Here is a 72,089-nt window from a genome sequence, read left to right on the forward strand (position 1 = left end):
TATTGATTGGACTTAATTTTTTTAGTTTTATTATATTGGTAATTTTTATTGTTGAGCTAATTTTTTTGAGTTTTTATATTTTGTTTTAGATTTAATCTATTAATTTTTTATGTCCTTTAAAAGGTGAAAAATGCTAAAACTACAAAATTTTTACAAATTGCTAATGTGATAAGTGGTTATTGATATATAAAAAGTTATACAAGTGTACGAACTAATAAGAATTTGCTACCTTAATAATTTGTATAAACATTGTAAAAACGTTTTTGGCTATAAGATTACTCTCAAAAGAATTAATGGCATTATTAAGGGGGGCAAAGTATAATTTTATTGAACAAAATTATTAAACTTAGTACCTATTAATATAATAATATTTTTATGAAAAAAATTAGGGGGGGCAATGTCCAATAACAGCTCCGCCCATGACTGTAACTATTCTATATCCTCAAGAGTTTGCATTGCAATGAAGAGTCATTAGTTTTTGGAGAGAAGTGCAGAAACGGTATTAACAAGCTGCAGGAGCAGTGGCAGCGAGCGGGTTGTTTGTTAGCTCAGAATAATAGTAATAAATAATAAATAAGCTTAACTTAAAAAAAAAATAGTATATGTTTGCATGCATCGAAGATAATAGTAATATAATATTATAATTATTGAGACACAAACATATCCCGTGCTATATCTTATCTTTAATTTGGATATTCTCCTGATCAGCTTCTTATTTTGGAGGTTCCAGCTTTGTTTATGAATTATCTTATTGTTAATAATAAAGTTTTCTACTTAGCCAAAAAAGAAAAAGAAAAAAATCTCCGTCTTAAATTGTCCCGCAGTGGTCCCCACCAACACCCCAACAACAACAACAACAACTACTACTACAAAAGTTGTTGATACTATCCATCGAAGTGGTCAATGGAATTATGCAATGGGCCAATGATGTAAAGCCAAACAAAGAACGAACCCTTTGCCTTTTTTGTCAATCTCTCAGTCTCAGACGACAACTGACTTTTCAAACTCTTTACAGACAGTGCCTTAGTCACCTCTCTCTCTCTCAACCAAACTCAATTTTGTTAGATGTCTGAGACTGAGAGAGCTTAATTGCTGTCTTTTTTTGAGTTTGAAACTCCCCCCTAGCAATAGGAATTCAGCTCTCCAAACAGGTATGTAAAATACTTTCATTTCTTTTTTTCTTAAAGATCTTTTTATTATTATTATTATTTATTTTTAAAAACAGGTATGTAAAATTGTCTTCAACTTGTTTCTTTTTTCTGGAATCGGACTACAGACTTTATTATTGTACAACCACATACACATATGAACTATGTGCCAAAAGCACGGTTATTGCTAATGGAATTTGGTGAGGTTTTATTTAGATTGCATACCCCAAAAAAAAAGAAATCTTATTAATTATTACTTTACAACGGTAATCTTGTATTTGGAAAAATACCACATCCACATGACATACTCTTTGCTAATGGTTGTTTCTGGGTCCTTTGCATACTATCAGCGTGTGTTATTAATCTTTTTAGTATTTGCAATTGGCCTTATATGTTGGGTGATGTTAGAACAGGTTTATTCTCGCACTTGATTGCGATATTTGTAGCAAATGATTTGCTTAAGTCAAATTGTCCTCGTGGCTTCTAGTTAGCTCAATCAGGAAAGTTTCCGGTTGTTGAATAAAACATCTATGATTCAATCATGGAAGAGAATCGTTTCTTTTTTTATTTTTAAATTAAAATTTTTTTTTTTTTGGTACTGGGTTTTGAGCCCACAACCTCATCCTCACCTTTTAACAAGGGGAGCAGGTGCGTTTGTTGAATCATAATCATGTCTGAAATGTAATATTGTTAATTCTTGCATTTTCTAGAGAGAGAAAGAGAGGAAAATTCCTAACAATCAATCTATCAATTACAATAGGATGTGTATAAATTTTTGGGTGATAACATCATTCATAACTAACTCACATTTATCACATGCTAGATTTATTAAAGCACACAAACAACTTCCTTAAATCTAGCAGGTGGATTTGCCTTTAACTATTTTTCCCTCTAGTTTTCAAATACTACAACAAACTTGGCGCAAGTGGATTTAGTAACAATAACCATTTGACACCTGAAATTCAGCTGTGCCATATCATTCCACCTTTCCCACATGGCATACGCTGCCGTGTCTCCTAGGAAGCATGGGTGCAGCTTTGGGTTCGGGTGTGGGAGCGGGTGCAGGTACGGGTGCGGTGTGGTGACTTGGCAATTTTTGAAAAAGTAGAATGCGGCGGGATACATTTATTAATAAATAATTAAATATATTTTTATTTACAAATTATTAAATATATTTTTATATAATGGTAAACATATGCCAATTTAAGAGTAATAATAATTATAAATAATTCAGTAATTTCAATTTAAGTTATTTAACTTACAAATAATTTGACAAATATATAATAAGTTAATAACTAAATAAGAAATCAACTCAAGTTTGTTTTTATTTATATTTTTTTTGACGTGTTTCGGCCAGTTTCGGCGGATTTCGGCCCAAATAGGTGCGAATTGGAGAATGAAAAAAAAAAGAGCGAATCAGCACGTCGACATGAGTTGGGTGCGGGTGCAGCGGCCCTAGAGCCTTACCCATGCTTCCTAGCATGTCACCCCCATGCCATGTCATTAGTTTCCATATATGCATCAACCACCCCTTGTTTGTGACTATAAGTTTTGTTCTCCAATTTTTTTTATCTATGTTTTTCATTTCTTTAGTTTAAAAAAAAAATATAATTAATTTATTTTTAATTATGAAAAATGAAAAGTTAGGTTGCCAAAAAAGAAAATAAATATACAAATTTGAGCTTTAATATGTTTTATCAGAATATGGGGGTTTCTATGTTATAATATATGCATAATGCAGGATAACCTGATACTTTGAAATATTGTTACACTTAGTGGGCTGAAGGGCAAAATATGTTATCCTGAATATCTTGCATATACGGCGTTTGAGTGAAATATTGTTGAAAAAGAGAAACACAAGATTTGAAAATTGCATTGCATTACTTGAGAGAAAACAAAGAAGATAGAATTTTATGGTATCTTAAGTAAGAACTTAGATTGTAAGGATTGAATAAATAGCCTTCGAATATGGTTTTGTTTTCTTCTAGTTGGAAACGCATTGGTGCCAAGTTACTGAATATCTATATGAAAAGGACAAATACTTCTTGTGGTGGGATGACAATATTTTTCTAGCTATGCAATACTTGCAGAACTAGCATGTGCATGTATGCATTCTGACTTTTACATTCTTTTGTAGGTCTAGTTGCTGAGAAATGGCTGGTTATGAAAATGATGATATACCTATGCTTTTAGACACACATGCTCAGTTCTTGGACGAACATCCGGATTCTCGATTTCAGAGATTTGTATCCACAACAAGGAGTGCATCAATTTCCATTCCTATGAACTCAATGGATTCCTATGATAGTGAAACTAACCTTGTGGGCTATACTGGGCCCTTACGGAGTGAAAGAAGGACTCCATTCACACAGATGAGCGGTCCATTATACGTTGGCCGTAAACCCGAAAGCCTATTTCCGGTAAGTCAAGGTGTAACAGGTCATAAAAAAGTGGAACCTGTGCCAGAAAAGCTTCCTTCTTCCAGAGGAAAGGATCAGAATGATTGGCCAAATGACAACTATGCTGCCAAAAATGAACATTTACTGAGGTCTGGGCAGTTGGGAGTGTGCAATGATCCTTATTGCACAGTTTGCCCAACATATGACAATTTCAGAGCCGCTCAACAAAAGAACTCAAAAGCTTCATCTTTATTTGATCCTAAGGTGTTTTTCTTTCTTAACCTTAAGGTTGTTCTTCCTGTGTTATTCTTTGAGTTTACTGATATTTTATGTTGCCTTGTATTATATGCTTTGGTAGTCAACATTCTTAACCACATGCGTACATCATAGCTAAAAACTTCACTCTATGCTAACTTCTTGCATAGATCTCAAGTTTGGTGGTCTTTAAAAAAAGAAGAAAAAAAGGATTTCAAGTTTGATGGCTGGTTCTGTATCATAGTAGCATGTAGCCTTTCTATGGATTCTATGTTGATGTTTGTACCTAATTTCATTAGTTATACAACTACTATTATTAGCATTTAGAAATTTCAGTTGGAGTTTGAGATGTCCAATGCTATCTCTGCATCTGACATTCAGCTCTTATGTGGTTTAAAATTTCTTTAGATGATCGTTCAACTTACATTCTCCCAGGCATAACAACACCCTTCTTTTATTCTATGCTTGCATATTAAAGAACTTGAGGGCCCAAAAGAGATAAACCTTCTAGTAAATCATTTGCACACATTAAGCACTGTCCAGGTCAAAATTTTGTTCTTATATATTATGATGAATTCTGGAGCTTAGTAATGCTAAAAGATTTATTTAATACATGCAAATCAGAAAGTGTGTTATACTGGCTTCCCAATTTGGCATATCATAAATAGCTTCCTTGTAGTGGAAGATAAAGGATTTTGGTCAGCAGGGGATAATGTAGGACAGATATAAGAAAGGGAAATATGATGATGAACATCTACTTCTGCCATGAGGAAACCAATATATGATGTATGGAATTTAGCTCTAAAATTTGCAAGTACAAATCTCCTAATTCCTTCTGTAGATTTTGGTAATGAGATTATTAAGTTCAATGCAGAAGTATCATTACATAATCTTTAGTTTTCACAAAAGCAGTGGCCAATGATCATCAAAACATGCTAAAAAATTCCCATCAATTAGATTAGATTATGCATGAAAGAGATAATTGTTGAAACCTCTAATGGAAGAAGAAAACTTTTTCTGGATTATTAACATAACAAAGAATGTGTTCTAATCATCATAAATAGATATAGGCCAATGTGATGATATACTGAAAGCCCCAGTGAATTTCAAATTCGATGATCCATTGGGTTTGTATGTTATACTATATACAGGCTGACCAAGTTTTGCTAAATTTTGATGGAGGAACTTCTTGCCAGCCTCATGACACCAGCAACCACATTTAACCAAATTCCTCATGCTGACGACCACAACTACACCATTCAATCACCAATCATAACTCCAATGACCACGATTCACTCCCTCAGTGAGTCAGCTGGCTCCGACAAGTGACTTTGTGGTCATCTTGACACCAAACAACATCAATAGTTGAGGTTCACTTGCCAGGTTTAATTGGCTTCATTGGGCAACACAAGGAGGTAGTTTTCTTGGTCAGAAACCCCATTTTCTTGGACCAGTAGACTCTGATACCAAGCTCAGTTGTAAAATATGAGGTAGCAGGTTTGAAGGAGAGAAAAGAAGAGTGGAGAGTGATATTTGAGAAAAGGTTTTGGGCTTTGTGAATCAGTCCCTCACCTTAGCACATATTTATATTATAGGGAGGTATGGAAAGATTATAAGAATATTTATATGATAATATAAAATAATAACATGCTAATATAAAAAAATAACAATGGTAATTCTAAAAAATAATATGTATTGTGTTAGGGTAATTAATTTCAACTCTACACACTTCTCGAAGATTAACAAGTTTCATCTTGAATTTTATTGTAGATATCAAATCAATTTACTTTCTTGCTCTGTGGATATAAAATTGTTCTTCCTTTTGGAAACCTGGTTATCCCATTAAGTTGTTAGTTTTAATTTTGCATGCCATGTTTTCATTTAGAGTTTTGTCCAAGCTGAGAGTGCGAATAGATCCCCAATTGCAAATTTTACTGCTAGATTACTTTTAACAAAATTAACCAATTAAGTTGAGTATACGTGATTAACCAAATTCACAATTCATGGTTTGCAATAAACAATATACAGGAATAAAGGAATATAAAGTGTAGAAAATAAAAAGCAAACTATACAAAAACATCGGCAAGTGTTTTTGAAGAGGAAACCAGAGCCCCCCCGGTGAAAAACCTGTTGATCCTCTGAGTCGGAACTCCACTATAGAATAAATGCAGTACAAGATTGACTATAGACCCTCCAAGCCTATATCTCCCTAAGTACTTGAGCCCTCCAAGCCCCTGCTAGCATCTGACTTTGCTAAGTCCTTTCTTCTACAGAGTCTTGTCGGTTTAATGACCAACCGCTAGTCACCAAGTGGAACTTGGATTTAAACTTGGGCTCTCCAAAGATTCCCAATACTGATCAGCTCTCTAACACTCAAATAAGGCGTAGATAGTGATGGTAAAACCCCTCTCAAGGTGTAGGCATGGTGAGAGGGAAAGAGAAGAGAAAAGCTATGGGTTCACTAAATGTGTGAAGGTATTTCTCTCTAAGATTGAGCACAAGAAGCTCTATAAAATCTCACTCTATCTCTGTTAGGATTTTTTGATTTCTGGATCTGTAGAGATATGAGAGGATGGGTGTGTGTGTTCTTTTCTTTAGCTGGTTGTGGATTGGATCAAGTAGCTGGAATCTGTCCATGATGCAAAGTCGGGAGCTGCTCGTGGGATGTCTAGGTCGCAAGCTTCTTGTGGCTCACATTGAGAAAGCTTTCTCCTTTATGTGACGTGGCGTTTTTCTGGGCAGCCATGATGCGGACAGGTTGCGAGCAAGTTGTGACACCACTCTCTCGGCAGCTTTGACCAGACTTTGGCTAGGTGCAAGTACACTAACTACATGTAATCTCTCCCCCCCCCAGAAAATGTCAGCATATAGAGAATTACATGCAAATTTAGCATGGAATAAAGCCAGCACAAATAAGGAAAGGCATAACTTAACACAAACTTTGGATGATCTTAGAAGGATAACTGTGGTTATGTTGTGAAATATCTGAATGTGTTTGTAAGGAAGGTAGGCAGGTTTTGCTCTTGGTCTTTTACTTCCCATAAATATTTGTGGTGGTCCAGAATTTTGAGCAAGGTGGTTCCTTTGATTGTCATCCTCTCTGGTGATCAGCTCAATTTGAGTATTGATTGCTGATTTTGCCATATTTGTTGCTAGATCTACTTTAGTACCGCTACTTCATGCATCCCATAGTACTACAACAATGTGGCCACCAAAGCTCTTATTGAACTCTGCAAAGAGCTGATATCAGGCTTTGCTTTTTTGTAGAGGCACCACTTCCTTTTCCTTACTTTCTTTTGGACTGACAAGGGTTCAAAGCATGGTTTGAAACTGGACTGGTTCGACTAGTTCAACCAAGGACTGGGACCTATGTTGGTCTGGTCCAATTCAAAAAACCAGAAAAGTCATCTTTTGCATTTTTTTTTGCTTTGCTTTGTGCTGAATGCAAAAAGAATGTTTGCTAGGTTGCTATGCTGTCTGTGGAAAGAAAATTGTTTAGGCCTGGTACTAACTGTAATAGTAATAGTCTCAGTGGCAGTGGCGGTACTTTCTGTGATAGCATTGACTGCTCCAGTGATAACATTGTTGCTGTTGCAGTGGCAATGTCGAATGCAATTGGTAGAGCTGGTGGTGATTTTGTTATGGAGGGCAGTGGTAGCAATGGTTACAAGAGCAGAAGGTTGAGATTATAGTCCTTTTTAGTGAAGGTAGGTTTCAGAAAGGGCGGGGGCTTGTGCAGATTTGGTGGTAACTAGTGTTACCGTCTAGTGGTGGTGCTGTTACATGTCATGCATGTTGATTGTAGTTATTGTGTTTTGATACGGTAATGTACAAGGAAAAGCAATTATAATGCTATGTTTTCCTCTTAGTAACAATAATAAGGGTTTTAAATTTTAGTTTTTGTTTAAATTAAACTGTTTTTCATTCTAGCTGCATTGTAGTTTATGTGTTTGCTTTTTTCCTCGCTTCTAAAAGAAAGAAAGTCCTCTAAGTTGTTATCCAAACACTTTGTTATTGTTCTGTGAATAACTTTCTTGAAGCTGCAAAATCATTTTGTTGTACTATTATTTTCCTATGACTTTTTCATGTTGTGTATTTTAATAGTTTTTTTTAAGCAGAATAATGTTGTACAAATACACCAATGATCTTATGCTTTTTTGTTGTTGAGTTTTTTAGTTCCATAATGTTCTCTATGGGGATGCTAAAGGCTGGGCTAGGAGAACTTTTTCCTTTCTCCAACGATATATTCCTGGAGTCATGAACCCTCATACTAAAGTTGTGCAACGATGGAACAAATTTTTTGTCATTTCTTGCTTGGTGGCAATTTTTGTGGACCCATTATTTTTCTTCTTGCTGTATGTACTAAAGGTATGGATCTTGTCCTTGTGAAGTATAAAGTTAAATTCATTTTAAGTGTTTTGCTTGTGCATGTGATAAGGCTATAATCACGTCTCTAAATTTTTAACATGTGTCCAACATCTATTATTATGAAGTCAATTTTTTTCAGTATTTTGGGATTATTCCCAAATCTCATTAAGTCCGACATTTTTTTTCATTTCCAAAGCATTGCACTCAACCTTTTGAATATTTATCCTGTCACAATGGAAAGATAAAGAAAAGGTAAAGACTGGGTTTTGGAAAATTTTTGGGAAGGTGTCCTAAGCGGGCTTCAAGGAGGAGGGTATCAGATTGTTCATGGTGATCGAGAATAGTTGGAGGGCTACAATCTCACCAAGCTCACAGCAGAAAAGTCAAATCCAGTATGAAAGGGATGAACTCAAGAACTTCGTCTCTCGACAATAAATTATGACACAAGAGGAGGGGCCGCAAGAGTGCTGGTCAAAAGAATAGGATGCTTTAGTTGATGTCATGAATTTATGACTTATCACGTGGAATGTGAGAGGTTTGAATGACTGGGAAAAGAGGTTGAGGTTGAAGAATGCTCTTAGAATGTGGAAGGGGGATATTATTTGCTTACAGGAGATAAAAATGAAGGTTGTTAACCGTAGTGTGGTCTGGAGTCTGTTGGGGAGTCAATTTGTGGATCGGGATTGTTTGGAGGTGGAAGAAGCTTCCGGGGGCATTTTACTTCTTTGGGAAAAGAAAGTGGTGTGGAAGAATGCTGTTGCGAAGGGGCTGTTTTCCATATTGTGTAAATTCAGGTGTCTAGAGGGGAATTTTGAACGGATGTTTTATGGGGTGTATGGTCCCAATTTGGACCAAAAACAGGCTATGTTATGGGAGGAGTTGGCTGGCATTCACAATTGTTGGCAACTTCCATGGTGTATTGGGGGAGATTTTAATGTAGCAAGATTTCCTAGTGAAAGGCTTACAAGGGGCAGAACCACTCTGGCCATGTGGAATTTCTATGAATTTATCTCTGATTAGGGGGTTTACTAGATTTACCACTTGAGGGAGGATCTTAACATGGTATAATAATCAAGAAGTGCTGTCAACGTTGAGATTGGATTGTTTTCCCATTTCAGCAGCTTGGGCAGAATAATTCTCTCGTGAATCAGAAGTGGATACTTTTTTTGTATATCTGTTGTTAAATTCCTTTATTCTTATTAATATTGGTCTGAGTGGATTTTTTGAGAGCTCTCAGGGATTGAGGTAAGAGATCTGTTGTTGCCATTATTATTTGCCCTAGTTATAGAGGCTTTGAGTAGACTGTTATCTAGAGCGGTTAATATTATTTGTCCTAGTTATAAAGGCTCTCAGTAGACTGTTATCTAAAGCGGTTGATATTATTTCTCCTAGTTATAGAGGCTTTCAGTAGATTGTTATTGAAAGCAGTTGACGGGGGGGTTACTTAACGGGATTTTTGGTTGGTGGTAGGCTGAATGTTCCTTTCCTGGTGTTTCATCTTCTGTATGATACTTCAATTTTTTGTGGTGATGCGAATGAACAGATTGGTTATTTGAGATGTGTATTGCTTTGCTTTGAAGCTGTTTCGTGATTGAAATTTTTTTTTGGCAATTCAGAGATGGTTCTGGTAGGGAATGTGCATGAGATTGAATGTCTAGCTAGTTGTTGGGATGTAAGATCTCTACTTTGCCTTTAAAGTATTTGGGTCTCCTACTGGGGGAAAAATGCCCAAGGCTATATGGGATCTAATATTATAAAGGATGGAAAAAAAAAATTGGCAGGGTGGAAGAAGTTCTATCTATCCAAGGAAGGACAGCTTACTTTGATTAAGAGTATTCTTTCTAGCCTAACTATTTACTACCTCTCTTTGTTTTCCCTTCTGTCAGCAAGAATTTAGTAAAGCTGCAACAAGATTTTTTGTGGGGTGGGATGGGTGATTGTGTAAAATTCCATTTGGTGAAGTGGCAGACAGTTTGCAAACCTGTCCAACAGGGGGGTGCTTGGGCTTTCATAGTTTGGTATGATTTAATAATGCTCTATTAGGGAAATGGCTTTGGAGATTTGCTGATGAAAAAGAGGCCTTGGCATACAGTTACAAAGTATGGATTTCTTGGGGGTGGGTGGACTTCGGGGTTGCCTATGGGTGGTCTCACATATGTAGCTTGGGGAAACATATCAAGAGTGGGTGGAATAGTTTTGCACAGTTTTCAAAGTGGGTAGTCGTTCAGGGATTTGTTTTTGGTGTGAATGCTGGTGTGGTGATGATTTAATAAAAACTTTTCCGAATTATGTAGCTCGAGACAGAGATTGTGATGGTTATTTACATATACATTATGGGGGTGTTTTTTGGGATGTAGTGCTTAATCGTGCTTGCTAAGATTGGGCATTGGAGATTTTGCAATCCTTTATTGCTCAGTTATACTCAGTTAAAATTGGGGATTTTCTGAGGATCATGTCCAGTGGACCTTTACAAAAGTGGTAACTTGAGGTAAAATCTTCTTACAAAACTCTATATTCTAGGGAATTTCAGTTTTTCTGTGGAAGAGTATTTATTTGGAAGGTGTAGGTTCCATCTAAGATGGCTTTGTGTGTGTGTGTGTGTGTGTGTGTGCGTTGCAGCTAATGGGAGAATCCTAACAATGGATAATTTGTGTAAGCGGAGGCTGTGTGGGGTAGATTGGTGCTTTATGTTAGAGGAGTGGTGAGACTATTGATCACCTAGTACTACATTGCACCATTGCCTATGATTTGTAGTCTATGGTGTTTGGTTTGTTTGGAATAGAGTGGGTTATGCCTATAGAGTGTTTTGGCTTTGTTGGAGTGTTGGATAGGGGGCTTTGGTTTATGGCAGATGTTTGGGGTGCTATTCCATTATGTTTTATGTAGATTATTTGGAGAGTGTAATAATCACATGTTTGAAGAGGTTGCAGTCTTGCAGATATGAAGATTTTTTTTTTCCACACTCTGTATGACTGGATAGCAGCCTTAAGTTGTCATTCTTTCTCTGATAGCCTATAATTTTTGGATTTATATACTTTCATTTGATTTTTAACAGCCCCCGTACACTGCCTGTGTACTGTGGTTGTGCTGTACTTATTCTTCTCTATAAAAATTTGCACTTACTGATCCACATATATATATTGGCCAACTTTAGCAAAACTTACTTGCTTTCCCCCACCCTTTGATTGCAGGATAACAAGTGTATAATTATTAACTGGCCCATGACCACTACAATTGTGGTTTTCAGAAGTTTGACTGATCTGGTATACTTCTTTCACATGCTTCTTCAGGTGAGAAGTCAAATCGATGCTTATTAGCTCTTTATTCCATTGATTATCAGTAGATTAGGGTAGATCATCCAATATTTTAGAAGTTTTAGATTCTTTGTATAATTGATACTTCTCAGGGGATAGTTGAGTGTATTCAAAACTGTTCCCAAAAACTGTTTACTTTATATGAATATAATTACTTATTACTTATATAAAAGAAAAACTTAAATTATCTTTTTATTCCTATTTTTCTTGAATATACCTATTATTTGAGTAATAGTGTTTAGAGTTTGTTAAATTAACCTTAACACATAAAATATTATTTGTGTATAAAGAGAGTACAGTGGTATTATTATTGTACCCCTAGCTTTGAACCTTGGAGAGTATATATCATACAATTCTAGCTTTTTACATAATAAATCCAAATGAGTTTTACATAAAGCTTTGGTGAACATATCAGCAATTTACACCATTTTCTACTCCCTCTTGAATAATGTGACAATCTAATTCTATATGCTTAATTCGCTCATGAAACACAAGATTGGAAGCAATGTGAATTGTTGCTTAATTATCACAATGCATACTCATAGGCGCCTTCAAAACAGATTTTAATTCCTCAAGTAAGGTTGATCTACATAAGTTCGCATGATGTGTGTTCCATGGCTCTATACTTAGCCTTTGTACTAGACCTAGCTACAAAAATTTGTTTCTTACTCTTCCAAGCAATCAGGTTTCCTCCTAGAAAAGTGCAATATTTAGTACTGGATTTCCTATCGAATAGTGATCCTATGCAATTGGCATCAGTAAAGGCATATACTTGCAGGCTAGGTTGAATAGACAAAGACATGGGTGTGAGTACATACGGGTACGGATACGGGGGTATGACATTTCTTGAAAAACTAGGGTATGACATGTCTGGAGTTCAGCAATTAATTAATATTTATTTTAGGTATATTTTATATATTTTTAGACATATTTATTGTTTTTTAGGTTTTAAAATTAAGTAATTGCAATCAAATGTTTTTTTAAAAAATCTACAATTAATTTAAAGACAAATCTAAAAATATTTAATATAAAATAAAATAATATAAATGCTTAGGAAAATGAGATTCTTTTACCATTATTTATAATGCCATAGACTAGAAAAGGGCAAAAAATTAAAAAAAAAATGTAATACATGGCAAGATGTTAGCCACCCCCCACAAATATCTCGTCATCTTGCCACACCCATGCCTCGGAGTTGACACCCACAAGGAGATATAAGGGTCTGTTTGGTTGGTGGAGTGAAAAAGTGAGAGGATAGAAAATGGGAAGGGGATAGAAGAGATTTAGTTTCTTCCATTTGTGTTTGGTTGGGAGGATAGAAAAGTAGAGAGATGAAAAATTTATTTGTTTGGTTGAGAAGAAAAATGAGAGGATGAAAAAGCGAAGTTAGAATTCATTTACAATTATGTTCCTATTAAATAAAACAAAAAAGTAACACATTTTTTTAGCAAAAAAATTGTGTTTGTGCAATTGGACGAAAATAAGAAAAAAGAAGCGACTGGCCGAAAAAGTAGAAGATTATGACTGCTACTTGTTCTAGCATATGCAAGAAGAAAAATAAAAAGAGGGGTGATGGTAGTGATACTATTGTGGGTACTTTTGCAGCCGTGTCATACTAGTACCAATGTCAAATATGTGTTCGACATGGGGGCTTGGCCATCTTTGGCGTGTCTAGGCAACATAGCTTGTAGGTGACCGTTAGCTTTATTCAAAAGACCACAAACTAGATGTGCTTTAAGATACCTCACAATCTGAATAATTGTTTACCAAAATCTCAGTGTGGAAGATGTGGAGCTTTCATGTACTGGCTCATGACACAACTGCAAATGATATATCAGGGAGAGTAATTGTGAGATAATTTAGCTTACCAACGAGATGATGATATCTCTAGGATTAGACAACAGCTCCCCCTGTTCTTCATACAATTTGACATTAGGATTCATAGGAGTCTCGACCGCTTTAGATCCTAACAAAGCTAGTTTCTTCCAAAATATTTATCATATACTTTCTTTGTGATAAACTAATACTTTTTTAGATCATGCTACCTCAATACCCAAGAAATAATGAAGTTTTCCCGGTCCTTAGTTTGAAACGTGTTTAGAAGGAATGTATTCAAATCATCAATTTTCTTGTCATCACCTGTGATTATGATATCATTTACACACACTATCAACATAACCTTTCCTCTTTTAGAGTGATTAGAAACCATAGAGCGATTAAATTTGGCAATGTCGCAATCCAAACTATAACACTGTTGCACTGAATTTACTTGGGAGATTGCTTAAGACCATAGATGGCTTTATGCATCTTTCAAACCTTCCTAGACTCCCCTTGAGCAACAAACCCAAGTGGTTTCTCCATACACAACTCTTCCTTCTAATCACCATTTAAAAATACATCTTTAACGTCTAACCAAAACAATGGCCAACCCAGATTAGCAAATAAGTAGATTAAAATCCTAATAGAAAATTTTAGCAACAAGAGAGAATGTCTTTGCATAATTGACGCCAAAAGTCTTGGTATACCCTTTGGCAACCAAGTGAGCCTTCAAATGTTCAATAGAGCCATCAGGCAAGTACTTCACAGTATACATCCAACGATAGCCAATAGTAGTCTTCCCTAGAGGAGGAACTAAAGGCCAAGTAGAATTTTGAAACAAGGCAGTCATTTCTTCTTCCATAATAACCTTCCAACCAAGATTGGACATAGCTTCTTGTAGAGACTTAGGAGCAACAACAGAGGAGAAGAATGAGGTATGATATTAGAGCAATGATGTATGAAAATATTCACAAGCATATAAAAAAATATGAAGTGAAGCAATAAATTGATTCCTTATTTCCATAAAAAAATGATTTGAAGATAGGATAAAATTCAGACATTTCTTTCATAAGATAAAGATAGGTGACCCTAGAATAATCATCAGCAAAACTATCAAAATATTTAAATCCCAACTATGAGGGAGTTTTTTTGGAACCCAAATATCATAATGAAATAAATGAAAAGGACTACTGACATGACTTTCATGCCTAGAGACAAAAGGCAACGGTGCATACTCAATTGATATGCTTCACATTGCAAAAACTCGACAACACGATGGGACTAACCACTTCAAATTTTGGAGAGAGGGTTGACCAAGGCGACAATGATGCTGGAGAGGTGAGATACACAAGCGAGAAGCCACTAAACTGGATGAACGCTGATCCAGGTAGTAGAGTTGACTGGCTTCATGCCCTCCACCAAGAATCTTCCTTGTCTTTAGATCTTCAAAGATACAAAGAGTAGATAAAAAAGGGGCAGCGCAATTCAGAAATTTTGTAAGCTTACTAATTGGCAAAAGATTAAAAGGAAAGTTAGGAATATATAAGACTGAAATGAGAGAAAGATTAGGACCGAGATTGGCAGTGCCTAAACCATAAACTTTAGTGGTTGAGCCATCTGCCAAAGTGACTTCGAGAAGACTGCTAGAGTGCTCAAGGTCAGAGTGTAAACTTGAAGTACCTGTCATATGATTAGTAGGACCTAAGTCAATGACCCAAGGTTCCTAAGTGGCAAGACAAGCAGTGGAAGTACCTTGTTAAGCCAAAGTAGTTGTAGAGCTAGACCTAACAGAATTAGAATGTATAGACACAAGGTGAATGTACTTTTCATTGATACTACTCTTGTTGTTGGTGCGTTGGTGGAAGTGATTGTGAAGTTACTTCTTCAGCCTGGAAACTAGCTTAATGAGCTGAGAGTTTGCCATACAACTCCCAACAAAAGTCTAGTTTATAACTCTCACTATGACCCCTTGCTCAAGACCTTCACGGCCTTACCATGATTTTTAAGGGCTCCATAAAACTTGACTAACAAGCAAATATATTCTAAAATAAATCCTAATTAATACCTAACCATAATAGGAACTAAATTTGACCTCAAAAGTATTAAAAGCACCTACAAACAAGAAAATAATAACTTGAAACCTAAAATTCCGAAAATTACAAATTGAATACCAAAACTAATAAATAACAAGTCTAATTGTAGATTCTGTCCTACGTTAGGAAATATACTGTACCAGCCATTAAACCGGTATTAGTGCTCTTCCAAAATGTATTGAAAAAAAATCTGGTTGTATTGGCCTATATTGGGAATATTTTGGGTGTTTCGGCCAAAATTAGTATTTTGGCCTGTACAATTAAAAAAAAAAAGTTAAAAAATTGAAAAATGTTATTCAAAAACATGTTATTTAAGTTAATATATTGATTAGTGTACTTAGGCTAATATTTAGTCTTATAAAAGACGTGGATTATAAATTTTATGTTGATAAACGTAAAAATTAACAAATTTATACTTACGTAAGTAAATACAAACATATATTTATGTATAAAAATATATAAATAGTGGTAATCCCGAAACGGTACATCATTATCAACCGCTACCAAAACATTTCATTCTCTTGGCCAAACCGTAACGGCCTCCGGTATGAAATTGACTCCCTTGGGTTGTTTGCTTTCCCATCTTGTTTTTCTTTTCTTATCTTTTTTTATTGGGAAGTTGCAATTCATTTGGTGGGTTTGGAAACCACAGCCTCATCCTCCATCCAATTGTTACAAAAGTTCCTAGTAGGGAAGATTAAATTAAGGGAAGTAGGGTTGGGAAAATTTGAACTGGGTTAGTATAGCCTTGAACTTGCTGCTAATTGTTTGCCATGTACAATATATATGTTATAAGCAGGTTTGAATTAAACCCCAATAGCAAACCAATTCAGTCAATAGGTCAATGCAGAATTGAACTGACTCATTGCCCTCACAAAAACTGAAAGGCTTGGGCAGCCATTTCACAGCCCTAATTTATAATTTCCTTGAGCCATTTATGATTATTTATCATTTATTAGTTATTATTATGATTATGATTATTATTGGTATATCACTCAAATTTCTCACATTCAATGAATGTAATTGGAAGGTAGTGGATAAAATGATTTGAAAATAAATTTTATTGTTTTGTGGGTCTATTTAGTCACTAAAAAGTGTTATGCTTTTTCATTCATATTCACATTAAAGCAAGCAATTATTGTTACACTTTTTTCCATTATCTAAAATGCTATTTAAAATCTTGGCATTGTACGTATTTATGAATAGATGATTTTATTAAAGGGAGTGACTTAGGTGTACAGGTTCTATACAAAAGCTCCTGCGCTTAGTTAACAATTACAAATACTAGGAATCCAAAAAAATTCATGAATATTTTTTTTGTACATATGCATCTTCATATATTTATTTTAGTATACTGTATGCTATTGAAAAAGAATATAGATATAAGAAAGTTAAATATTGTGATAAGAGAATTTTATAGGTTTCATCTATAACAATTCACATGTCTTAATTTGAGAACGTGATTCATAACATCCAATGCCTCCAATCATTATTCTATTGTAATTTTCTTAGTTTTGATTGAAGCCTTTCCTCTAGCCTTGGAATTATATAATTTGCTTTTGTGCAGTTTAGGTTGGCTTATGTGGCCCCAGAGTCGCGAGTGGTTGGTGCTGGAGAGTTGGTTGACCATCCAAAGAAAATTGCTCTTAATTACATTCGTGGATACTTTTTTATTGACTTGTTTGTTGTATTACCTCTTCCTCAAGTAAGAACCATCTCTCAATCATTCTCTTCCCTTTATCAACTTTGTTTACCATCTACATATGACATGTCTGTACACTTAATGTGTTACAATCTTCTTATTGATTATTCAATTTTCAAGCTTGTTGTTTCGGGGTGTAATTAGGGGTAAAAACTTAATTTAACACTTAAAAATTCTAATTTATATACGTGGTGATTACGATGATATTGTTTAATATTTTTCCCCTGACTTAATACAAACTCATAACACTTACCCTCAAGTTGGGATATATATGTCATGCAATCCTAGCTTGTTACATAATAAATCCAAAGGAGTCTTACAAAAAACTTTGATAACATATCAGCAACTTGGGCTTTGATAGAGATATATGGAGTAGCTATTACACTAGTTTCTACCCTTTCTTGAACAAGATGACAATCCAGCTCTATATGCTTGGGTTGCTCATGAAGCACAAGAATAGAGGCAGAATGAATTGCTGCTTGCTTCTCACAATCATATTCATAGGCAACTTCATGTCAAGCCTTAATTCCTCAACTAGATGCTTAATCCACATAAGTTTGCATGACGTATATGTCATGGCCTTGTAATCATCCTCTAAACTAGAACTGGATATTATAGTCAATTTCTTACTTTTCCAAATAATCAAGTTGCCTCCTAGAAAAAGTGCAATACATGTGATCAAGTTGCCTTCTATAAGATGGTTGCATGTATTGATCAATCAGTTTAAATACCTTTATAGTATATGTTTTATTTAAATGATAAGTGTATTTCAAATTTCTGTCCTTTGTTGTTAATTATTTTTTTTTTTATTACTTTTTAAAATGCAGATCATAATATTGGTAATTCTACCAACATCTTTGGGAGGAGCAAATTATGCCAAAAATCTTTTACGGGCAGCTGTTCTTGTTCAGTACATTCCTAGATTGTATAGGTTTCTACCTCTACTTGCTGGCCAGTCTCCAAGTGGCTTCGTATTTGAGTCAGCCTGGGCTAATTTCATTATAAATCTTCTCACTTTCATGTTATCAGGCCATGTTGTTGGGTCATGTTGGTATCTGTTTGGGTTGCAGGTAGGTGGAGGTTTTTATATCACTAAAGATGCTTGTTCACCTTGCCTTCTTTTTGACAAGTTTCTTCTTCTTTCTGTTTTAGTTTCTTTGAACTTTATACTTCCTCTTGTACATGCAATTATATTTAGTTGTTAAAATGTTCATAATTGTGAAGCATCTTCTTGTTCAATTACCTTTTATGAAACACAAATTGCAGACATAATGCAACCTTGGCGAACAATTTCCCGAAGCAATATTAAGTCAAACATTCCTTTGCCTGCCAAGAAAAGAAAAAAAAAAAAAACCAAACATTGCATCATTCATGTTCTTAGTTTAGATTATAATGTTTTGATTTATTGTTGACATGGTAAAAATATTTGTAACATGAAAAAGAAACACCATGAAGAAATAATTTGTTTCATTAATGAATTAGTCATTCAATAGTTTTTTTTTATATATTTATATTTTAAAAGGAGAAGCTTTTGACATTATGGTCTTGTCTTGGCCAGAACCCAAACATTGCATCATTCATGTACTCACTTTAGTTTGTAATGTTAGTAAAATATTTGTGATTGGGAAAAAAAAAATCCACCAAGAAAATAATTTGTTTCATTAATGAATTAGTCATTTCAATATTCTTTATTTATTTATTTATTTGTTTTTTAATTTTTTTATTTATTTAAAAATAAAAGAGAAGATTTTGACTTTATTGTCTTATTGGAAGTCATTATATTGGCTGTGATGCTTCAAACATGAGAGGGTTGATTATGCCAACTGCTTCTTATTTCTACCTTGCCAAGTATTCTGTTTACTACATGCATGAAGTCTTTTGTTCAATGATTCACTAATTTTCTCATTTTACCTCTTTATTTTCCCAGAGGGTTAATCAATGTCTTCGAGTTGCCTGTGGAAACTCTGGACTTGCGTCATGTACGAGTTTTATAGATTGTGGGGTTGGAAAAAATCCTAAACATTTTTCCAATGATACCAATTCAACATGGAATAGCTGGAAAGATAATGTTAATGCCAGTGCTTGTTTAACTAAAGATGGCTTTTCGTATGGGATTTACGAGACTGCTGTCTATCTTACTATGGAACCTAGCATCATAACCAGATATATATTTTCATTATTTTGGGGATTCCAGGTATTCCTTTTATGTATTTCTTCATTTTTGCCTTATCTTTATGTGAAGTGTCTTGTACTTTCTCCTACAACTTGAATTTCAGTCAGAATTTTGTTTTACATAGTTTTTAAATTAACTAGGGATGTGCTATAGGAAAATACATTACAAATTTTGTCAATCCCTTTTGGTGGGAGGCAAACCTGAGGCACACACTTGCCATTGCTTTTGGTTTCTTCCACTTGATTTCTTATCTTGCATTAAAAAAAAAAAAAATCTGATTTGGCTTTGTTTCGTACTTCATATTCCTACTTTTTTTTAAAAAATTTTATTTATTTTATACCTGGCAAAAATATCTGGCAAATAGTACGAAACAGTCGTCAAAAAGCAATATATGGATATTGAGTTGCAGCCTGGATGGTCACTTTTCTAGCTTCAGGTAATATTAAATTTGAAACACCTCTAATAACAAGTCTAATCTGAGCTTGGGTTCCGATATATTATATATCTTCAATGAGGTTGCGGCATTGCCTGTGCCAGTAATCTTTCTTCTTCCAAAACTGTGGTATGTCCTTGCTGATCAGTACCACCATATTGGAAAAACCCATGTCTTTCACTCTGAGTATTGCTTGGGTTTGGCTCTATAGCTACTTTGGCTCAACAAGGCACTTACATTACTTGTCTTGCCCCTCAGGAACCTTGGTTCATTGACTTAGGTGGTCATTGACCTTGAGCACTCTAGCAGTCTTCTGTATGTTACTTTGTTAGATTGCATTGCTTAACCACTACAGTTTTTGGTTTGGTCACTGCCAATCTTAGGGGGAAATTTGCAGGCTAGCATAGTGAGGTGAAACAATATAATAAGTTAACGTGCTTTTGAAAGATTTTTGCAAACTAGCATCTCGAGTTTTATAAAATCGAGTTCCATATAAAACGCGAGACTTAAAAACTCGATTCCCACTTGTTGAGTTGGACCAATTATGCCACATAGATCTCGAGTCTTATAGAATCGAGTTCTACAAAACAAAACCGAGTCTTAAAGACTTGATTTTTGTGGGGAAATTCAATTATGTCATATGGATCTCAAGTCTTATAGACTTGAAATTTAATTAAAATAAGCATAGATCTCGAGTCTTATAGACTCAAGTTTTGCTGGGCAAAATTTTATAAACACAAATACGCTCCTTAACTCATTGAACACTCTCTCTCGCCCAACATTCCTAGCCTCACACTCCTCAGTAACTCACTGCCTCACTCACCCATAAGAGCACTTCTCACACCACATTGCCTCTGATCTCACATCATATTTCCTCTCTCTGTCAACAAATTTACATCTCAGGTAAGGGTTTGGATTTTATTGTCATTGCAGTTGGGTATTATTTGTTGTTGGGTGTGGGTTAAAGAGTTTGACTATTTATTTGGTAGATACTTAACATAACTTATATAAGATACCAATATTGTGAATTATACAACTTTGTTTTGTTAGTGTAAATTTTTTGAGCATTTATTTGCATGGTTTTTGTTAGCAAAATTTATTCATCATTTCTAGGCTTTTATCTTTATCAGACAACGTCATCAAGAAATGGGGGAATTCTGAGCAGTGGTTTCTTGAATTACGAGATGGGAAGAGGGTGGCAGTCCCAATTCAAATTTCTTTGCCTTCGGGAGATGATGTTGTTGGAGTGGACGACTCGAACCAGTTGGCGATGGTACCGGGGGTGTCATCGAAATCAAAGGATGTTATTGTGGAAGATTGGCTTTCAGATATTTGTTTTGAGGATGCTTCTCAGTTTACTGATTCTTCGCCACCTCTATTGGTCGAACCACTGGCTTTCTCTTTGCCTAGCGGCGCTATGGATTCCTCCGAAGGGTTAGCAACTCTGGATGCGGAGAGTTTGCTGGGTAAGGACAATTGCTTAGAATAGTTTCAGGAAAAATTCAAGGGCTTTGATGATTTTCTTGGGACATCCCTCAAAGGTTTGGAATTGCCAGCAACCAAATTCCTGTTGGTTGTTGAAGCTGAGTTACAACAGAGGGATATGAAAGAAAAAACTAACAAAGCTGTGAAGAGCTCAGGAAGGAAAGGAATAAGGGAATTGAGGGGTTTATTTAGCTCTGTCAATTATGGTTCAGCTTCTTCAAGGCGCATCAGTAATGGTAAGAACAGGGCTCTTTTTATTTCCTAATGAATTTGAAGATTTTATCTTGGAATGTTAGAGGTTTGAATGAGAATGAAAAACGGCTCAAGGTTCGTAATTTTTTACACTCTTGGAGGGCTATGTTCGTTTGTTTGCAAGAGACAAAATTGGAATGGGTTACAAGAAGTCTTGTTAGAAGTATATGGAGTTGTCCTTATATAGATTGGTTATATTTGGGTTCTGACTTTGCTTCAGGAATTCTGCTCATGTGGGATGGAAGGGTGGTTGAAAAGATAGAGGAAGCAGTGGGGCTTTTTTCGTTATCGTGTAGGTTCAAAAACGTCAGTGACCAATTTGAGTGGGCCGTCACAGGTATCTATGGTCTGAATTTGAGCAGGAAGCGTCAATTTATGTGGGAGGAATTGGCCGGCTTGAAAAGTTGGTGAAATTTGCCTTAGTGTTTGGGAGGTGATTTTAATGTCATCTGCTTTCTATTAGAGAGGTTAGGGGCGGGAAGATTTACTCGCAGCATGAATGCTTTTTAGATTTTATTTCACTTCATGGGCTAATAGATACTCCTTTGGAGGGAGGTCCTTACACATGGTCTAACTCCACCTCAGCCTCTAGAATAGCTTGGTTTCTCTTCTCTTTGGCATTGGTAGAATACTTCTTTCATTTCTCTCAAAAAAGGCTGCCTAGAGTGTTATCCGATCACTTCCCAATTCTTTTGGAGAGTGGGAGCCATTGAAGAGGGCGAATTCCTTTTTGTTTTGAGAATATGTGGTTGAAGGCGGAGGGGTTCTTAGATAAGGTGAAATCTTGGTGGGAGAATTATCATTTTCTAGGGACTCCTAGTTTCATTCTTGCCAAGAAGTTGGCTGCTCTAAAATCGGATCTGAGGAAGTGGAATGAAACAGATTTTGGCAATATCATAGTCAAGAAACAGCAATTATGGAGTAAGTTGAATGCTTTAGATGTAAAAGAGGACAATCAACCTCTATCTGAGGAGGAAATATTGGAAAAAGCATCCGTTTGCGCTGATCTTGAGAAGGCAGCTTTGTTAGAGGAGATTAGCTGGAGACAAAAGTCTAGAGTGTTGTTTTTAAAGGAGGGTGACTCCAGTATGAGGTTTTTTCATAAGATGGCTAATTCTAATAGAAGAAATAATGGTATTGAAAACCTTATGATTGATGGGGCTTTGTCTTCCAATCAGGATAAAATCGCTGACCACATTGAACAATTCTATATGAACCTATACTCTGAGCAGCAAGAGCAGCATCCTTTCCCGGATGTTCTGGATTTTCCTAGGATTTAAGGGGATAATGTGGATTGGTTAGAGACACCTTTCGAGGATTCTGAGATTTTTGAAGTCATCAAGGAGTTTAATGGGGATAAATCTCTTGGGCCTGACGGTTTTACGATGGCCTTTCAAGCTTGTTGGGGGATTCTCAAACCAGACATCATGGCTGTGTTCCACCATTTCCATGTTATAGGTCAGTTTGAAAAAAGCTTGAATGCAACTTTCATTGCCCTCATTCCTAAAAAAGCTACAGCAATGGAAGTAAAGGACTTTTGGCCTATCAGCCTTGTGGGAGGGGTTTATAAAATTCTTGCTAAATTTTTGGCTATTCGTCTTCGCATGGTTTTAGGAGAGATAATCTCAGCTCCTCAGAATGCCTTTGTTCTAAATAGGCAGATTCTTGATTCCGTTCTTATTGCTAATGAATGTCTTGATAATAGATTGAAGTTGGTCAGCTAGGATTGTTATGTAAATTGGACATAGAGAAAGCCTTTGATCATGTGAACTGGGGATTTCTTACTCGCTAGAGCATTGTGGATTTTCTGATAAGTGGAGGTGATGGATTTCTTTTTGTTTATGAACGGTTCGTTTTTCTATCCTTATTAATGGTACTCCCCATGGGTTTTTTGGAAGTACAAGGGGGTTGTGGCAAGGTGATCCTTTGTCCCCCTTGTTATTTGTGTTGGTCATGGAAGTCATTGGTAGAATGTTGGATAAGGCTGTCCAGGAAGGTCGTTTGTCAGGTTTCAATGTAGGTGTTTCTGCTGGAAGATCTTTGATGGTTTCCCATCTCCTTTTCGCTGATGATACTCTAATTTTTTGTGATGCTAATATTGATCAAATTCTAATTTTTCGTATGGTGCTTATTTGGTTTGAGGCTATGTCTGGTCTGAAGGTAAATCTGGATAAGTCTTAACTGGTGGTTGTGGGGGCAGTTCATAACATGGATCTTTTGATGGCTGTCTTAGGCTGCAAGCAAGGGTTCCTCCCAATGAAATATTTGGGTCTTCCTTTGGGGGCAAAATTTAAGGACAAGTCTATTTGGAATCTAGTTTTAGAGAACATGGAAAGAAAATTAGCAGGTTAGAAAAAATTATATTTATCCAAGGGAGGTAGAGTCACTTTAATTAAAAGCGCTTTCTCAAATCTTCCTACTTATTTCCTTTCTTTATTCCCTACTCCTGCTTCTGTGGCCAACAGTATTGCTAGACTTCAGCAGGACTTTCTGTGGGGTGGCCTAGGAGATGAGCCCAAATTTCATCTAGTTTATTGGTCGACGGTGTGTACTCCGCTTCCTTCAGGTGGGTTGGGGATTAGGAACTTGAGAACTTTCAACGTAGCTCTATTAGGGAAGTGGTTATGGAGATTTGGGCAAGAAAGAGACGCTCTGATGGTGTCAAGTGATAGATGTGAAGTATGGTTGTGATTGGGGTGGTTGGTGTTCTAGCTCTTTCTCTGGTCCATATGGAGTTAGTCTGTGGAAAATATTAGAAGGGGTTGGCACTCTTTATCTTGGTTTATTATGTATGAAATTGGAGATGGTTCAAAAGTGCAGTTTTGGCTAGATCATTGGTGTGAAATTTCTTCTCTCGCAGATCGCTATTCAGATTTATATAGGATTTCCAGTAGCAAAGAGGCAAGAGTGGCAGATTCGATGAGGTACACCAATGGAGTCCTCCATTGGGAGATTCACTTTTGTAGGGAGGTGCATACTCGTGAATTGGAAGCTTACAGGAGCTTCATCAATACCATTTATAGCACTCCTGTAAGGGGGAGTAGGGAGGATAAGAGATGTTGGCTGCCTTGTAAGAGTAAGGGGTTCACGGTTAGTGCTTACTACTATCTCCTAGGCTATAGTGAGCAGTTTTTCCCTTGGAAAAGCATGTGGAAGCAGAAGATCCCTTCCAGAGTGGCTTTCTTTGCTTGGACCGTAGCCTTGGGAAAATGTTTGACTATTGACAACTTAAGGAAAAAAAAGGTTTGCATTTTGGATTGGTGTTATATGTGCAAGTGTAATAGTGAAAGTGTTGACCATCTTTTCCTTCATTGCCCGATTGTTTTGGAGTTGTGGGATATGGTTTTTGGTTTATTTGGAGTTTGTTGGGTTATGCCAATGTCTGTTGTTGGGCTTCTTGCTTGCTGGCAAGGTTGTTTTGGTCGCCACCGTAATGGAAATATATGGAAGGTCGTTCCTCTTTGTTTGATGTGGTGCACTTGGAAGGAGAGAAATAGTAGGTGTTTTGAAGACAATGAGCGTTCCATGCCAGATCTCAAGCTCCTATTTTTTTAAACCTTATTTGATTGGTTCTTTGTATGGAGAAATCAACCTTTTTCTTCTGTTTTGGATTTTCTTGACTTATGTAATGTTCATTTTTGATTTGTTCCCTCCTGTATACTCTGTGTGTACTTGGGTGATTCTCTCTTTTTGATATCAATGAATCTTTATTTACTTATATAAAAAAAAATTCTTTATCATGATCTTACAAGGATTTTTGGCTTTTTTATTTTTATTTTTTTGTATTGGGTACGAAATGGGTAGTGAAATTCATGCCTTTCGAATAAATTGTAATGAAATGAGTATGTAATTCATGCCCTTTGAATGTATAATGAAATGACTTTTTTTGTATTGGGTATGAAATGGGTATGTAACTAGGTAAAATGTTGTATACTTTTACAAGGATTTTGGCTGAGGGTCTTTGGGCTGCCGATTAGAGGAGCGTCTCTGTTAGAGTGAGTGAGCGTCTCCGGTGTTTGGGTGTCTGAATGTGTGGCTGTTGGTGTCTGAAGGACAAGAGTTTTGAAGGAGGAGAGTGTTTGTGGGTGAGAGTGAGTGATTTGGGTGGGTTTCAGTGTCTGAAGGAGAAGAGTGTTTGACGGTGAGAGTGTTTGATTTGGGTGTTTGAGAGTGAGTGTGAGAGTGACAGATTTGGGTGTCTGAGAGTGAGTTTGTGTTTGAAAGCTTGCAAGTGACGAGTGAGGAGGTGTTTGAAAGTTTGAGAGTTTGAAAGGGAGAGTGATGAGTGAGGTCTGAAAGGAAGATTTTAAGCGGTCAGAAAACGAGTTTTTGTAACTCGAGTTTAAAAGCGAGTTTTATAAACTCGATTTCCACGTGGAAAAATTTGTCCACATCATTGTATGAAAAATCCCTAACTCGAGTATTAGTAACTCAATTTTTGCATTGATCTCGATTTTTCAAAACTCAAGATGCTAGTTTCCCAAATTGTTTCGGAACCTGACAACTAACGAAATTGTTAGCAATTTAAGGTTAATTGGAAAAAAAAATCCCAATCTTAGTCCTAATCTCTCTCTCGTGTCTTGTATATTCTTGACTTTCTTAGTAAATCTTTTGTCAATAGTTAGCTTACTAAACTTTTGAATTGCGTTGCCATCTTTTTATTCACTCATTGTATCTTTCAAGATCTCTAGATGGGGAATATTCTTGGTGGAGGGAATGAAGCTGGTGGACTCTACTACTTGGATTAGCACGGTTCTTCTAGCTTAGTCACTTCTCACTTGTCTACCTCACCTCTCTAGTATCATTGTTATCTTGGTCATTCCTCTCTCTAGGATTTGAAGTTATTAGTCCTGTCATGTTGTAGAGTCCTTACAATGTGAAGCATGTCAGCTGAGTAAGCACCATGGTTTTTAAACCTGAATTGTATAAAGAATTGGACAAGGGAGATGTTCAAAAACCTGAGATTGGACTGAGGTCGAACTAAGGTCAAACTGTGATGATGTAATAATTAATTTAATAATTATTTAAAATATAAATAAATATATTAATTTAGTGAAAATTGAAAATTTGACTATAATTATTTAAAATTAATTGAAAATTGAAAATTAATTATTTAACATATTTATTTTATTTTTATGCAAGCTTCTATGATATCTAAATTAGTTAAGCCATGCCAAAGCCCATTTGACTACCCAATAAACTTTTTGTATGAAACCAAACAAAAAATGTTAAGAAAGATATTTCCCATTAAATTAAATAAAAAAAGCCTGAACAGTGGTGGACATTGATTTTCCTGCCATTTAACTTTTTTGTGAGACTGAGACCCATTCCCCATGAAATTTAAAAAATAATAAAATAAACCAAAACAAAACAACAGCTAGCTAGAAAGCCTAGAACAGTAGGACAGTGGATAGCGTAAAGCTAGCTAGAAAGCCTAGAAGAGAGTGAAAGTGAGTAAAATTCAATTGTCTTGTCTGCCCCATTTAAAAATATAGTCCAAGAAAATAGGTTGAGTCTAAGCAAAGCAGTGGGTGAAACCACATAAAGAACAAGAGAGAGAGAGAGAGAGAGAGAGAGAGAGAGAGAAGAAGAAGAAGAAGAAGATGAAGAAGAAGAAGAAATGCTGAAAGTCTGAAACAGGGAAAGAACAAGAGAGAGTGCGAGATATTGACAGTCAGGCATTGAACAAACCAGAGGGCAAAATCGTAGAAAGAACAAGAGGGAGAGGAGAAGAAGAATAAGAAGAAAAACTGAAACAAGAAAGGAACGAGAAAGAGAGTGAGACAGAGAAGAAACTATGATGCAATCTTAACGTTGGACAACATCTCTGGGTGGTTGAAGCTTCAACAATGGCAATAAGGTGATGTAAGTTTGTAAATACCATTTTTTTATAGCTCTGACCTAAACCATGCGAACCATCCATGATTTTCAAACTTGGGCGGTTCGACCGCGATTAGAACGGTGCCCTGCATTTTTGGCATAGGACGGTTCCTAGAGTTATCGTATTAGTGAGAGGTTCCCTATTAATTGGATCATACCATATAGTTTGGCCTAGGTCTAAAACCATGGCAAGCACCATAGGGTGCCTTTTGTCTCTAGGTGTGAGAATCGTGTTAGTAGTCCTTTTCATTTAGTTCATTTTAATATTTAGGATCCAATAAACACTCCCTCATTGTTGGGATTTAGATCTTTTGTTATTTTTGTTGATAATTATTCTAGGATCACCTCTTTTTTATCTTATGAAAGAAATGTCCGAATTGTTCTTCATTTTCAAATCTTTTTATATGGAAATAAAGACTCAATATAATGTTTCACTTCATATTTTTGATCTAATAATGCTTGTGAATATTTTCATACATTGTTGTCTTGTCTCATTTTTTTGATGATCTTAGTATAATTCGCCAATCTTGATGTCCTTGTACTCCACAGCTAATGGAGTTGCTATATGCGAATTGCATCATTTGTTAGAGGTTACCCGTGCCCTTTTATTTCATATGAGTGTCCTCAAATCCTATTGAAGTGATGATGTGCTTGTTTCCTATCACCTAATCAATTGTATGCCTTCTACTATTTTAGGTGGTCAGATCCTCTATACTGTGCTATCTCCTTTTGTTTTTTGAGAAAGAAGCCGATTGCTTATATTAATTTTAATCAACTACATCCAATTGTAAAATTGAAACAATATGCGATGGGACATCTTCCATCCATACTTGAAAATCTAGTATGTGTAATGCATTTTTGGGCAGACTATGAGCTACCCTATTGCTGTTTCTCTTAACATGAGAATACAAAAATCTTACATAATTATTAGCAACCCTCTTCACATCTTCTATCAGCAAACCCGTTGCAGATAAGCTACGCTCCTTTGGCTTCAAAGCTTGAATAGGACCAAGAGAATCACCTTCAAGAAATAGCACTTCGGAAACCCAGCTCAAGCGCAAAAGACACAGCCTTCAGAGCAGCCAGCGCCTCAATCTCCTTAGCCTTGTATGCTTGATGGATTTTTTCTGAACAAGAAGCCAACACAGCTCCATTATTATCTTGGATTACCACTCCAATTCCGGACTTATTAGATTCACTGAAAACGGCACCATCAAAATTTATTTTCACCAACCAGCTTGCGGACACCTCCATCTCAATCCTCCATTGCTACTGTCCGTAACCTGCACTTCAGGAATCTGCAGATTTGCTCTAAATTGTGCCAGCATTTGCTTCGCTATTTCAGCCACTTGATGAAGCGGAACTGCTTGTAGATTCATTCGAGCTTTGTTTCTCTGATTCCACACCATTCATGATAGCAGCTCCTTAACATCTGTAAACTCAACCTTAGACCTAAAACACCATGCTTCATGATCATCCCAAACCACTTCTAACTTCGGACATGACCAAAGTGCATGCTCGGTCTCCTCCACAGCAGAATGACACCTCTCACAGATTGGGTCATCTGTAATTTTCCTCTTCATCAGTGCCTGTTTAGTTGGCAGAGCATTACGGCAAGCTTGCCAAAGGAAGTTTTTAATTTTTGGTGGGACTTGCATCTGCCAAATCCCCTTCCAGACCTGTTTATTACGAATTGGTGGGACTTGTGGGCTTACTTCCACCTCTGACTCTTGTTTAAGGAACACATAACCAGACTTGCATGTGTAGTGACTTGATGTGGAGTATGGCCAATACAAGGAGTCCTTAGTTGCTACTCAGCTAAGAGGAATCTACCTGATCAACTCAGCATCCTCTTCCACAAATAAACCATCAATTAGCTCTTCATTCCATTTTCTTGTGTTTGGATCAATGAGCGAATCCACTGTATGATTTTCAAAACTCTCTAATGGACAAGTTGGCTGCCATGGAGGGCGTTTTCTTGGCAGCCAGCGTTGCTGCCATATATTAATTTTTCCCCCACTTCCAACCCTCCATATTGCCCCTTTTGAATGATGTCTCTCCCCCTAAGGATACTCTTCCAAGCATAAGAACCCAACCTTGAATCGGCAGCCTCCATTATTGAAGAATTTGGGAAGAAGCAAGCTTTAAATTCCTTATAGAAGAGTGAGGTCTTATTATGCAGGAGCTGCCATGCTTGCTTTGCTAAAAGAGAGTCATTGAACATGGCAAGATCACGAAAACCCATACCACCAATGGTTTTAGATTTTGTCATGTTCTCCCATTTAACCTAATGTATTTTTCTATGGTCACCTCGTTGTTACCACCAAAACTTCTTAATAAGGGACTCAATTTCATTGCACAAACTTACCGGCAATTTAAAGCATCCCATAGTGTACGTAGGGATGGCTTGAATAACTGCCTTTAAGAGCACTTCCCTTTCGGCTTGGGAGAGTAATTTTGCTTCCCACCCTTGAAGTTTCCTCCATACCATCTCCTTTATATAATTAAAACTCTCTTTTTTTACTTTACCAACTAGAGAGGGCAGCCCATGGTAATTCTCATATTGCATGATTTTCGGCACTCCCAAGTTCACCTTTATTCCGTGCTTGACTTCTTCCGGTACAAATTTGCTAAAGAACAAAGAGGTTTTACTTCTATTTACTTTTTGTCCCGAGGCTTCCTCATACTTGTTTAGTTAGTCCATCACCTTGTCACACTCCTCCATTGTAGCCCTGCAAAAAATAAGACTATCATCTGCAAAGAGCAGATGCGTTAGTTTAGGGCCTCTCCTACAAAGGGAGTAGCCATGGATATTGCCTTGTAATTCAGCATTTTTAATCAAACCATTCAGCCCTTCCGTACAAAGAAGCAATAGGAAAGGGGAAAGTGGGTCTCCTTGCCTAATCCCTCTTTTAGGAAAAATCATCCCATATGATTCTCCATTCACCAAAACAAAATATGAAACTGTTTTCACACAGCCCATCACAAGATTTATCCACCTCTTCCCTAAACCCATCTTCCTCATTATCCCCTCTAAATAATACCACTCCGCCCGGTCATAAGCCTTATTCATATATAGTTTTAGTGCTATATAACCATAAGAGCCCCCCTTATACTTCTTCATACTGTGTAGGGTTTCAAAAGCCACCAAAATGTTATCCGAAATTAATCTTTCCTTAGTGAAGGCTGATTGGTGTTCTGTGATAATGGGTGGAAGTATCTTTTTTAGGGATTTGCAAGGACTTTGGAGTATATTTTGTGGAGTATATTTTGTAAAGTACATTACAAAGGCTGATGGGGTGAAATTGATGTGCGTATTTAGGAGAGTTTATCTTTGGCACAAGAGTAATAAAAGTATGATTTAGGAGAGATGGTAAGGTACCTGAATTAAACCAAGACAATATGGATGAAGTGACAACGTGATTTGCTGTGCTCCAAAAATGTTGATAAAAGAGTGGCGGCATACCATCAGGTCCAGGTCCTTTGAGGGGAGCCATTTGTTGGAGGGCACTAATGACTTCACACACCTCAAACTCCTTACATAGGGCTGCATTCATCTCTTTATCTATCACTGTAGGCACACACTCTAGCATGCTAGCGGGAACACTACCCTCTGTTGAAGCAAATAGTGACTTGTAGTATTTTACTTGAACCTGAATTCCGACCAGAATCACGGTTAGCCAATGTACCTGAACTTCCCTTCTTCTTCGCTGCATAGTAACCAGGGACTAAGATTGTGCTTTTCCTAGCAGCTACGAGGGGGGTGCTTTCAATTGTGGTCCAAACTCACGTTGTTCCACTTTGAGTGTGCCCTCGCTATCAATCCACAACTCACAATCTCTATCGTCGTTAGTAAGTCACCCACACCAGTAGCATAAATTTGGCAACCTCTCATTCTTGAACGAAATCCACACTTGTTTTCCTCCACCAACAGATATTAATCTCCCACGGCACAAAGGTAAAGATAAATTGATGGAGACTTGCACATGTATGAAATGACTCCCATCAGATAATTTTGGATCATTCGGCACTGAAACCTCTCCCAACACACTACAAATTTTCTTTGCTGCCTTAATTGTCATATATTTAATTGGAATTCCATGCACCTGAACCCATAGCTTAGTCTTCTCAAATTGTATATCTTCTAGTGGCGCTTCATTTTCATATCGACTCATCACCACCAGATGTTTGTCAAAACTCCATGGTTCGCCTTCTAAAATTCTGTCCACATCCTCATTGTCGAAAGAGAAAAGAATTTTATGGTCTCTAAAACTCTGAATCTTGAAACCATTTTTGGCTCTCCATAGTAGGGTGAAAGTGTTAGCTATAATCTCCATATTAATGGCTCGTCTGGTTAAAAACTTTGCAGCAATGGAGGAATTCTCAACTTTTTCATCAAGTAAACAACAACCTAACCCCTCCCTATCAGAGAGAGTAAGCCGATTCCATGATTGAGCCAACTCATCCATTCTCACTCACACTCGAATCTGTTTCCCAAACCCCCGAAAAAGAACCCAACAAGCTTAGGAATAACAGTATTACTCCCAGGATACTAAAGCACCTTCTAAGAAGGGACACTCTAATTCTACTATGTAAAGGAAATAGAGAGAATAGACCCCACTTCTAAACATAGAGAAACTTTTTGTTTAACTTGGATTTCACTGTTTTGTTCTATCTCCCATTGTACCTTAATTTTTCCAACCTCCTAAATTCTTTGGTTTTGTGCACTATGTTCATCTCTTATGTCTAAGGGGTGATAAACTTGATCCTAGATCAATTAAATGTGTTTTTCTTAGGTATTCTCATTTACTCACCTACTCTTTGTCTTTCATTAGTGCCCCATGTCTCCTACTCTAATTCCTCCTGAAAAACCACTCCAAGTGTATCATCGTCGGCAACAAGAAGAAATGTATGCCTTGTCTCAAAATGCCACTTGGTCTTTAGTTCCTCCTCTAGGGAAGCTAGTGTTGGCTGTCATTGGGTGTACACTGTGAAGTATTTGCCTAATGGTTCTTTTGAGCATTTTAAGGCTTGTTTGGTTGCCAAAGGGTATACATAACATGTAGTGTTGATTATGTAGAGACATTCTCTCTGGTTGCTAAAATTTCTTTAATCAGAATTTCAAATTCCTTAGCTGCTAATTTGAGTTGGCCACTATTAAAGTTAGATGTTAAAAGTGCAATTTAAATGGCGATCTAAAGGAAGAGGTGTAGATGGAGCAACCATCTGGGTTTGTTGCACAGGGCGAATCTGGGACGGTATAAGGGCTACATAAAGCCATTTATGGTCTTAAGCAACCTCCTAGAGTTTGGTTTGGTTATTTTAGTGTGGCAATGTTAAAGTTTGGATTGCAACGTTGCCAATTTGATCACTTTGTATTTTCTCATACCTCTAAGAGAGGAAAGATTATGTTGATAGTGTATGGTGATGATATCATAATCACTAGTGATGACAAGAAGGACATTAATGATTTGAAGACATTCCTTTAAAACTCCTTTCAAACTAAGGATCTGGGCAAATTTCATTGTTTCTTGGGTATTGAGGTAGCACGATCTAAATAAGGCATTTGATTATCACAAAGAAAGTACGTGCTGGATATTTTTGAAGAAAATGGCTTGCTAGGATCTAAACAAGTGGAGACCCTTATGGATCCTAATGTCAAATTTTATGAAGATCAGATAGAGCTATTATCTAATCCTAAGAGATATTGTTATCTGGTTGGTAAACTAAATTATCTCACAGTTACTTGCCCAGATATAAATTGGGGGGGAAAGAGAGGGTTTCCTTGTCTAATATCTCTAGGAGGTATAATGGTCTGGGAAGGTCCACCATTAATTAACACACAATAAGATACAGTGGTAACACACTACATGAGCCACTGGATCCATTTATCCCCGAATCCTATGGTAGATAGGAAAACTTTAAGAAAACCCCACTTTAGCCTACCATAGGCTTTGTGCATGTCAAGTTTAAGGGAACCAAACTCTCCTCTAATATTCTTCTTTCTTCTTAATAATGACATAAAATTCATGTCCAAGGATGATATTAGTACCTCTGGTAGAATGCAGCTGGTAACCCATCTGGTCCAAGGGCTTTGAACGGTCCAATTCGAAAGAGTGCTTGAATGATTTCTTCATTCTGAACAGGCTCCTCCAGCTTCATTTTTTTATCCATTGACACAGTGGGCATAGGAACTATGCTTAGTTCTTGGATCTGGTTGGCCTCATATGCCTGTTGTGATGTATATAGTCGCTGGAAGTAATTCTGGAAACTCTGGAAGATACCTTCTTGTGAATCCACCCAACAACCCTGATCATCCTTTATCTGCTGAATTCGGTTTCATAGTCTATGGTTTCTAGCTTCCATTTGGAAGTACTTAGAATTCCTGTCCCCATTGATTATCCAGTCTCATAGCACTTTTTGTGTCCACATGGTTTCCTCTTGTTGGTATAATTTTTTCCAACTGAAAGCGCTAGTCTTCAGCTTTTCTAACATCTTCATGGGACCTTATGTTACTTTGTATTTCCTGCAATTCCATCATTTTGTTTCCAACGTCCACTTCCACTTGCCCAAACACATTCTTGTTCCTCTCCCACAAATTGCCTTTCACTTCTTTGATCCTCTGTACGAACCAGTAGGCATGAAAACCGGCCTTGTTACTGTTCCATGCTTCTCTTATAATGCTCTGGCAGTCAGGCTGATTGGTCCACAAACACTCAAAACGGAATGGTTGTCCTTTGAAGATTGGGCTCAGTCCATGTCCAGTGGAATGGGCCCATGATTTGAATGCAGGATGGGGAAATTCCTTACCACATTGTGGGGGAAGCCATGCATTTAGTCCATTGTGACAAAGACACAATCAAGCTTTCCATAACAAAATCTTCCCCTAGTTTGCCATTCTTCCAAGTGTATGCTAGTCTCTCAGAGTTGAGTAGAAGAAATCCTTCTTCTTAAGCACAAAAAATAATAATCTCAAAATACACTCTGATTTATTCAATCCAGCCAAATAGCTTTTATAGAAGCTTAGAATAGCCCTCAATGCATGGGAGAACGAAAATAGAAATTAACACATTACATTTTCAAGACCATAGTCAAATAAGACTCATAGAGACTAGAAACAAAATAAATGATTGGTCTGCTTAGGAGTACTGAAACATAAAGGCTGATTATTTCCTAGGAAATACTAAGTAATGCTATTTGACTTCTTTGAGAAAATAATCATTAATGATCTAATTTGGAGGGAAAATTCGTTCAAAATAATGGGCTTTATTGTTGGACTTCAAAAATATTTGGGCTGGGCTTTTTTAGCATCAGATTGGGTTGGCTGGAACTTGGGACACTCCGGTGTCATCTTCTACCCTAGGGACTATGATATGATTGTGTCCTAGTTGTGTCCAAAAGAAAATTAAAAGAAAATTAATCATTGTAATTTAGGCACTTTGTAGTATTCCCTCATTCTTATTGTTAACTTGTGCATTTCATAAAAAAGTCTGATTAATTTAGGTGTTTCCTGACCCTAGACCCAAATCCTCGAAGTCAGATATTTGCTTTGAGCCAGGTGAACATCTCACGATCTACTTTGAGTAACCTGAAAACATAATTAAGAGAACAAGGTTAATATAAAAATTGGTTTCTCCTCCATCAGAGAAGGGAGACTTTGTCAGAGTTGGGTTCGATGATTTACTTTCTGTTTGCGAGTTCTGGCCTTCTGGGCGGTTGTTAATGGTTGACTATGCTGGTTTCAGGTAGCAGCAGTTGATTGTGGGTTCTGGTGGGTTGACAATAGTCGACTATGCTGGTTAGGGTTAGTAGCAGTTGGATTGTGGGTTTTGGAGGTCCACAGTAGTCAATTAGGCACAACGGTTACTGGTGGTTGGATTGTGGGTTTTTGGAGGTCCATGGTAGTCAACCGAACATGACAAGCTGGTATTGTTTACATTGGCACGCTGATACAACATTGAAGTTAATTGAACAATTTTTCTTGAGAAGAAAAATTGCATTAGCCCTAATACACATGTATTATTTATAGGTTAATCCCGAAATGCAAAGTTACTTGTTTCCCTCACAACTTAAACAATATTACTCAGTACAGGGTGTGGTGTACTAAAGTGTGCAGGAGGACCCATGGTTGTGGCCTTTGGAGAAGCATTCATGAAGGGTGGGAGAGTTTTTCTAAGCACCTATCTTTTGTAGTGGGTGAAGGCACCCGCATCCGCTTTTGGCATGATAGGTGGATTGGGGATTATACCCTAAAAGATCTCTACCCTGAGCTCTATGTGTGTTCAGTTGCCAAGGATGCTTGCATTTCTGAGGTTTTGTGGCTTCCAGAAGGAGGTACTACTAGAGTGTGGAATTTAAGGTTCTTTAGAGCTTTTGAAGATTGGGAGCTTGCTGCTTCTTTTTCTCTTCTTCATCTTATCCAACCTCATATTCCTCGGGGGGATAGGAGGGATATTCTTTGTTGGCGGCTCAAAGGCAATGGTAAGTTTGACACCCGCTCTTATTACCAAGCAATTCGGGGTTCCTCGAATTTTTTGTTTCCTTGGAAGGGTGTCTGGAAACCAAAGGTTCCTCAGCGAGTAGCTTTCTTGTGGACAGTTGTTCACGGTCGGATTCTCACATTGGATAATCTCATGATTAGGGGTCGTCGCCCTTTGGCAAATCGGTGTTGTATGTGTTGTTGTGATGGGGAGTCGGTTGACCATCTTCTTCTTCATTGTACTGTTTCACATACCTTATGGTCTCTTATGCTTCAGGCTTTTGGTATCCACTAGGTTATGCCAAGATCAGTGATGGGGTTGTTATCTTGTTGGCATCAGTGGCTTGGGAAGCATAACTTGAATATTTGGAATTTGATACCAGGGTGTTTAATGTGGATTGTTTGGTTGGAACGGAGTCGTCGCTCCTTTGAGAACATGGAGAAGACATTGAATGAGTTAAAGGTTTTATGCCAGCGTAGCTTTTTTGAGTGGTCTCGTTGTTGGGGTTTTTCTGATTCTTCGTCTCTTTCAGTGTTTATGTTTTTCCTTAGATTTTCCTTCCCTTAGTTTTTCTTTCTTTGTATCTTACTGTTCATCATCATGAACATCCTGTACTATTTTTTTTCTTATTAATATTAGTTCTTTGATTACCTATAAAAAAAAAACAGTACATATGCTAACATCAATACATCCTGTTATTTGAAAAAAAAAAAAGAAATCTCTAGATTGTTATAGTGCATACTAGGGTTGGATCAGGATGTTGTGATACCAAGTTGAGTTGTGAAATATAAAAAATTAGGTTAACAGAGAGAGAGAGAGAGAGAGAGAGAGAGAGAGAGAGAGGGGTAAAAAAAAGGTTTAGGGCTTCGTCAATCAGTCTCTTACTTGATCACATATATTAGAGTGATATGGAATGATTGCAAGAGTACCCCTACGCTAATATAAAATAACATGCGAATATAAAATTAACAAGAGTAACACATTCATATAAAAATTCTCATTTTTTTTAGAGGTAGATGTCCCACACTTGAGAGCTGACATTAAAGTTGGATAAGATAAATAAAAAGTGTAAAGAAATTTCAGTATTTAAATAATTTAAAAAATACACGTAATAAATAAGTAGGTTGTCTTTGTTAGAGACACCAATGAGTGCCAATTGAGCTACAAGGCTCATGAAAATTTTCGATTATAACTAAATAGACATCAATCTTTTCTCTCTATCTCTGCTCATTTTGGGTGGGCCAAGATGGATATCCCATCTCTCTGTGTCATCACCATCTCATTTCCTTCCCTTGAACCGTTAAATTCCTTTCCTTACAGAGTTTTGCATTCCCTTTTATTTCCATTAAACCAAACAAAATGTAAATGTTATGTTGTATATGTTGTCTTGTGATGTTGTACACTTAATTGAGCGAGTTTTGCATTTGTGATGCTGGAATACAAGGTCAAAATTAATTACATGAGTATCTTATGATTATAATAGTATAATGAACTTGTGTCTTATAGTGCCCTGCCAATGAAAAACTTTATTGACTTTATAATAATATCATAATTAAATAATTCGTCTCAAAATGATTTTCTCTCTAGATTGTATTCCATACTGACCTGACACGTTTCCTTTGGTAAAATGATAGGAAGTGTGTTCATATGTGATTCAATAAATTTTGTAATGAAATGTATAAATTAATTAACCCATTGCTGACATTGTTTTTGTACGATTCTATGAAGCAAATCAGTACACTCGCTGGAAATCAAACTCCAAGCTATTTTGTTTGGGAAGTCCTTTTTACCATGGCCATTATTGGGCTGGGCCTCTTGCTCTTTGCTCTTCTCATTGGAAATATGCAAAACTTTCTTCAGGCTCTTGGGCGGAGGTACAATTATTTTTACTATGGTGATAAGATATCTTGTTCTTAAATCTTTGTGCATGCAAAATCCACTAAAGACTGATGCAGTACATAGAGTGTGTTATCAGTGTTGATCAATATAAATAATGTTCTTGTTTGAACCCTCTGTTAATTATATTTCTTCAAATAATTGAGTGATGGACTCAGTTGAAGAATCAAGTGTGGCTGGAGCTATTTGAGAGAGAGAGAGAGAGAGAGTATTGAACTAAATTGGTTTACCCTTTTTCTTTGGCAGTTAAATGGACTGTCATCACTCTCAAAGGGAAAAGTATGAATTTGGAAGCTCCTCTGCCATTCGGATCAAAGAATGTATGGAGGACAGAGGATTTAAAATTTCAGAAACCACATGATTATATAGCCAGAGTGAATATGTGCCTCTTCAATGGCATGAATTTCTTTCTTCTTGGAGCAACCCAAACATTAGCCCTTTCACTAGTCAGAGACTTTTATAACTTAGGCAAAACCTGAAGTACACCCTTTAAGTTTGGGCATTGTCATGGCTTCAAAAAAATCACCACAATAATTAGGAGAGAGGTGAGTCAATCCATGTAATTGTCGGACTTTGGTGACCGTTTGTCAGCACCCTCTTTCATTTGACAATGAGCTCCAAAAGTTTTTTATAGGGAATTCTTGGGTTGGATCGGTTGCTCTAATGCCAAGTTTAGTTGTAAACTTTGAAATATTAGGGTTAGGTGAAAAGAGAGAGAAGAATGAAAGGAAAGAAAGATTAGAAAATAGGTTTAGGGCTTATTGTTTTATTCTCCTGATATGAAGTCTATATATTATATATATAAGCTGAAGCGTAGCATTTATTGTTGTTAGGCTTCTATTGAGTCACATTAGCATCCGTGTCATCATTTTCTTTCCATTAATAAACAAAATTATTTTACTTCCATTCTTTTTCTAGTAGTCTTCTAACATTTTCACAGTTTTCACTTCAGCTTTTATAACACCTATGACTCTCTATCTTCATTGTTTTCAACTTTCCATGTAAGCTCTTTAATGCCTCAAACTCTCCCGCTCCTCCTTGCCTCTTTCTCTCCTCATTGAACCCAACCAGTTCATACCTGTTTAGTTGCCTCCACCTCTATAAAATCAAAGAGATGATATATAAACCATTAGATGTCCTTTGTCTCTCTTAACCGGAAGGGGAATGGTTTTGGATTTAACTCTTGCCAGAAATGAGCATGTTTAAGAGCAGTAAGCCTATATTCTTGAATGGGAATATTGCTCTGTTTCTTAAAACCATATGGTTTGTCAAGCTTGTTTTATATATTGGAGTATAATGTGTTATTTATTTATTTATTTTTATGTCTCTTTTACAATGAATTGTTGCCAAGCAAAGTGGTTTGCTCTTTGATTTGATGCTGAAGGTAATCCCAATATTCGTGTTTTTGATAAAATGACTATAAGAAGGATTAAAAAAAAATGGTCAGGTTTGTGTAGAAGAACAAATAGGAAGAACAAATATTGAAGAATGCTATTATATTAGTAAACTTCATTCATAAATGGGTTTTCAACACTCAGAAAAGAATAAGAAAAATCATAAGCTGTGTTTCATTGGATTTATTGCAGCAATGAAGGTAGTAAAAAGAATATTTGGCAACGATAATTTTGATTTACTATCCTTTTCTCAATTAACATGTTGGTACCTCATTTTTGCAACCATTGACGTCCTAAACATCCAGTTCCATAAAAAGATTACATTATCTCCAAAACTGAGCCCAAATTCTTCTCCAATTAGCTCCAATGAAAAGAAAGCAAAAGAACCATTCTTTGATCGAAAATTCAAATGTTCTATCAATTGTGGTTTATTTTTTTCCTTTCTCCTTTCTTCCTTTACCACCTAGATTTCAAAAGTTGATATAAAGAACAAAGATTGGCATAATGTATACTTCATATTGGGATGCATTGCACCAAAAAATGACAAGACATATAGTATATTTAGAGCATCAGTATCAACTGGTACAAAAAAATTCTATTGTAACACATCAAAAATTAGTTTTGCTACTTTAATATAGCATTTGACAACACATTCTGCATCACATGTTCTAATTTCGTGTCTTATTTCTAAGATGAAGGCAGTGGGACAGAAGAATTGGTAGCGAGTGTATTTGGGATTTAAGAGGTTGAGACTTTAGAAAGAGAGAAAAAATGTTTGAGAGTTTGGTTTGAGAGAGAGAGAGAGAGGAAGGAAAAAAAAGTTTTTAGTTTTAGCATTTGGGATGCTAAAAATTTTGGCGTTTAAAACATCTCATGTAGCTTTTTTTTGGTGTTCAATATGCTAAATGCTAAAAAGTTAGCATTTAGTACATTTGGTGCTAGTGCTCTTATATTAAAAATAATCTTTATTTTCATTATCCATGTCATCTTTGCCAAAATAGAATAAACTATCTAAAAATTGTGACTCTGATGCATAATAATCAAAGTCCTTTCTAAAACATTTCATTGAATATATAAGTCATCAAACACTAGAAGAATGACTATTTGATTTTTGTTTGCCTATAGGTAATAGAAACATATGACTATATGACTATGTTCTCCATTGTTTTAATTACTTTTGTTAGACTTATGGTTAAGTGATTAAATACATCATTTTTCAATAGCTTAAACTTTTGAGACAATCGGTAATTTAACATGATATTAGAGCAGGAGATTTTAAGTTCGATCCCTGGTTTTACTCTACCTCCCATTTAAAATGTTAAATTCCCACTTGTTGGGCCTCCACATATTAAGGAGAAGTTTAGGGCTACAAGTGAGGGGGAGTGTTAGACCTAAGGTTTAGTAATTAAATTCATCATTTCTTAATAGCTTTAACTTTTGAGACAAACGGTAATTTAACAACTTTAAATGACAATCAATTTTCTCCATTTCTTATCAAAAAATAAAAATAAAAAAATAAATTCCCTCCTCCATTATATTAGAAAAAAGACTCTTTTAAGTTTTTATCATTTTTTATTAATTATTATCAATGGATCACGTTAATCATTCAAATAATAGTTACATTCAACCCGCACAAAAATTTACACTAAGGTTTGTCTTCTTTTCATTTTTCTACTTTATGATTATGATGTCAATTTCAATTCATTGTTTTTGTAAAAATCATATTTACTCTACACTATATTTAATTATGAAGTTTCTAGGGTCAGTCATGTATTTGATGGTTGATATAAATGATTTATTAACAAAATTTTGTTAGAATAATTTGATAAGTTATGTTATATATCTTTGGTTATTTGTTTTTTAGTAATGGTAGTTTATTAACTTATGTGGTAAGAATTTTCTTTTGGTGAATCACAAAATGATCCTTAATGAATTATTGTTATAAAATTTTACTTTCAAATATGCTTAACCACAAAATGATCATTAATAATGTTCCCACGCAATGCGTGGGTTTGTGAATAGTTATTACAATAATATTTTTTAGCTAATAAAGTTATAACCTTGTTCTCCCAATTTTCAGTAAGTCTGCTAGTATAACTAATGCTAGAGTTTAATTGGTACTACTTTAGCCGTTGCAGCAATATCCAAAGATCATGACTTTGGGTGCACAAGTTTGGTCATTTTTATGATTATGTTTCTTTCACTTTTTGGGTCTGCGAGGATGCCTATCTTAAGGTGTGAAGACCTCCAAAGGGAGTAAAATTGTGCTTAGGTGTCGATTTTGATTAGTTTCTTCATTCCCTTCTTTTGATTACCCGCAACCTTTTCTCTACCCTGCTGGTTATGAATAAATATAGTATGAATTGGTAAATTTCTTAAATCCATCGGCAAATTATTGTTAGTGATAAATTATCGATTGTCTCAGAAATTTTAGTTATTAGGAAAAAGTGAATTTATCACTTAATCATAATTCTAACACTTCCACTCACATGTGGGCCCAAACTCCTCTCTATAAGTGACGCCTAACATGTGAAATTTTTAGCATTTTAAATGAAAGCTAGAGTGGAGACATGGATCAAATTTAAGACTTCCTGCTCTAATACCGTTATAAATAACCTTACTTCCCTTGCCGTCAGTTATTTGGAATTGTATAGATTTTGCCGAGACAATGAGGCTAGTGTGGCTGAGCTTATGAAACTTGATAATGGAGTCCTTTTTTGGAATGTAAGTTTTTTTAGGGGTGTGCATGCTCGGGAATCAGAGGCATTGGCCAGTTTCATGGATACCATTTATGGTGCTTCGGTGAAAGGGTTTGGCGAGGATAAGATGTGCTGGAAACTTGATAGAGAGAAGGGCTTCCTGGTTAAGGATTATTATAGTCTCTTAGTGGGCTCTAATGACTGTTGCTTTCCTTGGAAAAGTATTTGGAAACAAAAAATTCCTTCTCGAGTTGCTTTCTTTGTTTGGACTGTTGCTTTGGGGAAGTGCTTAACGATTGACAATTTACGAAAAAGGAAGGTTTGGAAATTGGATTGGTGCTACATGTGCAAGTGCAATGGTGAATCAGTTGATCATCTTTTTCTCTATTGTTCGGTTGCTATGGATATGTGGGTAATGGTGTTTGGATTGTTTGGAGTGAGTTGGGTTATGCCGCAATCTATAGTGAGGCTTTTAGCATGTTGGCAAGGCAGATTTGGTTATCATCGAAATGGGTATATATGGATGATTGTTCCACATTGCTTATGGTAGTGTCTTTGGAGAGAGAGAAATAGCAGGTGCTTTGAAGATAAGGAGATATCAATCTCAGACTTGAAGCTATTTTTCTTTAGAACCTTAATAGATTGGTTGGCTGCTTTGCGGAACCAATCATTTTTATCTTTTCTTGATTTCTTAGATTCTTGTAATTTTTGTTCTTCATTGTTTAACTCTTGTACACTCCTTGTGTACTAGAGTGTTTCCTTTTTTTGATATCATAAACGTATTACCTATCAAAAAAAAAAAAAAAACCTATTGTCCCAAAATTTTAAACTGTTGGAAAATTCTAAATTTAATCACTTAACTATAATTCTAACAGTTAGAAAAAATCAGTTTTATATTTTTATAATGTCCTGACTGTTGGACTATCCATCTCATTGCATCAGGTTTATAGTGTTGCAAGTGATTAAAGCACACAATACACTTTCTCTGATGCTCAAACAGGACATACATTCTTCCATTTGTTTCTATGTTCTAGAGTTGAATTTACATGTAATAAATGGATAATAGCTGTGACCCAGTAAATAATCCAAATTCTTTCAATTACAGACATCTATGTTTAGGGTCTCATTTATACTTTTCAATAAATCCAACTGAAATTACAAAATAGATAATAATTCATTGATTTACTTTTGAAATTTATCAATATTCCACCAAAGTTTTGAACTTTTTTGTTTGGTTTCATTTATTTATTTCATTTGGTGATTTTCCACTAGGAGGTTAGAAATGTCTTTGAGACGTCGTGATGTTGAGCAATGGATGAGCCATCGACGCTTGCCAGAAGAACTAAGAAGGTATTCTATTCCCGTCATTTGTTTACATTATTTATTTCTTTTTTATTAGTTCATTTGTTTACATTCTTGTTGGCATTTTATATAGGTTTATTTTTTTTTAATACTAAGTGAAGGAGGAGATGAGTGAATGAAGCTTATGGTGTTAGTCCAAGCTCACCTCAAACAGAGTACAATTGTTTGAGGTTTTTGTTTTCTCATTGTTAAATTAAATATTTGAGTGCCCGGTGACTTGGACTAATTCTGTCAGACAAATCTTGATTCTTGACAGTATGGATCCCTGGAACTTTTAATTACCTTTCAAAAATTTTTGTGGTAGGCCATTGCCTGAGATTTACATAAATAATCTTTGTACAGAGTAATCTCTCTAGCAGTTTTCAATCTCAAATTTTGTCAAAAATTTCTCATGCTTTAGTGTTGCTCCAAAACTACACCTTTTAAGAGAAGACGAGAAAGTGATTTAGGTTTAAAATGACCAAGGTTGTCATTAGCATAGCCATTTCACTGTCCCATTCTTTTCTTTCCTGTTGTCCAGTCTTCTGTCTGTTATTCATATTTTCTCTCTTTTTTCCTCTCTATCCATGCTCTCCCTAATTTACGATCTATATCAAGAGAGCTTGTGGTACATGTTAGGTGCGTGCCAAGAGGGTAGTATATGTATCATAAGAATACTTATATTGGATCAGAAACACCCATGTTTTCTCTAAAACTAAAGGCATTTTAGTATTTTTGTAATGATAAGCAAGTGTTAAAAAGGGCCATTTCTTCCTCTTCTCTCTCTTGATCTCTGTTATAGTACATTCATGGGAACCAATAAAATAGTGATAAACATTGCAAGATGAGTATCTCAAGTTTACTTAATAGGAACATAAGTAAATTAAATTGAGAAAGAGACCTAACTTATTTGATAATTTTTTGCTAAACCAGGCAGACTTGGAAAAAATATTATTTTTTTTTTGATAGGTAATCAGAAAACTATTATTAAAGAGAAAAAAAAGGAAAAGTACAAGTTGTTCATGATGATGAACAACAAGAAAAAATAAAACAAACAGCACAGCAAAAAGAGAAATCAGGAAACTAAGCTAAGGGAAAACATAAACTCAGAGAGAGAAGAACAATCAGTAAAACCCCAACAATGAGACCACTCCAAAAGACTACGTTGGCATAAAACCTTTAACTCATCCAACGTCTTCTCATTATCCCCAGAGGAGCGGCGATTTCGTTCCAACCACACAATCCACATTAAGCACCTGGAACCAAATTTCAAATATCTGAATTATGTTTCGCAAGCCACTGATGCCAACAAGATAACAAACCCGCCATTGAACCTAGCATAACTCAATGAATACCAAAAGCCTGAAGCATAAAAGTCCATAGGGAATGGGTAATAGGACAATGAAGAAAGTGATCTACTGACTCCCCATCACAACAAAACATACAACACCAAGTAGCCAACGAGCGATTCCTAAGCATTAGATTTCCAAAGTGAGGATACGACCATGTGCAGCTGTCTACAAAAAGAATGCCACTCGCCTAGGAATCTTTGGTTTCCAAACACCTTTCCAAGGAAACAAAAAAATCGAAGCACCCTAAATCGCATGGTAATAAGACCGAATGTCAAACTTACCATCTCCTTTTAGCCGCCAGCCAAGAGTATCACTCCTATCGCCCCGAGGGATACGAGTTTGGATAAGCCGGAGTAGAGAATAGGATGCAGCTAGTTCCCAATCTTCAAAAGCTCTATAAAACCTTAAATCCCATACTTTAATAGTACCCCCTTCTGGAATCCACAAAACCTCGTAGATACAAGCATCCTTGACTGCTAAACACACATAGAGCTCAGGATAAAGATCTTTTAGAGTATTATTACCAATCCACCTATCATGTCAAAAGCGGACACGGGTGCCTTCACCCACTACAAAAGACAGATGCTTAGAGAAGCTCTCCCACCCTCCATCAATGCTTCTCCAAAGTCCACAACCATGAGTCCTCTTGCACACTTTAGTACACCACCCCTCTTGACCCTCACTGTATTTTATGGAGATAACTCGCCGCCAAAGATGGGAAACTTCATGACCATATCTCCACAACCATTTCCCTAATAAAGCTTGATTAAGAGACACCAAACTTCTTATCCCCAAACCACCCATCTCGACGGGGTAGACACACCTTTTCCTAAGCCACCAAAGGATATTTGGAATTCCTCTCAGAAGACCCCCAAAGAAAGTTCCTTTGAATACTTTCCAATCTAGTAACCACAGATTTAGGAATGGGAAAAAGAGATAAAAAGTACTTTGAGAGGCCTGAAAGAGTACTTTTTAGTAACATGAGCCTACCACCCTTAGATAAATAGAGACGCTCCCAACCAGATAGCTTCTTCTCCATCTTCTCCAAAATAGGATTTCAAATCGAAGCTGTCTTAAAAGAAGTCCCCAACGGCATCCCCAAATATTTCATAGGCAAACTGCCCACTCTACATTGAAGAATATTAGCCAATGCATCTAGATTATTCACCTCCTCAATAGGGACAATCTCACTTTTCCCAACATTAACCTTCAATCCCGTAAAGTTCTAAAAACAAGACAACACCAACCTTATGGACAGTAGTTGTTCCCTAGAGGCATCACAAAATAAGATAGTATCATTAGCAAATAACAGATGGGAGATACCAACAGAGTTCACAGAGCCCAAATGAAAACCCCGAATAAGATTACACTCCTCTGTCTTCTTCAAAAGTCTACTTAAAACCTCCATTATCAGAAGAAACAAAAGCGGGGATAATAGATCCCCTTGTCTCAATCCACGAGAACTACCAAAAAAACCTTCAGCGGAGCCATTTACCAGGACTGAAAAACGGACAGAAGTAACACAAGCCTTAATCCTCCTCCTCCATTTCAACCCAAAACCCATCCGACCCAACAAATAAAACAAGGCCTCCCAGTTCACATGGTCATATGCTTTTTCAATATCAAGCTTGCAAACCACACCCGGTAATCTGCTCTTCAACGTGCTATCCAGACATTTATGAGGAACAACCGAAGGAAAATGGCCATCATTTGCACAAGCCCAACTCTCATCACAGCCCTTCCCTTGGATCTTCTTATATTTAGGATTCACTATAGTCAAAGAAAACTAACTGTTTTTTTTAGTTTTTTCTACTGTTAGTCACCTCTCAAAAAGCTCAAATCAGTAGGCCAAGAATCACCCGGTTACCAAATCAAAATCTTGATACCATGCATTTGAAGTTGTTGCACACCAGTTCACACCAAAAGCATATATGAAATTTTTATTGCCTAGCATAGCACCTTCATTGAAGATGAGATGGTCAAATAATAAATCATGAAGGAGAGGTAGTGAGAATTCAAGCTTTGTATCAGTCAAAGGTTGCTCACTGTTAAGAGCGTGAATGATGGTGGCAATTTGGTTTTTGTATCAGTCAAAAGTTTACTCACCATTAAGGTTACTCTTTTTTTCTTTTTCTTTTTTGAGGGAGATGGATAGGTAGGCTAGATTTTTTAGGGTGATGGGTGGATAGGCTCAGGCATCAAAAGATATTATTACCCCTACTTTGATCGGGTATTTTCTGAGAGTTGGAAAAGGAAAATTATGTGAATTTCTTTTGTCCGTACTCTGTTCATTGTGGGTTTCTCTGTCTCTTCAGTTTGGTAAGTTACACGCCCACTCAAGTGAATTTAGAACTCTTGACTTCATCTCCACCTTGTTCTTACAAGGAAAGGAAATGCTATTTGAGCTTCAGCTTATCAGCTTCCTTCCTTTTGGATAATAAAATAGTTTTGATTGATTGAGATGCTAGTTTGAATGCTTAAACTGTGTATTGAACCACTCCTAAGAATTTGTGTGTCTATACATATAGGTATGTTCAAATATTTGAAGCCAATGCAGATAACATGTGCATGAAGGATTTCACATTCCCAAATTGCTTTTTGATGCAGGATTTATTGGCAATCTTACCCATATAATTGGCTTAATGTAGGCAAGTACGGCAAGCTGAACGGTATAATTGGGCTGCTACTAGAGGTGTAAATGAAGAAATGCTTTTGGAGAATTTGCCCGAAGACCTTCAGAGAGATATAAGACGCCATCTCTGCAAATTTGTTAAGAAAGTAAGCTTCAAAATGTCTGAGCTTCATTGCATGATTCTAATATTGGATGTTTATTATTATTAATTACTCTTAGAATAAATCTTGTAGTTTTGATACTTAATCCTCTGTTTGATTATTAAAAAGTAGATTTCCTTGGAGGATCTTTGGAAAAATTGATTATTATGTTCTTTATGCGGACAAAAAAATTCATGAGACCATAACAACAAAACCCTCATCTCAAAATCTCCCCAAAATATCAAATTCCTCAACCACCACTGGACAGACCCATTTCTCTAATCTTACTACCTTTAAACATTATAACTAGACCTTGTCAAAGATTCCAAAGCAGTGGAAACTTAAAATGTTCAAGCTGATCTCCAAGCTATACACTTAATTTCGCCCACGCCATGACTCTGATAATCTTGAACAACAAAGTGAGCATGCTTGAAATATAAAAGAATCCGTCCTCAAATATCCAAACTGATCCATGCTGCAAAAGCTGCATTAAACTGAGGTTGAAAATGCATGAGCACAGAATCATCTCTCAAAAACTTTCAATCCTTGATAATTTCATTGGAGAATTACAAGGGAAAATTCAAATGGTCAATGGGGAATCAGGAACGATTGCTATCATAGTCAAAGACATTTGTCTATTCTCCCAGCTATTAGAAAAAAGGAGAAAGAATAAAAGCAAATAGAGTCCCAGATAAAGTTTCTAGAAGATTTTTAAATTTTAGAAGAATAAAAAACTGTGTTTAAGTTAATATGGTTTACCCTATTCTATGGTTTTATTATACTTAGATAATAACATGCAAGTTAAAAATGTACACTTAAAAGGGAAAATTTTGACTATTGATAATTTGCTCAAGAAGAAAGTGTGGTTTCTAGATTGGTGTTGTGTAAAAGTAGTGGGGAAATAGTTGGCCATCTTTTACTGTCATATTGCATTTGAGCTATGGTCTATGGGGTTCACCTTGTTTGGTATCTACCGGGTAATGCCAAAGATTGTGGTTGAGATTCTAGCATGCTGGCAAGGAAATTTTGGTTGTCATTGCAATGGTGTTATCTGTATGGCTGTCTCTCGTTGCGTGATGTGGTGCATTTGGCGAGAGAAAAACAATCGGTGCTTTGAGGATTGTGAAAGGACAGTAGTTGAAAACTGTTCTTTTTTAGAACACTATCCGATTGGATGTCTATCTTAGGAAGCGACTCTATTTATTTAATTTATGATTTGATGAATGCTTGTAATTGTTAATGGGTATAAAGCACAAGGTAAAACAGTAATATCATTGTACTCCCTTTATATATAAATGATATTTTGTGTTAGAGTTAACTAATCAACCCTAAACACTTTTACTCATATAACATGGTATCACCCAACCCCTAGCCGTTAACCCCACCAACCCCAACTGCAACCCATCACTATTCCACAGCCGGTGACCAGAATTGTTGACTTCCTTCACCGATTTGAGCTCTGACATCCTTAACAAGCTAAGATTTGCTGGCTAGAGGCATTGCCTCGCACCAGTGACTGAATCTTGGGCCTCACTACACTAGAACGACATTACTTGACTACAATTCCATCAAGATTCTAGTCTTCCTCCTCTAGAGACCCATCATAGCCCTTGAGCTGACGCACCTACTCTCGCATCGTCGCTGGATTTTCAGTCTAGGGTTTCATCCACTCATTTTATGATTTGAATTGTTATGATTTTCTTAGTTTAGCTGGTGACCAAATCCATTTCCATTTTTCTTTGGATAGAGAATAGGTTATAGGATCTAGCTAGTGACCAAATCCAACTACCCTCTTGCAACACACTCTACAAAAGAGCATTAGAACTAGACACCATCTGGATGGCCACCAATCATATGCCAAAGATGGATATTCCTACTTGAACACACATCAAATCTAATGACGGGTCTAGCAATCTCCTTGAGCTTCTAGATTTCCTCAAGTATAGCTTATGCCCTTCTTTCAATTCAACCCACATATTCCTTCACTCCCTATTGTCATTTGGTTGATAGACCCCAGAGAACGTTCATTCGAAACCTTCTTCTAAGCTTCGAATGAAACATGGTACTGAATAAAAACTAATGTAGCAATCTACTTTTCCACTAGTCTCTTGTCTTACGTCAACCATATCCCCTTGCCAATTGCACAACTTGAAGAACCTCCCACTACACATAGGGACCTTGCCGAATGCTCTTAACATATATTTCTTGTTGAAGCCTCCCATATCTTCCCTCTCTTGCATTGTCAATTATTGTGATGTGCTTGCTTACAATGTGACTACAATCATAATCCCCTTCTTTCTGAAAATTGGCTCTACATCACTATTAGCATAGCCATCACCTGGGTCCTTCCCAAGCACTAATTGGAGTTCATTCTCATCCAAGAGTGGCATTAGCTCTCAATGGACTGGAAGCTAGCCAGAGTTTGTTTGTCAGGCTAGACTGCCTCTTCTCTTTCACTTCGCTCGGTATGCAAGTTTGTATTCCTGTTGAGTTCAACCTTCGACGCCCATTGCATCATATAATTTGGGCATGCAGCATTAGGGAATATGTTTGGGCATGCATATTGAATTTTCAGCACTTCTCGGTATAGATTTGCATTAGTAGTTTCATTTGGTTCCCCTTAGTCGTGGAGTACTATCATCTATGTCATTGCTCAAGCTCAATCCAATCTCTAGATTTTGTCAAATTGAGTCTTATGTAATCTTATGCATTCAAAAATAATAATATTGGGTATACATACGTAAGAAAACGTTGTTTGTCTCATGTCATGAGAGCTTTAGTTTGGTCACTTAACTGGAGTTCCTTTTGATTATGCCCATTAGAGTTATGGGCTTTCGGCCCTGGGTCCTCGTGTGTCAACTAGAATCCACCATATTATGATTTTGGGCTTATTTGACTTGTACCAATTGTTGTATGCATCATTTTAAATTGAAGTCCAGCTCATAATTAGTTTCTCCTAAAATTATTGAATTACATTGAACTCTTTTCGGAAAAAGTTTGGCTTCAAACTGGTTTGAAACTATCTTTTCCAGCCCATTATGTGTCAAATTATAAGACTTTCCACGTGTTCTATTTAAACAAGTCACATGATCCATTAAAAAAGTCATTTGACTAAAATTACAAATGAATGATTTCTTCAATTGTCACATAATATATTGAAGCAAGATAGCTCCAAATTGGTTATTTGGAGCCAATCTTTTTCCACTTTCTGCCATTCTCTTGGTCTAGAAAACATCTCAATCAACTTTTTCTTTTTTGTTGAGAATCGTATCTCAATCAACTTAAGTTGCTTGATTGGTTTTCACTTCTTCTGTGTGATCATTAACGATACACTTCAATACCGCCAACCCAGTCCATAATGACCCAGCGATTTTATTTCCCATTATCTTGAATATTTTGAAAGGGCCTGCTCTACCAACTTCATAACACGAAGTCCAAATGTCTTTTGGTCAATTCTAAGAAGTACTTGACCCACATCATCAATCAAAACTTCCTCTCTATTATTGGAATCTTTTCATATGATAAACTGTTACAGTCAATGTGAACTGCACCCAGTTCTTGCCAAAAGTCAAAACCGTATCTCCATTAAACCCCCCATCAAGGGTCCTCTAGCTTTAACCATTGATCCATGCTTCTTGTGAAATCCAATATTTTCAGAGCTTTCTTGACAATCCAAAGAAAAGTAAGGCTAACCATGAGAAAATCTATACTAGAAAATCAAAAAATTTTAATGGTTTCCTTGTTTTGTTCAATTCATATATTATATATTATATCTTTTTTGTATTCCTTTTCTTTCAAATTATCAGTTTTCAAGATGAATTATAAGTGGTCAGTCCAGGTGACAGTATTAAAACTTTTAGGAGCAATTTGTTTGTATGCTTCTTGCTGCATACCTGTTGTGTGACCACTAGTTGAAGTCTCCTTGGCATTGAATTTTATGGTTTTACTAACCAATTGTCCCCTTTTAGTTTAGTTTTTGTTCTGAATAATGAATCAGTTCTCATCCTTTCTACTCAAGAGTAAGTCTACTACCACAACAATTTCCACAACTTGCCTTTGTGGCAAGTTGTTAATGGTGGAAAAATAATAGTGGATCCACAATTCCACTACTCATAAATCGCCACATGGACAAGTTGTGCCAAAGTTGTGGAAATGATTGTGGTACTAGATTTACTCTTCTACTCAATCCAGGAAAGATTTGTCTTGCATGTTCAAGCTTCAAAAAGTTCGAAGCTTTAGAAAGAGGAAAACCTACAAAAATACTTAAGAGATTTAGAGAAACCCTCAATTTTGTGCTTTCTAATATTAAACCCTAAAACTTTGACCTTATTAGAATTGTCATGTGGACAGAACTAAATTAACCACAACCCTAAAGAGAAATGACCAAAAAATCTATTGACGTAAGAAGGGGCAGGAGGGGTCTTGCATAAGTACCCTTTTAATTTGTTACTTCCCAGTTCTTTTTTGGTTATTGTTGGCTTTTAGGGCTCATGTATTGATTTTTCTTTTTCTTTTTTTCCTTGATTTGCTGCTTAGAGAAAATCCTTCTTCACAGACTAACATGTTTAAGTTGAGCCCATCAAACTAATACATGCTTAAGTTAAACCTGTTTCTATGCACATTGTGAGGATTTAAAAATATACTGCAGGTTCGGATATTTGCCCTGATGGATGAACCTATCCTAGATGCCATTTGTGAGAGACTAAGACAAAAGATATATATCAAAGGAAGCAGAATTTTGTATCATGGTGGCCTGGTTGAGAAGATGGTTTTCATTGTCCGCGGAAAAGCAGAGAGCAAAGGAGAAGATGGTATTGTAGTTCCCTTGTCTGAAGGGGATGTTTGTGGTGAGGAACTTCTAACATGGTGTCTTGAGCATTCTTCAATAAGCAAAGGTATAAGCTAACTGTGTAATTTTCAAATAACTGTATCTAAAAGACAGCACCATATTTTGCCAACATGTTTCTATTGCAGATGGAAGAAAAATAAGGATTCCTGGACAGAGATTGCTTAGCAATAGGACGGTAACGTGCTTAACAAATATTGAAGCATTTTCACTCCGCGCTGCAGACCTTGAGGAAGTCACCAGTCTTTTTGCAAGATTCTTGCGGAATCCACGTGTTAATGGGGCCATAAGGTTTTTAGATGTCAACTTTTATCTGATAGCTTGATTCAGAAGATTACTTTGATAAATACAGCTTCTCATATATTAAAAAACTGCTGTCCTCCCAAACTGACTGAGCCTAAATAATTCACATGGTATTTGGAAACATGATTTCTTAGATAGAACATCTTTTCTTTTGGATTTCTAGGATGAATAACAACACAGATATTGTAAAAGCAAGTGATTTTCTTAGTCATGTAGATACGAAAGTTCATCTGGGTTTCTTTTTAAATGCCTCCTATAATAATGTGAAATTTGCTTTAATGTAGGTATGAATCACCCTACTGGAGATCCCTTGCAGCAATCCGCATTCAGGTAGCATGGAGATACAGAAAGAAACGTCTAAATCGTGCAGATACTGCTCATTCCAATAATTCATCAAGAGTTTGATTCCAACTATTATATCATGTATATGCACGGTTCTATGCGACTCCTTGTAGATCCTGACCATCATATGAAGCTATAAATTTTGATTTACTATTGCAGTCTTGTAATGACCTGGTCATGGTGTATGTGTGTAGTAATGTTGCCAATTACGCATGTCCAACTTTGGAAACTAGATATTTGACTTCTAATGCTAAGAAGGTGATCTTTGCAACAATTCATTATTTGTTGGGAAGGGATTAGTCTTCTGGAATATGGAAATCGACACATTTGGTGGGTCATAGGCATTTTGTTTTATTGGTAAGCTTGCGAGTTGTGTGGATATGCGTGATCTATGGTTAGTGAGCTTGTCTGTCAGCACAAGACTAGATCTTCTAAGACTTTTCCATGACAAGATTTTATTGGTTGGGATGGTTAATATCTTACCGCTTTGTATAGTCAATAGTCTATTCATTCAATCTTCATCCTCCCATCATGAATTCGAATAGCTATAGTTTGTAGTTCAACTTCGGCACCCTAACAACTAGAAATAGTCACAAATAATTCAGCAGAAAAAAAAAAAAAAAAAAAAAAAAAAAAAAAAAAAAAAAAAAAAAAAAAACCATCCGTATCACTAAAATCAAACCTCGTCTTCCATCCCAAGGTTTTTCCTAAATTGTTCACTTGTGATAGTTTGTTATTGATTTGTCACTAGAACTATTTCATACTCTTGTACGAACTATATATTCTCGCATAACAAATCATTGAAATATTCCAAAATTCTCAAAGGCCTTTTTATTTATTTATTATAAACAGATCATTCTGTCTTCGAATCTAGAACCTCTACTAACCACAAGAAAGCCTTTAAATGCTTCTCTATATGCTTAACGACTTCCATTAGACAAATGGGAATGTTAGTCCAGTAAACTTGTATCTCGCGTATCACAGATTAAATTACATTACATGCAAAATAAAGCCTCTTATGATTCCAAGAGGTGATTCTTGAGGCCTAACAACAACTTGAATTCATTTAATACTTTAATATAAAAGTGACTGAAGAACTATATGGGCTACTGAAAACACCATCAAGTCATGTGTAGCTCGATTCATCAACTTTTGTAAAGACATCTATTTGCAATGACAAAAAAGTGGGAAATAAGAATCTTTCTGAAGCCCAGAATTTATTAAATGTCCTTTTCCTTTTTGGTCTACACCCAAAAACAAAAAATAAAAATCTAGTATTCATGGCCAAAATCTCATCCCCACTTGTCAATGTAGCCAGTCCATCAAGATCCCTCTCCATCTCTCTTTTCTACGCATACATATACTCTATCTCCTTTATTGGAATTTTCTCTCACATTATTAAAATGCGTTATAGGTCCAATTAAGTATAGGAAAAGAAATTATTTAAGTTCATTCAATAACACTTTCAATTATAGGACTCAATCTTTTCTTTCAGTATTGGATAATGCATTTTTCTCAACCAAAAAAAAGAAAAAAAAGGTATTGGATAATGCATAATAACTAAGCAAATAGTTAGTGAAAATCACTTAATATATTCAGTCATCAACAACAACATACTCGTGAATGCTAAATGGGGTGTTTTTGAGATCACTGTACTATGAACTCTCTTATACTTCTTTCCTTCTTCTTTGACATGAACACAACAAGCAATATCATTGTCACTTCGACTGACACTGTGTTATCGTTCTCATTACCAACTCCATAATTATTGCCAATGTTTCGGTCATTCACACAGCTACTATTAGAATGGTCAAAGATTTAATGTTACCACAGCCAAAGTATTTAGCTGGGTGACAATTGCCCCTGACCCCACCCAAAACACCCCCCCCCCCCTCCCCCTCCTCCTGTATACTTTCCCTTTATATCAATGTTTTTTAGGGTTCAAACGTTATAAAAAGAAAGGGAAAAAAGAAAAAGTTTCAAATCAAGTGAAAAAAAAAAAAAAAAGTACAGTTATTTTTCAAAAGTGCTAAGACTTTAAATTCTTATGTATTAACTTATTATTTTTCATAAAATTTTATATAAATAGTAAAATTTGGAAATAAATATATAATAAAATTAATAAATTGATTTTCTCTTCCAATTAAACTCTATGATTTTATACGCCCAAAATGAGCACTATATGGTTTAAAATTGTTATAATTTAATTATTTTATAAGTTTAACAAAATTCAATATAAGTTGTAATTGAGGTTTATCTAATTTATAAAACCATTATATGAGAATTAAAAGAAGAATTTTGACTATGAAAAATTATAACACAACTTATTTAGATTAAAAAAAAAAACTAACAAATAGATACAATATAATGGTATGCTGCCTTTTTATGGATAAAAAGGTGAAATTCTAGCTCTACTACTAATTACACATTCCTCTCATATAAAAGTGGATCATAAGTGTAGATCTTGTATATATAATTCACATTGTAAGGACCAGATTTAGTCCACAGCCCAAGTGGTTTAGGCAATGGCCTAATAAGCCCAAAGCAGTGACTTTATAAGAGAGTGGGCCTGAAATTGCACGTTCAATGAGTTAGGTGATAGCCTGGTTCATGTCAGGATAAACAATATGAACCGTTTGGACAAATAAAAATGCTCCTTTAAGGGAATGTTCTTATACATTTCTTTTGGATTTATACAAACATTCAAGTTCTTAGTTACACAGTGCCTTTTCTCTCTCTCAATCTCAGTACTCGTTGCAATGGGGTTTCTCCCTTTTATATTCCATTCATTTCTTTCATCTCAGCCCTTCACGTGTAGATCAGACTGCTAGCCTTGATACTTGTCCCATCAGCACATTCCTGAAATCTCTATGGATAGTTTAAGGCTGAAAGTAACTGTTCAAGTATCACCTCCACATTAATGCGGTCAGGGGGTTAGATGCAGAGCATTCAATGCAGCAGTAGCAGTTTTCTGCCCAGATATTTCTCATATCTCTGGTGACTCAGCTCTCACTGAAGCTTATTCTCCCAAGCATGGTTGCTTATTGCCTAAGGCTTGATGGGTAGTCGGACTTCAGGCCTTAAATCTACCGTCCGAGGAAGGGTCGCTCCTTGGACAACATCACTTGTTCACTGTGACTCGACCTCTTCTTTGGTTCAATAACCTATTTGACTTCGCTAGTATTTATCTATCCTCGGGCTATCTGACGTCCTCGGGCACGGCTCATGGCCCAATATCCTTACCTGGGCCCTTCGTCCCTACACACATTATGTAGGAGAAGAGATGTAATACAGTGTGTGCGGAGAAAAGTTTTTCCATCAATTCTCACTGTCAACCATTCACCATTAGGATGAACCACCATTAATTTAATGTAGTTTACAATGTCACAAAAATTATTACCAATAGATACAATCTTAGATATCTCATCATCCATCTTGTTACTAGTAACCTTTATTTTAGAACTTTTTGCCCTCTCCCTTTATGTGTTTCTTAAAAAAAAAAATAAATAATAATAATTTTGTAGAAAAAACATTTCCGAATGTTACTAGTAATCAATCAAATCAATATATATTCTTCTCAAAAAATCATATATATATAAAAGTAGAGACCTCATGTGAGAAAGTATGAGGTTCTACCTAGTGGTGCATTCTTTGTAAAAAGAATTGAAATATCATCAAGTACCACATTAGAGATAAGAACAAATTAGACTTTTTTAATTAATTTTAAAAAAAAATTTCATTTAGTTCAATGTTTCAAGATTTTTACTCCCTCACACAAACACACTAAACTCTTTGCATTTCAATTAATTATTTTCACCTCTTACATCTATACTCCTTTATATGGCTAAAATGGGCAAATGCTAATTTCACACAAAAAATCAAGCATTTTGCCCCATTTCCTAAACTAATTAGGGAAATGCCCCTGTTTTGAAACTAGATTTTATAAAAATCGAGTTTCAATTTAAAACTCGATTTTTGGATAATTGAGTTATAGCAAACTGAAAAATTAAATAAATTTTTTTTTTGGGAACTCGAGTTCATAGAACTCGAGTTCCTTGAAAAAATTCAAGTGGAACTCGAGTTCTATGAACTAAGTTCACGTTCACTATAACTTGATGTTCCAAAAATCGAGTTTTAAATTAGGAACTTGATTTTTAGAAAATCGAGTTTCAAAACAGTATTTCTCTAATTAATTTGAGAAATGGGGCAAAATGCTAGATTTTTTGTGTGGAGGGTAAAAGCCCATTTTGGCCCCTCTATATATACTTACCCATAACGCTTTTTGTCATCACATGTCAAATACACACAGACAAAAAACGACATCATTTACCTTCAATCTTTTGACGACATCTACCTAGCTCCAATCAAGGAAAATGACTTGCATTTTATATTGAGTGACAATGACAATTATGATTTTGATATTAAGATCTACCATTGTGGACTTGTGGGTTTTGTAAAGGCTGTGATTGATTGTGGTGTTTGGAAAGTTTATTATTTATTTTTTAGAATTAAGAAGGAAAAAAAGACACATTTGATATAAACTTTTATTCAATAATATTCCTTCAAAGTTGTATTTTTTTTTTTTTTAATTTCTCGTTACTTGAACTAAATAATTATAATAGATATATGTGTGCAATTTATAATTGTTGTTTCTTAAGATGAACTCATTACTAATAAAGTCTTATAGCAATCATGTTATAATATATATATATATATATATATATATATATATATATATAACATTTTCCCAAACCATCTTACATAAGATATTATAATATTATTCGTGCGTCACATGGGCAACTTATTAGTTAATCTTAAAAGTTAAAATCATCAAATAATTGTGTCAAAATAACACTTGTGGGATGAGGCGGGCACATTGGGCTAGGAACAAAATCTATTCAGTTTACTGTAAACTTAATATTTAACACCATCCTATTTTAGTGAATTTATTTTACATTTATTAGTTATATGAATCTTGCTCTTCTATATTAATATGTTTTAAAATTTTGAAAATTATGATTTATGAATTACCAAAAAAAAAAAAATCTAAAATCTTGCTCCTTATATTCACCTTATGGGAAGTTAAATGCTTTTTCTTAGTTCTGGTTTGGAAGGAGGGAATGGAATGGAATGGAAATGAATGAAAAGAATAACTCTAGAATATTATTTCCTTCTCTTGTTTGGAAGTTTTAATGTAAGAAATGAAAAATCCATTTCTTGTTTGTGAGTTTAAGTAGGAGGGAATGGAATGAGTGAATGAATTAGATTTAATGAATTTTTTTACTAAAACTCCTAAAATACCTTTATATATTCAGCCCTTTATTTTAAAATAGGGGTCTAATAGTAATATTGTCATAAAATGATTCAATTTCATTGTCTCTGTGTTACTTCCAAATAAGATTACTTACATTCCATTTTTTTTTTCATTCCTTTATTTTAAAACATCTATTCAAGGTTACTTGATTCAATTCCATTCTTTTCCCTTACTTAAATTCATTCTATTCCGTTCCCTTATGATTATTCCATTCCATTCCCTTTTGAACTCCCAAACGAAGCCTCAGGTTGTCCTTTTCAAATTATTACTATTAAGTTTTAACAACTTACTCTAATAAAAAGAATTTGTTAAAAATGAAAAATCCATTAATTTCTTATTTCAACATTGTTTCCAATTAAACTACTAGTTTTTAAATTTTTTTTTTTAATATTTCCAATTCTCAATACCTTTTCTTTCATCACCAATAATTCAATATAATAATAAAACAACCAACACACAAAATGATCCTTGCTTTTAACATATTCCTCCAGCTAAATGCTACAGAGGTAGCCAGCCGAGCATGTAGTACTATCCTAGCTAGAAAAACTTTACAAAATGGTCCTACTCCTACCTAAGTATAACCTAAAGAAACGCTCAAAATTGTACCTGTACTTCTACTTCTTCTATGTGTAATAACTCAATGAGTTAGTATTCTCTCAATTCACATACGTCAATATTAAAAATTGAATTCACTTGGTGTGAATATTCATATCCCTAGCTAACTAAATTATTATTATTATTATTATTATTATTATTATTATTATAGGTTCACCTGGTGGGTAAGAAGTAATGCAACTCCACGTAAGTGCATGCTAAACGTGACTGCCAAAGAGGTAGCAAGAGAATTAATATTTGTGTACTTTGGTAAGGCAATGCGGCAGAATTAATCTAAGTCAACCGCCAATATATATATGGTCACCAACTGAGGCATTTAAAACTGCTATACCATATAGTTGGACCATCAAAACTTGTTTTGGTTTTTAAGTAACCTTATTAAAACCACACGGTTACCGCCACCTGCCTCATCCTCCTTTTCCTACTTTGGTTGATTTGGCTAGCTAGGTTAAGCAATGAGACATGGACACCCCCTACTTTATTTTCATTCTCTCGACTTTGGATTTTAACTTGCTGTCTTGTTAATTCTCAAAGATTTTATTTTTAACCTATATATATATATATGTATATATATAGGTGTTAATTTGTTTGGTAACCTTAGAGGATTTATTAATGAACCATTTTATGAAAGTTTTAATATAACTTTTATGAGAAAAGTTAAAAAGTTATTTAAAAAATTAATACCACCGCATACCATTGGTACAATAGTCACTCCATAAGTATAAGTGCTTGTGAGGTGTGATGGGTAAAGGTCGGGGTTCAAGTCTCCAGAAGGGAGCTTCACACACACATACACCTAGATTAGGCTAAAGAAGAATTCTATCTTGTATAAAAAAAAATAATAATAATTAATTAATTTTTTATTCTCTAATAAAAAAAATTCTGAAAAGACTTTCTAAATCAATGTCGTTAGGGCATGCCTTTTAACTAATTTTCAAAAATAAGCTTTCACCTTATAGCAATAGTTTTTACCTATTTATCTATGATACAATAAAAAAGTTGGATCCTAAAACTGGTGATTGCATGCTGCGATGACACTTATTCGTTTTCAAGGCATACCACAATGACATGTGACAAGTTCCTATATTTAATTGGTATGATATGGCCAAACAATGGAATGTGTCATAAAATTATTTGAACATGTCAATATGTTTGTCATAATACTAGACATGCGGCATATAACTTAAGATTATGAATTAAGTAAATGCATATCTTTACTATGTTATTTATGTTCATGTTTTAATTCTTATATATGACCATTAATTATTTTTTCATTTGCTGAATAATTTTCCTAACTATTCTCCTTCCAGCTATTCAATTATTAAAGTATTACAATTTACAATTAAAATTTTCTAATATATATATATGTATGTATACAATTATATATATATATATTTTTTGTGCACACTTAGCTTTAGACGTGGACTTCTCTTCTTTTTCTAAATTTCTTATTTGTATCGGTGCGTAGCAAACTTGAAGGCAAATGCAACAGACCAGTCTCCTTTCAATTTAGTTTGCAATGCAATTTCTATCTTGACTTTTGTATGTGTGTATATATATTAAGGAATCATTGACTTTTCTATATTTAGTTCAAATATTAAAATCACATGGTGATCTTCTCATAACATGTTTTATGCTTTGTTTTTAGATAAATGATTATACCTTTATATATTGCTTTCTGATAATAAGCAAAAACTCATGAACCAAAAATCATAACCATCAGTTGGAATAATCTGGATGTACTCTTTAGATGAACTTTCTTTTTAAATGAACTTTCTTTCCCAATGTAAGGGTTGATGATGTCAATCTTATTTAAAGTTATAATCATTTATCGCTGGTGGTGCATTAGAAGAGTGACAATAATTGTTAAATTTTTGTTTACCTTTATCTTTAAGTATCAATATATCCGTAAGCATTATAGTCGGTGGTGGTATATCAAGAAGCGGTGTGGTGTATTATATTTATTTTTTTGCTTTCCATTTTTTTAGAAGAATTTTTTTCTTTAAAAATAAGCATCATTAACTTATATATATATATATATATATATATATATATATATATATATATATATATATATATATAATAATGACGTAACTCTATTTTCATTGTCATTTTTCTTTCAAATCAAAACTTACCATAATAGATTGATAACAAATCTATGATTAATTGGGAAAGATTTTATTAAAATAAAAAATGATAAAGGAATTAAAAAGGAATTGAATATTTTTAACGTAAAAGAAACAACCGTTTTGCTTTGTTTTATTATAATTTTTTTTAATAGACCGTATAATTTGTTTTAGTTATTACAAAAATTTTATTAAAAAAAATCGTGCAATGCATGGGTCAATAGCTAGTAAAAAAAAAAAAACAAAAGGGCAGTGGCTTTAGCTAGTAGAAGCTTGGCTAAAAATTTGAGAAAATGTGTTTGGTTATTCACAACTTTCGAAACCAATTCTCCAAACTAAATGGTTCATAGTGATGCAAAAGGACATACAAGTTAATGTTAACAATAAATAGCTTTTAAGAGTAAAGGAAAAAATAGGTAGAAAGAGAAGATAAAGAACATGATAATAAAGAACAAGTCTAAATCATTTAACAGCTACATAAATTACTAGTTTATAGATAAGCACTACTTTTCTAAATCGACAACGCATACCTTTTATGTTGAAAATCTCCTCTACCAACTCATTAGTCATTTCTGGGTAGCTAGGGTCGTCATAACTCATACGATATTATGGGACATGCATGGTTCATCCTTATATAAGCTAATCTATTCTAAGTGCAAGTTGTAATGTCTGTTTAGTGAAAATATATTAATTTGGTTGCTTTTGTCAAAACTTTGTTTTTAGAATAAACGGCGGAACTTTTGTTAACACTTTAAGTAGAGATGTTTAATGATATCTTTAAATAACCCGAGACCCGATACTGCTACACCAATAATTCTTCCTTATCACACTAAGCATTGTACAATTTCTTAATAGCCATGCATGACTAACTGCAAAGTCATGTACAAAAGCTTCATCATCACTCATTAGATGAAGCAATCTTTTCATTGCTATTATTATTATATATAGGGTGCATTTAGAATGATTGTTAATAAATTATTTTTAAAAAAATTTTATATTACATTTAAAATACCTTTAAAATATTCGTTAACATTTTCTATTGTTATTAACCATATTTTTTAGCTCATTTATTAACACCTAGTTTGTCTGTTAAAAGATAAAGTTCCGATACTCATTTGTCTTTATTTAAGAAGTAAAGTAATCATGACATGATGATTTTCTCGTTTGGTTTTATTCACTAAAAACAACAAAATGGTTATTAAATAGGATTTATGACAGCACAGACCATTAAAAATAGTTCTTAATCTAGTCCAAGTCAAAATGGTGTAGATTGTTTATTGAGCCATTGATTGGGAACGTACTAAAGTAACTCCAAGCTGGGGAATTGCTCCTTTGATGGGTATTTGTGATGTTCCAATTATTATTTTGAAAATTTTATAATTCTTTCAATTTTACTAGAAAAATTTCTATAAATTAGATGCATTACAACTCTCTCTCTCTCTCTCTCTCTTATAAACATAACTTGCATAACTTAATAACCATGACTAACTACAAGTCATCCTGAGAAGGATTTTATCACTTGGTAGCTCAAGCGGTCTTTGCTACTTATTAACCATTTTTTCAGGTCATTGTGTTGACACGTAGTTTATCTTTCAAAAAATAAAATTCCATACTTAAGGGTCATTATTTAAGAAGTAGTTTTCTGTCGTTTACCTCCAAATTTTTTTAAAAACAAATTAAAAAGTAGTTGTAATACAACAAACTAACCGGCAAACTATCACTTTTATATGAATTCAACACTTTTTTTTTTAACCATTTACAATCAAGCACATAAATAGTCGTGGGTTAGCTTGTGGTCCTAAAATTTTTGTTTAAGAAGTGAAGTAATCAAAAGTCAGCATGATTTGATAATTTACTTGTTTGATTTTATTCACTAAAAACAACAAAAATTGTTCTTAAATAGGATGTATGACTACACGCACCATTAAGAGTAGTTCTAGATCAATTACAAAACGAAAATGTTTATGATATTTATTGAATTATTGACTCAATACATAGTAAATTAGCATTCCGTTTGGTTTTGATATTAAAATGAGACTTTTTCCAAAAAATATTTTTTGAAAAACTATCATTATTTTTTTTTTCCTTTTCCTTTTTGTGTTTGGTAAGACCTCAAATATGAGCTGAAAAATATTTTTTGGTGTTTGGTATGCACAAAAACTTATTAACAATTCGTGTATAATTCAAAAACATATATAACATGTATATTGTGTAAGCCAACCAATGTAATCAATACCAATTGAAATAATAAGTATGAATTTAGTTTTCCTACTAAAATTTCAAAAATAAAAAATAAAAGACTTGTTGTTCTAAATTCTAATACTGCAATAATTTGCAGATTTTAAGTTATTAATGAACTAGATACTATCAAAATTAGTTATCAAATTTTGTGAACTTCCTATCTATAATCTATGTATAATCTATCTATATCTGAAACTCACACAATTTTTCACATCAGCACAATATTTAAATAAAATTGTCATCTTATTTAAATAAAATTATTTTTGTTTAGTTTAAATTTAACAATGAGTGAAACTTTATTTCTCTAACAAGTCCAATTTAAACTCAAACTCATTATTATCATTTTTTTAAACAAAATCATTTTTGTTTCGTCCAAACTTAACAAGGAGCGAAACTTTATTTCTCTGACAAGTCCAACTTAAACTCAAACTCATCATTTTTTTAAAACAATTTTTTTTAATCCAATCTTAACAAGAAGTGAAACTCTATTTCCCTAAATCGAAACTTCTGAAGCTCTCACAATTTTTCACGTTAGCACAATATTTAAATAAAATTATCATTTTATTTACATAAAATTATTATTGTTTAGTCCAAATTTAACAATGAGTGAAACACTATCTCTCTAATAAGTCCAATTTAAACTCAAACTCATCATTTTTTTTAAACAAAATTATATTTTTTTAGTCCAAACTTAACAAGGAGTAAAACTCTATCTTTCTGACAAGTCCAAATTAAACTCAAACTCAAACTCAAACTTATCATTTTTTTTAAACAAAATTATTTTTGTTTAATCCAAACATAACAAGGAGTGAAGCTCTATCTCTCTAACAAGTCCAACTTAAAGTCAAACTCAAACGTTGGTAATTTTTCTTTAATATTTTTTGGTCTTTTAGAAGTTTTAATATCTAAATTTTTGAGTTATTTTTGCAGTATCTGAAATTTTCTGTCAAATTTTTTGTAAGTCATTGCATGTTCAAGCAATGACTTCTTCATCAATTTGTAACACAAATTGAAATCATACAAGAGTAAATCATGCAATGGTGTAGTTTCTTAATCAATTTAAGATTTTATAAAATTATTTTAGTCAACCTCATAAATAGGTAAGTTCCCATGCATAGCACGAGTTGATGACTAATATATTATAAAAGTTGGATCTATAAAACTGGGGAGAAAATGGGCTTTTACCCTTTTCGCTCAAAACAAGTAGCAAAATGCTCATATTCTAAAACTATTTAACAAAATGTCCCTATTGTGAAACTCGATTTTTAAATAATCAAGTTTCAATGAAAAACTCGATTTGGCGAAAATCGAGTTACTTGAAAAAAAAAACTACATGGAACTTGAGTTCTATGTAGTAGTAGTAGTAGTTCTTGTTGTTGTTTTTTTTTATTTTTTATTTTTTTAAGTTAGATTGCTTATAACTCGATTTTCTAAAAATCGAATTTAAAACATGGGCATTTTTCTAAATAGTTTCAGAACAGGGGTATTTTGCTACATGTTTTGCACGAAAGGGGTATATCCCTATTTTGGCCCTAAAACTGGTGGATGCACAAAAAGGTGACATGTGTCACTTTGCTAATGCATAAAACAATGAGTAATGCTACAGCCACAAATTATTTTACAACATTTTTATAAACTGTTAAAGTTTGTATCTCCAGCGTTACTCTAAAACAATAACTCATCATCTTTTTAATTGTTTTGATGTCCATTAATTGCTTTTTAATTTTTTATCATCCTAGCCGTTACTTCCCCACAATCTCTTTTTTTTGAGAATCTACTTCCCCACAATCTGCAGTTTCTTTCTTTTATATTTTTCAATTAATAACAACAATTTGGCTCACGTATTCTCCAATCTTTTTATCTTTTTCAATTTAGTCATTTTAACACTCAAACATCCTTTGGTCTTAGACACTTAATTCACTACACATCTCTTGTGATCCATGTCTCTTCATTTTCTTAAAAAAACACAACTAATTAAATAATATTAATAAATAAGAACTTTCTTTGATTAGCAAATAATACTTGCACATAGATATTACCAATTACACATTGGATTCCATTTTCAGCAGAAAATAATCTAAGAAAGTGTTGATAGAGTTCTATGTAGCTTTCTCACAAGTAACATCTACTGAAGGACTAAACGAGTTGATAAAGCATAAAGATGGAGAACCACAAGAGTACACTTTATAGCATTCTTCCGAAGGTAAATTTCTTTCAATTTTAATATTTTTTATTCATTCTTAACTAAATTGCATTTTCTATTAACAAAAAAGTTTTTATTAATCTTCCTAAGGTCATCAATTATATTATTTTTGAATTATTCTTTACTAAACTCAATTACCTATTAACCTATCTTCATAATTTTACAGATCCAAATTGGGTAGCGCATCATCATCTCAAAATAAGTTAAAAAAACTATGGTACGGGTACACAAAACTATGATAAGGGTACACAAAAAACATTGTTTACAAAGAAGTTTATATCAATCTCTCTAAAGTAAATTTCTTTCGGTTATACTATTTTTTATTCATTATTAACTAAATTACATTTTCTATTAACAAAAACGTTTTAACAATCTGCCTAAGGTAATGTATTATATTAGTTTTCAATTATATTAGTTTTTAATTCATTAGCATTCTCTCTTTAAATTTTTTAGTAATTCTTTTCCTTATGATTCACATTTGATTTGCATGCTATTTTTTTTATGTTTGAATTCATCATCACTTGAGAATGAGTGATGTGGGTTTTAGTTAGTTCAACTGGTAAGTTTTTGATGGTTGAATAAGAGATCTGGGGTTCAATCCCCGCTTACACCAAAAATCGATTGATATCTTGGTCTGATGATAAATAGCTATCATTAGGAGCAGACGCTATAGGTTGAAACTCTCTCAAAAAATCCTTGAGAATGAGGAACCACAATTTTCTCATTTCAAGGTAGAATCTTTTTAGTATTCTCTCTTCAATTCCAAATTTAATTGTGATTAGTTAATAAATAATGACATGTATGTCTCTTCTTCTTATCTCTTCATTCCGTTTCGTATTTCCATAATAGCATCCATTTATATGAATGTGTTTTTTATCCATTTCACTTCTCCAACCAAGAGTCTAAGACCCATCGCATACTCTCCCTCAATAAAATTGCAGAATAGGCTATATAATGTGATATATCCATCGTTTATGGGGAAAGAATTGCAATTAATGAATTAAACAATTTTGGTGCTTCATATTCTCAAATTTATTGTGGTCAATCATAAATGATATATGAAGATACCATTACTATGAAATATTAGAATTGAAGTTTTTTATTTTTATTTTTTTTAAAAGAGAGCTTCAATAAATGATGTCTGTTCCTGATGATTAAAATTGAAGTTATATGTAAATGAACGATTTAAATATTTTTTGTTATAACTTTTGATAGATTAAGATATTGAATTGATACGTAATTTCACATCAATTAAAAGGTAAAGAGAGAGGGAAGAAGCATGCAAACACAAAGATAACACGCCGATGTGTTATCAAAGAGAAAACCGAAGAATTCGGCAAAAAACCTCTCTGCCGCCCTCCAAGCGGTCAATAATCCACTAGAGAATGAAGTTGGGATACATGAATAGCAAAAGACCCTCCAAGCCTAATCTACCCAGTGCACCTAAGCCCTCCAAGCTTCTTGCTCCAATAGGGTTACGCTGAACCTTGTCTTCTTTAGCTTACCGGATCCCGCAATCGCTCATTGCATCAACCAAAATGAATTGGTCCCTTTTGAACTGTTTCCCAAGCACCAAAATACCTCCTCACTGATATGGGTATGGCGAGATGAGGATTTGGCTAAATGTACCTCTCAAGGATATATCAATGGAGATGGTGAGAGTAGAGAAATTTGGAGAATCAAAGGATGAAGATTGTGGATGAGTCAATCTTGTTTTTTTCTATGGTTTCTCTCTCAAAATTCTCTCTGGATGCTCTCTACATTTCGTGGGTATAAATGTATTTATAGTAGAGTGTATGAGGAATGTGAAACGTCAGGTTTTATCCAAACAGGGCATTCTAGTGACTCAACCTCGCAATTGGAATGAGTCGCAAGTTTGAGTTGTGAGCTAATTGCCTGGCCAGATTGAAAGTTTTGTCCTGTAGTGCTCCAGCTATCACAACCCTTCAGCTCCCCTGCATGCTCCACACATGTGCCACCTTTGGCGACTCGCCAGTCGCGAGATCTAGTCGCAAGACTCTTCTTGAGTGCACACATTTGAGGTTTCTTCACACTTTCTCACACAATACCCTCACATAATTCCCACCTAAATACAAGGTATCTAATTGCTAAAATACAAGTAAATTTGGTACGGAATAAAGCCAACACATGATTGAATAAATTCAACCTTACAATCTCCCCCTTTGGCTATTTCGTGACAAAACCCTAAAACAGACTCTAAAATTAACATGTGAGTTGGGAACAATTGCCAAAAATTACTCACACCTAACTCTAGAAACTGTGAAGCTCTTGAACCATACAAACAAGTTTTTTTTTTCCTGAAAACAATAACACAAGATGATCATTATAAGCAGAAATCTTGAAATGCATATGAAGCAAGCACAATGCGATCGAGTAGAAAAGATTAAAGCAATAAAGCATGACTTGACCAAACAAGAACAATAACTATAGACAGTGATCACAATGAACATTCACACAAGGAATGAACATCCGGACATGCAAGCTAATAAGCTCAGCGCAAAGAATCATTTGCATGTCCAACACTCAACCGGTACAAGAACACAAGGTAATTGTATCAAGGATATAAAATCCAACAAAGGCACAAGAGAGAAGTACTAAAGAAAATGCATAACATTAACAAAAAGTACTAAGCTACAAAGCAAAGGTACACATGAAAGCATGCACAGTTAAAAACACAACATCAGATGTGAAATAAAAATACACAAGAAACATAATATTAAATAGGCTTGTTGCGGTTGCTTTTCTTGCTACTCTTGCTGTTCTTGTTCTTCATCTTCAATGCTCCCCCTTTGATCTAGCTCTCTCTTCCCCTATCAAAACACTCTCCCTTTTTGTTACGGAATAGCTAATCTTCATCTTCCTCAAGCTTCCTTTGGATTTGGTCCAATTGGGTTTGGAGAGATGTAAATTTTTATCAAACCGGGTGTGGTGAGAATACATGGGAGATGCTAAACCGGAGACTTTGGTGCTAAGGCCTTGCATAGAGGCAAGGATGTTGTCCAACTTCTCATAATTTGAATGAGAACTAGATTGTGCACCACCTTGAGGAGCATTAAATTCTAGCTTTAGCCCCTTCTTGCTGTGACCAATGCTAGCATGTAGAGTCCGAATGTTGATAAGACTCGGCTGAGGGTAGGGATGCTCGTCGTTTGTTGGATGAACACCTTTAAGCTTCAATATTTTTGAAATGAGGCAGCAAAAAGGAATGCAATTCCTTGAAGCAGTTCTTCCAGCAGTTTTGCTCAAAATGTGAAAGATATGAGAGCAAATATCAATTTATTCTTCATTGACCAGGTCATGAAGGAACAAAACTCTACCAAGATTCATGTATCCGGTGCTGGAGAGAGGGCAGAGGTTGTGGTACATGAGTATTGTGAGTACCCTCAATTCAGAAGATAGTGATGAAACGCTAATTGATTTTCCATTGGGAGAAAATTCCAAGTTTACTCCTAGAGTTTCCCGAAGTAAATTTTTTAAGATTAATGTCCTTAAATCCTATTGTATAGTGCTATTTATGATATTACGTATGACATGATGTATGAATTAATATTGTGATTGATAAAGTTGTTTTATTATAATCTAAAATAATGGTAACATGAATATTGGATATTATCATATAGTCCATGAGATGCATAGTATATGATTTATGTGAAAAGTCACAGAAGATATAAATTACAAGTTCTTTGTAAACTCAGAATTATAGTTCATAGTCGGTGATGAAATTGGGCATTTCATCTGCGAAGACTATAACATATCAACTAAGATGATTTGTTTTGATCATGGAAGTGTAGACTTCTAGTTGATATGTTTTAAGAGTTAAGACATCTTGAACTGGACCGCTATGAGATTTATAAATCTCCTTAGGACTGTCAAATAAATAATAAATCTCACGACTTCTATTTACATGAACTTTTAATCCTGAGAGGATAATGGACCTGATCATGAAATGTAGGTTGTTTTGATATATCAGGAATGGGATCTAAAGTAACGGTCAAAATCTCAATATGTTAGGCAGCCACATTTAGTGTTGATGGAACATATATTTTCAAGATGAAATTCATAGTCTCTTAATCGAGATATAAAATATTCCTTTAAGATAAGTTTAATGAGTTCAGTTATTTAGAGAGTTTTAACCACTTTGGTAAGAAGTTACTAAAGTATATATTTATAAAATTGGATTTCATAAATATATAATGAATAACTTTAAAGGATTAAACCGGGTACTCAAGAATAAGATGTAGTAATTTACAAAGTGGCAGTCTACATTTATGGCTTTGTATTACTACGAATATTTTATGAAGGGGTTGTATGTATAATAAAGTCTTGGGATATAATTTATAAATAAGGCCTAGAATGCAACTATATTTATATAGTGGTATTAAATATAGTTAATAGTAACTTTGGACTTATCAAGAGTTGACAGAAAAGCTTAAGGCCCATTGGAGCTAGTGTCTTATTGGTCCTTTTTGGTTCCACTCCAAGCCACATACTAAAGTCCATTGGAAAGGCTTAAAAGGTTAGCCCAATTAGATAATCAGTTAAAAGGAGAGAAACATACAAAATTTTTGCATTGATGTGAAATGGTGTGTATGTGAGAGTGAAACACTCTATCATTCTTCCTTGGAAACTAATTGAGAGACCACACTTCTTGGGCATAAGGTGAAATTGAAGTGAAGATTAAAAATATTCCCGAGTACTTCTGATTCTTGTTTTGAATTTCACCTCACCAAGGTACGCTTTTTTGTTCTTAAATTCTAAAATTTACATAGTACATGCTATCAATTGTGAATGAAGTAGATCCGTTAATTTTCCGCTGTGTATGTTATGTATGTGATACAAACATGTATTTTTCCATCAAAATCCTCTTCTGGATACAAGTCATCATACACCGGTGGCTTTGGGAACATTGGCCAGTTAATGCGCAAAATATCTGCAAGATAGCTTAGTGTCACTTTGAAACTCTTTCCTCGAACCCAACATCTCAGCTCATCTCCTTCTGAAATAGCATTTGAATAAAACTCCTTGACCATATTTTCATATGGTTCCTCAAAGCTAGTCAAAAGGAAGTTCCAATCCTTGGTGGCGAACCATTTCTGAATGTTTGTATCAAAAAAAGATTCCTGATCCACCATCCTTTCTACCAACATGGGAGCATCTCTGAAGTAACTATCACATCTTTGAGCTGCTGCATAGGATCTGAACTTCTTAGTATCATAAAAGCCTGCAGATGACCAAGTCTTCTTGGACTTAGGGGTGAAGTTGTCCAGATCGATCACAGGTTCTTTACCCTTGCTGCCACTTCCTTTTATAGCTAATTTCTTGAAGGGAGACATTAGCAAGCTGTAACATGTAATATTGAAAAGCAAGAGAAAGAACAACAAACTTGATTAGCAACAAGTTAGTCCCTAAGAAGAGATTTTGAATTATCACCCTTAAAAATATATATATACACATAGGGGAAAACAAAGAAAATTAACATGTGACAACCAGAATCATCAAGACATGGTGAAATTATGACAATAAGCACTGAAACATGTCAAAATGTGTGTGTGTGTGCATCAGATGCAAAAGTGAGCAAACTTTGGCAAAAAGAATAAGAGACATTTCATCATGTGTATGATATGCACGACACAACATAACCATGGTATAATGCACAATAGTGAAGACCAAACATGAAAAACATGTTGAACAGGAATTTTACGAACAAGATCAACAAAACCCATATGGAAGAACTCAACAAAAATATCATTAAAGCCATATTCAAGCATCAAATGTTCAAATCACATCACAAACACAAAAACCAAGAAATCTAGGGTTAGAAACATGAAATACTTTTGAAATCAAAAGGAACCCATGCCTTTTCTTGAAGATTGATGAATAATTGATGAAGAAAATGGAGGCTTTGTGAGTGAAAATGGAGGTTTTGGAAGAGGGATAGGCGAACAAGATGATAAACAGTCACAATGTGCGAGGGAAAAAGAAAAGTTTATAAAAATTGACTTGAAAATGACCCTTAATGCGCAAAACAAGCATTTTTTGCGACTGGAATAAATCGCGAACAAGTTGCCAAGTTAAGTCGCCAAAAACTCGTGTGAAAAATTTTGAAAATTTTGTGTAAGTGTTTTTCGCGATTGGAGCTTCCACTCGCAAACTAGTCGCCAAAGTGAGTCGCAAAGATAACAAAAACCCAGAAATTTTGAAAATTTTCTAAGTCTTTTTCACGACTAAGGGCTTGACTCACCAGAGAGTTGCGAAAGCTTCTGAGTAAGCTTGTCACTAGGGGCTCACGACTGGCTTCGCCCGCAAGACAGAGTCGCCAAAACAGAGTTGCACAGTTTTTGAAATTTTTGAAAAGAATTTTTAAAACAAAAACACTTTCCAAAAACAATTAAAACACTCAAAATTTTTTTTGTGTTTGATCAACATATGATTGTGCATGTGCAACACATTTAATCAAGTACAATCACACAAATGAATAAGGCATTTATTGAACAAAGACATGTGTGATGTGTGTGGATATCAAAAATGAGATAGTCCTTAGTCTAATGTGAAGTTTCAATGATCAATTCAACCAAGGTATACACAATTAGTACTAGGAAGAGTGACCAATCTCCATTATAGAAATATGCATATATGACCTCCCACACAACTTGATTACATAACCTTGAAGCTTTTCATTTGGCTTCTTTACAATTCACAACATTTGATCATTTTGATCTTTACATCTCTTTTTGAGATTGATGCTTGAAATTTTTTATATTTTAATTTGATGAATAAGCCTTTGACTTTTAAGCACCATACATTTTCACAATAGTCGCTTTCCA

General features: G+C 34.9%; 1 protein-coding gene across 4 annotated transcripts; it reads left to right on the forward strand.

The window, feature by feature from the left end:
• Positions 1 to 906: 906 nt before the first annotated feature.
• On the forward strand, positions 907 to 53,083 carry LOC142631759 (putative cyclic nucleotide-gated ion channel 20, chloroplastic). Of its 4 annotated transcripts, XM_075806067.1 has the most exons (14): positions 917 to 1,151; positions 2,506 to 2,696; positions 3,286 to 3,811; positions 7,979 to 8,170; positions 11,362 to 11,460; positions 16,963 to 17,100; positions 17,925 to 18,167; positions 19,025 to 19,291; positions 37,529 to 37,674; positions 43,062 to 43,139; positions 47,131 to 47,260; positions 51,903 to 52,149; positions 52,229 to 52,391; positions 52,688 to 53,083. In XM_075806067.1, the coding sequence occupies exons 3-14, from the start codon at positions 3,302 to 3,304 to the stop codon at positions 52,806 to 52,808; spliced, it is 2,334 nt and encodes a 777-aa protein (XP_075662182.1). In that variant the 5' UTR covers positions 917 to 1,151; positions 2,506 to 2,696; positions 3,286 to 3,301; the 3' UTR covers positions 52,809 to 53,083. The 4 variants fall into 4 exon arrangements, 3 of the variants coding, with proteins under 3 accessions (XP_075662182.1, XP_075662181.1, XP_075662183.1); XM_075806066.1 differs by lacking the exon at positions 2,506 to 2,696 and having other exon boundaries at positions 918 to 1,151; XM_075806068.1 differs by lacking the exons at positions 2,506 to 2,696; positions 19,025 to 19,291 and having other exon boundaries at positions 918 to 1,151.
• Positions 53,084 to 72,089: the final 19,006 nt, after the last annotated feature.

This window comes from Castanea sativa, chromosome 4, assembly GCF_040712315.1.
Source record: "Castanea sativa cultivar Marrone di Chiusa Pesio chromosome 4, ASM4071231v1".
NCBI lineage: Eukaryota > Viridiplantae > Streptophyta > Magnoliopsida > Fagales > Fagaceae > Castanea > Castanea sativa.

Bases quoted from the DNA above. Each gene is read 5' to 3' on its own strand.
- LOC142631759 (XM_075806067.1), top strand. From the start codon at position 3,302: ATGGCTGGTTATGAAAATGATGATATACCTATGCTTTTAGACACACAT. The intron at 19,292-37,528 runs GTATTCCTTTTA...GATTCTATGAAG, and splicing joins CATTATTTTGGGGATTCCAG to CAAATCAGTACACTCGCTGG. The intron at 47,261-51,902 runs GTAAGCTTCAAA...AATATACTGCAG, and splicing joins TCTGCAAATTTGTTAAGAAA to GTTCGGATATTTGCCCTGAT.